Source organism: Sturnira hondurensis, unplaced genomic scaffold (genome assembly GCF_014824575.4).
Source record: "Sturnira hondurensis isolate 20B ecotype Veracruz unplaced genomic scaffold, ASM1482457v3 Scaffold0018525, whole genome shotgun sequence".
NCBI lineage: Eukaryota > Metazoa > Chordata > Mammalia > Chiroptera > Phyllostomidae > Sturnira > Sturnira hondurensis.
Genome location: NW_028091156.1, coordinates 6,476,256 through 6,548,344, shown reverse-complemented (window position 1 = coordinate 6,548,344; position 72,089 = coordinate 6,476,256). Strand labels below are relative to the sequence as shown.

General features: G+C 43.9%; 1 protein-coding gene across 2 annotated transcripts; it reads left to right on the top strand.

Moving 5' to 3' along the window:
- Positions 1-20,961: 20,961 nt before the first annotated feature.
- Positions 20,962-69,205, top strand: LYPLAL1 (lysophospholipase like 1). 2 transcript variants are annotated; one of them, XM_037069451.1, is made up of 5 exons: positions 20,962-21,065; positions 24,873-24,972; positions 34,883-35,052; positions 39,549-39,664; positions 69,057-69,205. In XM_037069451.1, the coding sequence occupies exons 1-5, from the start codon at positions 20,972-20,974 to the stop codon at positions 69,159-69,161; spliced, it is 585 nt and encodes a 194-aa protein (XP_036925346.1). In that variant the 5' UTR covers positions 20,962-20,971; the 3' UTR covers positions 69,162-69,205. The 2 variants fall into 2 exon arrangements, with proteins under 2 accessions (XP_036925346.1, XP_036925345.1); XM_037069450.1 differs by lacking the exon at positions 69,057-69,205 and adding an exon at positions 40,546-40,891.
- Positions 69,206-72,089: the final 2,884 nt, after the last annotated feature.

The window sequence follows — 72,089 nt, the reverse complement described above, 5'->3', positions numbered from 1 at the left end:
TATAAAATTATCTATTTAATGACTATTTTCATCAAGGTAATTATTCCTCAGCTTTCTGGTCTAACCCTGGCATCTTCCAGAAAGCCTGGGGATACATCCATTCCCTTTCTCTCCCAGCTGGGGAAAACAGGCATTAAGGGTTGTGCCTGAGTATGTAATGAAAGACCTTGAGTCTCAGCATAATGGCTAGTTTGCTCTCTGCCATTAGTCTCTCATCCCGTGGGGTTTTATTGTTCTCATTAAAATGGCTGACATCTCGTCTTTTTGGAAATCAGCAACCACACCTCCTGTTCCTCCTCCTTGTCCAAGGGCACGCCTCCAAGGGCTGTCAGATGCCAGGTTTCCCTGAGGTTTGGATTTACAAAGCCCCTGAACACTCTGTAACACACTGGAGATAATCTGTTTATGCCGGTGTCTCCTTCCTCACTGGAGCCTGCGCCTTCCCTGGTACTTCTAAGGGCTCCCTCGGAAATCGGATCTTAGCTCTGCAGGCATTCCTTTCCTTCTGCTTCTCACTACAAATTAGAAATTAAAACCCTCTGGCTTTCAGATATATGTAATTTCTGCAGAAGAAACTCAAACACAGAGGATTAGCACACCGAAGTCAGAATAATCCAAAGGAAATTCCTAAAGAGAAAAACAGCTCTCTTTCATCAACCATCTCTGGAGTCAAAGAAAGATGAAGCAGATATGTGTGGTAGGTGCAGGGGGAAAACTACGTTTTTCAATACAGAACATAAAGTCCACCTTCTGAGTTTCACAGAGGTCCTGATTTTTCTCTTTTCTCAAACCAGAGTGGCATAATTTACCAGAATAAAAAAGATTCAGTGAAAGTAATCTGTGGAAATAGGTCCTGAGCCACTTACTTAATCAGTATTCCTGGACCGAGGCGCTATGGACAATGAGGTCCTAGGGATGGAAGTGTGTTTCCTCTCATTTGTAATCATTTAAGGAATTTTTATTTCCCTATTTACATAAATCATTTTGCCCTATTAAGATAAAAGTCTCACTCCAAAGGAGGGAGAGGAAATAATTCCTAGGACTTCCATATATTGTTTATTTTTAACCTCATCCTTTAAATTTTCTCTTTTAAAAACATATTGCATCATGGGCACAATACACTAGTGCAGTATGTGTATACATCTTACAGGTAAACACACAGATTTTGGCCCTGGCTGGTGTAGCTCAGTGGATTAAGCACGGGTCTATGAAGCAAACAGTTGCTGGTTCAATTCCAGTCAGGGCACATGCCTGGGTTGTGGGCCAAGGCCCCCAGTAGGGGGCGTGCGAGAGGCAACCACACATTGATATTTCTCTCCCTCCCTTTCTCCTTCCCCTTCCCCACTCTCCAAAGATAAATAAACAAAATCTTTAAAAATAAACAAATAAGCAGATATTGGAAGGGCAGACTCAAAACACCCTTGGTATTGTTTTGTTGTGTTTTACTAACAAGGATGCCTAATCACAAGTATGTTGGGAGCCCAGTGACCTATAAAATGAATCCTGAGCTGGTACTTCTGCATCTGAGGCCTGGTTCCCAACCCACCACCACTCAGCTGCCTGCTTCGGACCACACACTTAGGTCTCTAAATCTCCATGGCAAGTTCCAGAGTTAAAAGTAGATACGGCCTGAGGTCTCAATGGATGAAACGCCAGTTGCATCTTGCACACATGCTTTTTAAAACCAGGGGTAAGACTGCCATCAAAGAGCCAGAGTCAGCAGTGGGGGCAAATGAAAACGCTGGTTCTATTCTAATCTTTAGAACGAGGACACCTGGGATGGCTTCATTCTACTGTACTACATGGTTAGGTGTTGGCTACAACACTGTGTCCTTCTCAGGACTTTAGGGGCAGGGGGGAAAGTTCTTCATGGTTATAAATTGGGAGCAAATAAAGGTTCAACTGTGGAAGATGAAGAAAAAAAAAACAGTTCGTGTAATGTGGAGACGTTTTTGCTGTGCTCCTGAAAATGTCCTTAGTAACAACCTCAGGTTCTACCAGAGAGAACTTTTTGAATTTTCATGGTTTATCCAAGGCCTGCTTGCCTTGAATGATCAAACTGAATCATTTGATTCAATTTCCTAAATTAAAATTCGTGGATGCATCCTCCGTGAGTTCAGAGAGGTAGTTCTTATGTTCACCCCACTGATCAAGTTCTACCTTCCAATTCCACTTCTCGGCTACAAAAACTACGGAGAACATTTCGTTTCCTTTCCAAATTAAAAGATCTGCATGTGACCTTTTAATACAGATAACATACAGAAGGGGCCTGGTCCCCCCTCCTACATTTTTTATTTCTTAAAGATCAACAACAGTGTTCAATTCCTTTTGGACTTGTCAAAGTACCAAGCATGATTTTTAATTTCTTTTGGCCCAGGACACGTGCTCAGACCGTATGTTGGATGAGTGAATGAATGAACGACGAGCATCACCTTCCCAAAACCTAGGAGAGCTTTCCGCACATAATCTGTGTGCCACGTGCTTGCCCCGCCCCTGTGAGACCTTGTTGTAACACTCACACACTTCACTGTACCCCCCCCCCCCGCCATCTAGCCTATTGAACCTCTCATACATTATTAAGCTCACCAAGCGATTCCAGGCGTGCAAAGCCTGGGAAACACTGACCGAGAGAAACATCAACTGCACCAACCCCCGCTGGCTTTCAGCTTCCCCTGAATAGCAGGGACACGAAAGATAGCTTCTACCCTGAGATTCCTTAAGATCTAACGCTTCCCTTTGCTTCGGAGTTTGCTCTATTTAGAGTCCCACCTGCGTTCCCCGAGGCTGCCTGTGTGTGATAGTAATGGTCACATCATAGAGGTGGAGGGTTAGGGGGCAAGTGAAGGGGGTCACTGACAATGGCTTCAGTCCTTGGGGCATGCCAGGTTTTTGTTTTAAGCATGTTTTGCACAGATTTATTTATTTCACTTTCATATTCACCCCTACATATTAGGTTCTGTTATCGGGTCCATTTTGCAGGTAATAACGCTGAGGCTCGAAAAGGGGTAAGTAACTTGCCCCTGGTCACACAGCTTGTCAATGGCAGGGCCTGGGTTCAAGCCCAGGTAATGTGGGTCTAGAGACCACACCCTTAACCACTAGGCGGAACCGTCAAAGATGAAATTCTAGGGAAGGAAGAGACCCTAGGGCTGCAATCCAAAGAAGCCTTCTGAGAAGAAAACCAATGATGTGCCTGTGTCTGGGGCTTCTTAAAAGCCACTGGGAGGATCTGGTTGGTAGCCTTTTCCTGAACAACAGTTGCTTAGTCACTGTCAGACCCTCCACATCAGTCATAAATGTCATTCTTGCAGCTGGTGGCTCTGGTTGATCTTAGTATGAGTTGTCATCCAGGGACTTGGGTTCTCAGTGTGAGGGGGGAGTAAGAGCTAAGGGATAAATATCAGGCAAAGAGATAGATATCCAAGTGGCAATGAAGATTCCATATAGAGCATAAATAAAAATGTAATTTTATGGGAATATAAATTAATATAGTCTTCACTGTGAACACACTAGGAGGCGGGAGCAAGGAACTGATCGGCCCCGATGCTGTTACAGCTTCTGTGATATTTATGGAAATGGAAAGAGTATGGAAATATACATACCAGACAAACTCATGCTCACCATCCTGAAGAGTGGTGGAGGATGCTGTTTCTGGGCGGCTGGGGAAGGTCACCCCTTCAGAGGGTGACCAGCCAGCCAGAGTGGGTGCTGACAGGTCCTTAGCACTTCAGCTGTGTCTGAACAGGAAGGGCTGGGAGGCAGGCACATTTTTCTCTGACAAAGGCAGAACAGCTTGGCTTAAGACACCCAAGTTCATAGACCGGAGGGCAATACCATTGAACACACCCCACGTCCTTCCTGAGGCTCTGATCGCTCTCAGTAAGACACGAGGAACTCTGAGCTCCATCGTTGGGGGACAGGTCAGTTTCGAAGGGGTCGAAGGTAAGAATTACCTGTGCCATGCCACTGGACAAACTCTTTGTCATCAAGTGTTTCTGGAGAACCTGCTCTATTCCAGGCACAGTGCTAGTGCCCGGCGGGAGGATGTCCTTCAAGTCACACGGAAGAACATTTAACTGGGCAATGGGAATAAGGCAGATTCCAGTCATGAGAGCCGGTCAGCAAACACAGAAGGAGAATGTAAAACAGGTCATTTTTCTGAGGGATGGCTTTGAATACTGATTACCATCCCACAGTACGATTTATTTAAAAAAATAGATAAAAGGATTATCTTTCCCTCAACAAGGCAGAATAATTTTTAAAGCAAATTCTAAACATAAAATTGACAAAGGGAAAAGGTCTTTGAAAAAAATGCACCAGAAAGTTACAGTTCAGTATAACTCGCCATGCATTGAGAATGAAATATGAATTATTCACTATCAAGAAAGTCCAAAGCCCTTCAGCTGAATTTGCCTGACCTGTTTGGCAGCAAAATAAATCTGGTGGGTGGTCAGATTGAGGCACCTGTCCAAATCCAGTCATATTATGTTTTCACAGGATCAACAGGGAAAAGCCCTCCCCCTGCGGCATCAATTAACAGCCCACGGGAATATCTCCTGAACACACAACAGCCCAAACATCACACAAACAAGTGTGTCCAGGAGCCAGACTCTGCGGTTTTCCAGAAAACACACACTCAGCAAATGAAGCAGGAAGATGCATGTTTCAGCTCAGAGCTCTACCGCTGGAAATACATCACATGACCTTGAGGAGGGAGGATCCATCCAGTGGACTTAACAAACACCTGGGTATTCTTATAACAGCCAGTGCACTTTGCAAACGCCTGGGTATTCTTTTCCAGCCCACATGGCAGAGAGGAGCCTAACAGCCAAGGTTTCTTTTTTGTTTTCAAATGATAACAGAAAGTGTACTTAGAAAGTTACGGAGGTAGCAGAAGTGCGCCAGCTGGGCTTCGTGGGCTCGGGACACACGTTCCAGAAGCAAAAGAAGAACCCTTGAGCTTAGGAGAGGGAAGGCACAGGTGACGTGCCTGGGGGGAAGAGGCGGAGGGGAAAGGTGTGGCGGAGAGCGTGCTAAAAATGCAAGTTTTCTGACTTTTAAATCAGTACAGTTTCCATTACCCAGGATGCTTCTCCGTTCAGTGTTCCCTATTCCTGAAGCCTGGGATAGAGTTACCGAGTATCCATCATGGTTTTTCTCTCTCCTTGAATACATATGGTGTGGCCTACAGGTGAGACAACCTAGACACGAGTGCGCTAGGCTGCTGTTAACTCCTTTCCCTAAACAAGTCACTGCACTTCTCTCAAGTCCATTTGTCTAGCCTATAACTCAGCCGACTACCTCGAAGGGCTTTAAAAATGGTAGTATAAAGTCTTACAAATTGTAAGTACCATGCAGTATTAATAATAACTATTGTCACCATGAGGTTAAGGGTTACGTACACACTTGTTCAACTCAAGGAGCCTGTGTATAGTCGTACTAATAATGGAACATTATTAAACACATGCATTGTGTCAGGCACTGTTCTAAACACTCGCATAGATGGGTTTAATCATTACCACGGGTCTAAGAAGAGTTACTATTATTATGCCCATGCTGTATATGAAACATCAGGGGATCAAAGAAATAATCAAGGACCTGAGACTCCAGTCAAAGCAGCCTGCACTTCACGACCACTGAGGTGTGGGGCGCGTGACATACTTTGCAGCATCAGACCAGTGGCCAGCAGATCTTCACTCTCTTTCTGGTCTGGGGGCTTCCAGGCCAGAGCCCCCAGCTCACGAAACACCCACTGAACCTCCAAAGGGTCATCCGGTGCTTTTCACAAGTCCCTGAATCCCACCTCAGCCCCCTGCCTCCCTGGTGTGGGGCTCAATAAGAAAACAGGGGCTAACCGCAGTATCTGTGAAGAAAGACACCAACGGTAGCCTTGAACAGAAAGCTAATCAGAGCTAATTTACCACCTACTGAGCACTCGAGCCCAGGAGGTGGTGAATCAGGCTTGCACGGCGGAGCAGAGCTTGCTGAGTACGCTCCCATGGATGGAACAAGCAGGAGACTTCGGAAGCCTCACGCAAGGCCAAGGGTCTTGCTGTGGGTTCATCCAATAAACACCCCATGGAACACGCAAGGCCCAGGGGAGGGCTGTGCTGCCAGATCACACTTCCTGTGCTAGGGCCTGAGGCTCCACGGTTTTGGCCGCTCACCCCAGCAGCCCCCCCCCCCTGCCCCTGCAGCTGGTCTGGCTGATGGGGTTTAGGATGGGAAATAATGCAAGTGTGACACATCCTTATTATCACTTGTACTGGGTTGAATATGGTGCCCCCCTCCCCCAATTCATGTCGATCCAGAACTTCAGAATGTTACTCTATTGGTAAATAGGGTTTGTGCAGATGTCACCAGTTAAGGGTTTGGGGAGAAAATCATGCTGGATTTCGGGTGGGCACTAAATCCCATGACTGGGGTCCTTGAAAGAAAAGGGAGAGGGAGATTCTGTGCACAGAGGCACAGAAGAAACGAGAAATACAGGAAGGAACATCACATGAATTCAGACAGAGGCAGAGACCGGGGTGGAGGACAAAGCAGGGATGGACAGGGACCACCGGAAGCTGGAAGAACCAGGGACAAATACCCACAGAGAGATTTAGGATAGAGGGTGGGCTTCAGCCCTTCAGCATGGGGCCAGAGTCAGCTCCTGTCTTTTTAAGGACCCCAGTGCGTGCTAATTTATTACGGTGGCCCTGGGGAGCCAACACACCGCTCCCGCTGCTCCTTCTATACAGAATTCGAGAAAGTATTTCAATGACTTTAGAATTCCCTGAAGAATCAGAGATTTTAAATAGAGAACCAAATGAAAAGTTCGGTCAATCACACTCTAGGTGGGGAAAAAAGGTCTGTTAATCACACTTCACACGGAGAAAACACAAGTCATTACTGGCAACATTTATTTCCACTTTTGATGGTCTAGTAATGAGGACAAAATCTACTTAGAGTCGAGAGACTTTTTTTGCTTTGCATAGCATATACTTCCACGTAATTATAAAACAACGTGCTCTTAAAAGACATGTGCCATAAAAATACACTTAAAGGAAATATTTTAGAATAAAATGAATTCCAAAAATATAATAAAATTCTGTCATGTTTCTGCCATCGAACAACCATTTCGAGAAATATTTTTACTACACTTGGTTACTACTGATCTAGCCCAGTTTTAAATCTATTACACAATGAAGTCCATTTAAAATAGCCACTAAGCCACATTTTTCCACAACCCAAATAACTAGGGACCATCAAAATCATTTTCAAAAAACATATTTTAGCTGGGTCCACTTATGTATGTACTTTGGACTATTAAATGAAACATAGAAGAGACCCCGAATTCTAACTTATTAGGTGGGGGGAAAGCCTGTAAAAATTTTATGCTTTGCAATCAAAGGGAGGGCTCCCAGCATGGGGCCTGTACTCTTGTGCAGCTGTGACTAAAAAAAATCAAGGTGTGATTAAACGGTCTTTTTCATATTATCTTCCCTTCAAGGTCTTATAATTGGAACACGGCCACCATTAACAGAGCCTGTTCACCGGAGGTTTTGGCTCCGAGAGGCGAAAGGAGCCACCCAATGTCTTTTTCTTTTTTTTAGATTTAAAAAAAAAATGTATTGGATTTATTGGAGTGACATTGGTTAATAAAATTATATAGGTTTCAGGTGCACTTCTTCACGCCAGGCAGATGCCTGCTGTGGACACCTCTCCACCGTGGGCTGCCCCGCCGCCTGCCCGTTTTCATGCAGAAAACGACATGACAATAACTTGGTTCGTGAGCTTCTGACGTCCTGTGGCTTCATAGGGGATGTATGTTTTCACAGCACAAACAGCAAGCGTGGGCTGGGTCTTTACAGGTGGCACACCTTCCTTTGACTCTCACCACCCCCACACGCTCTCCCTGTCTGGTGTCTGCACAGCCCCCAGGAGTAGGATGGTTTGGGGGTGTCCTGTTCCCCCTGCATCTGATTTGACATCAAAGGCTTTCGTAGTCCCTTCACTGTTGCTGTCTCGGTTTGCAGAACTCCTCCAGCTCTCAGACCTGCCCTCTCCTGTCACTGGACACTCCTGGTGACACCCTGGAGCATCGACTCCTTCCTCCGAAATGCCTTCCACCGTCTCCACGCAGGTAAAGGTGCCTCATCCATGACTTTCTTCACGGCATTCCCTGCTCCGTATTTTGTTATGGTTCCCAGTGGCCCCCCAGATAAGAGCCCTAACCCTACAATGGGTTTTCAAATCCCTCTATAATGCAGGAGGGCTTGAAACCCCATTTAGAGCGTAGGAGTCTGAAAGCCCAAACTCAGTTTATCTACCCATCTTATTCCCGTCAGCTCCAGCACAACTCCCGACAGATCAGCCTTCCTCTGCTTTCTGTCCAGCTGCCCCACCCTCAGCTTCATAATTGCTCTTCCAACCTGTCCCCAATGCCTCTTTTTTTTTTTTTTTTTACACTTTGGGCGCAGACCGTCTTTCTTCTTCCCCACCATCAAAACTCTGCCAATTCTTAAAGATCTTGCTCAATCCTCCTTCCTCAAGGAGTCTTCCTGCGTGCCACACTCTGCATGGAAATATTCCAGTTCCACCTGGGAAATAATTAACTCTCAACGTCCCTTGTGATACGTAAAGTCCTGCCCTTCCCCTCTCTCATTCCCTGGCTCCCATTAAATGGGCTCAGACACCCTCATGGAGACCTGCAGGCTTTCTCCTCACACCTGCCTGTCCCCTACCTGCCTTTCTCCCCATACCTGTCCTTTCCTGCCTTCGTTCTCTCCCTGCTGAGCCTGACAGCACAGCATTCCCACCAGTCTGATCCACAGTGCCACCTCCCCTTGACCTTCCGCCTTGCTGCCACCAAAACGGGATCATAAAATGGTTTCTTTTTTTTTCTTTTTCTATTCAGTACCTACTGGAAGAAATTGAATGACAATGTAAATTAGCTCTTTTCTCATTTACGGCTGCTTAGCAATTCTTCCTCATTTTACTCAGCTTCCTTTTCCTTCATAAATCCTTCCACTTTTCTCCTAGTTCTGTCCTTAGGCTCACATTTGCCCACATTTCTCTGTGGTCTGAAAGGAAGCATGTCCCTACTGTCCAAGGCTCTTGCCCCCTCTGCCTTCTATCGTCTACAGGTTTGGTCAAGCCGTTGTCCTGGGCTCTCTCTCCCCGGCTTCTCTTGTCAATAGAGATTATGCTTCCATCATCCCCATATTTAAAAACACCCCCTTTCTTTTAGCTCCATCTCCTCTGGCTTTATGAGTAAACTTTTTAAAGCAATAGCCTGTGTTTACTTTTTCACTCTGGATTCCCACCTTGCGCCGCTGAAATCTGAGTCCCAGCCCCACCGTGCTGCGGACACTGGTCTCATATACACACGCACACCGTGGAGCACTATTCAGCCACAAAAGGGCAATTACACCACTTCCGACAACGTGGCCTGACCTAGGGGGCGTTAGGCTAAGCGCTATGTCCAGCAGAGAAAGACAAACAGTTCACACTTACATGTGGAATCTAAAAACAAACTCACAGAAAAAGAGATCAGACCTGTGATCACCAGAGGTGGGTGATGAGGAAACTTGAACGAAAGGGGTCAAACTGTAGAAACTTCCAGTTACTACATAAATCAAACTGGGGATGTCATCACCACACCCTGGCTACAGTGAACGGTACTATGGGATATGTTTGAAAGTTGCTAAGAGAGACCCTCCTAAGTTAAAAAAACTATGTTTTTACATCTATATGAGATGGCAGATGTTAACTAAACGCACTGTGGTAATCATCTCGCAATTTATGTGAGTCAGGCCATGAGGCGGTCCAGGGGTGCCCAGCCTTTTTGGCATCTCTGGCCACACTGGAGGAGGAAGAAGAGTTAGCTGTCTGGGGCCACACACTAAATGCATTGTGACACATAATCACAAAAAGATCTCATCATGTGGTACATAAATTTGTGATTTTGTGTCAGGCTGCACTCAGAGCCATCCCGGGCGGCACATGGCACAGGCGCCGTGGGAGGGACACCCCTGTGTCTTACACTGGCCTGGCGCAGTGCAGTACGCCAATGATACCTGGAATTGCGCCTCCCTGCTGCCTGCCAAAGCCAACTGTCCCACTTCATCCTCACACTGACACCCCCTGGCTGCTTCCCTAGCTCTCAAAACAACTGTCTTCATAGCTTTCACACATTCCTATTTCCTTTGACCTTTTCGATGTCTTCTGAGAGTTCTCCCCTGATCTCTCTTCCTTGGCTTAGCCTTGAAATGGGGGTCTTTCCAAAATTACCCCTAGGTTTTCTTTCCTCCTCCTCCTGTCTCTCAAGATGTTTCTTCCATACCTATGGTTTTATTTGATTCCTGGATGCTGGTGACTCCCCAAATTCACTTTCACCACAGTCAACTTTAGGACCCATATTTCCATCAGTCACTGAATTTCTGACACCTCAAATAACCTGCAAAAAGCCGAACTCATTGTCTTCATGACACACCCACTCCTTCCTCTATAATCTTTCTAAGCCTGTCCACCTTTCCAATTTGCCTTCAGCCCTATCCTGAAAAATGGTGCTTTGATTCAGATACTTGTCTCTCTCTATTTTTTTTAATATTTTATTTATTTGTCTTTAGAGGGGAAGGGAAGGAGAGAGGAAGGAAACACCCATGTATGGTTGCTTCTCATGCATTCCCTGCAGGGAACTGGCCCCTGTCGGAAACTGGCCTGCAACCCAATCGTGTGCCCTGACTGGGAATCGAACCTCGACTGTCTGGTTCGCAGGCCCGTGCTCAATCCACTGAGCTACAGCAGCCAGGGCATTCTCTCTGATCTATAAAAAGACCTCTAATGTGTCTCTCCTATGGCCTCTTTGAATCTCCCCAGTATACTGTCCCTGGAGTTATTTCTGTGCTAGCATGTCACAAACACAATCAGGTCACTCTCATATTTTTTTAAATAAATTCTGATCTGAGATTTGTTTCTAAAAGCTAGTGTATCTTTGGGGGTCTCCCCAAGTTGAAACAGGTCACGGACAGAAAAGCTGGTTAAGAAGGTCAGTGCTGCACTCTTGCCCATATGGTTTTTATTCGGGAGATGGGTCCCATTTTCTTCCATCGCTCAAAGTGCCACATGCTCCCTGTAAAACCATTTCTCCCTCCTCCCCAGTGCAGTGCCCTCTACTTCAGACTGGGTCCCTCCACGGCAGCGGTGACTCATGCGCTGCCTGCTGCTGTAGCGCCCCTGGACCCCGCAGCCATGCTTAAAGGACGGAACCTGGACTTCAGTGAGGTCTCCTAGAGACCTCTCACTGGCCGCTATAGAACGGCCTCTTCACTTGGCATAAAAGTCAATGCCCCCTTTAAAAACGCCTGCTGACGTGTCCAGCGTCCTGGCTGTCCACCTGGAACAAGATGATGAGCCTAAGGTTTGAAAGGATTCAGCTGAGGATGGCCCTGGATTTTTCAGGACTTCGGAAGATTTACAATGGTTACTTTGCCTCTGACATGTGCAAACAAAGCCGTGAGGCCAAGAAAAGCTGCTTCCAGTTTGCTCCCTGGCAGGGCCAGCCTGGGCATTACGCAAGTCTTGACGCATGGATCTGGCTGGAACGACTGCAGCATATTTTTCAAGCCTTGTTCCGGATTTGTAAAGGCCCCTCTTCTGTGCTACCTTCCTATGCAAAGAATTACTTAGGAGATGGCTAAAAGTTCGATTTTGCGTGATGTTTCAGCCTAGCACACAATGGAAACATAAAGAGCATTAGGTGAGTACACTTGTACTGTCCCACTTATGACAGATCTTCCAAAATGCTCTAAGAGTCTCCCCTCCGCTTCTCACATGTTAGGGTGTGTGAGAAAGGATGAAAGCAGATGCCAACAATGAAGTGTGGGGTTTTTTTAAAGATTTTATTTATTTATCTTTAGAGGGGAAGAGAAGAAGAGAAGGATCAATGTATGGTTGCCTCTCGTGAGTCCCCTGCCAGGAACTGGCCTGCAACCCGGGCATGTGCCCTGTCTGGGAATCGAACCGCGATCGTCTGGTTCACAGGCCCGCCCTCAATCCACTGAGCTACACCAGCCAGGGCTGAAGTGTGTTTATCTTAAAGATTTTAGCTTTCAGTCAATCATCTCACTTGAAGATGCGACATCACGCTACTGGAATTGTTTTAACCCACTTCCTCCCGGCCATACCACCCCTTCTGTGAAATCAGCTTCATTCTGCCCTTTTGAAACTGCTTTCCAGAAAACAAGGAAAATAAAGATTTGAAACCAATCGGTAAATAATTACAGCAAAACCCAGCTATTTAGGTAGAGTTGGAGCTGTCATTTTTCTCTCTCGGCTCATAGTTTTGAGCATTTGTCCTGCAAGGCACTGGACTATATGTAATTTGCAGAAAATAAAAACAGATTAAATGGGTCAATCAATTCATTCGTTAATTAATGCAGTAACTTCCTGCTTCACTTTTCCTCTACTACATGGCTGTTAATATTTGTTCAGGAGACCCAAACATGATATATTGATAATCATTGCCAGAAGGTATCATTTCCTGTTACAGAAGTTTTATGATGTAAACTCACACAATTATAATATCCTTAAAAAAAAAAAAAACCCTTCCCCCACCCAAAAGGAAAAGTATAAATTTAAGCTAATATAAACTTGTCAGAGTTCTCCCTCTCAATTTCACACCAGGGCGTGGTGCTACACAGCTGGGGAGCTGAGCTAATAAGTGTTGAAAAATGAAAAATGCTGCTTTATGGCATCACATAAACTGGCAAAGCGAGTACTTTTACCTCCACCCCATTTTGACAAACAAATGCCAAGACGCAGATGCCGTAACAACGGAAGTTTATGGTACTAGACCCGCGGGGCACACAGAATTGTCGTGTGGGATTTCCTTTTTATTGAATACTAGATGTAATGAGGAGGGGCATAAATGCATAAAATCTAACCACCTTTTTGTTCCTTTCTGAACCCCAGAGGGGTCCTTTTGGGGAAAGCTGTTGGAAACGCCGCATAATGATCTATTTACCCAGTGGTGAGGCGGGATTATCCCTTTTACAAGGAGGCTGAGCTTTTCCTAACAACCTAAGTGCTGTAATACCAATGCACAAATCGAGGATTTTGAGGAACATTACATTCGGCAGATATTTATTGAATAACTATAATCGCGTTCAAAGAGGGACACGAAGTGTTCTCGCATAACTTACATCATATGATACAATCAGGAGCTGGCTGTTTTTCCTCGGGCTGCTTCGTCGCTAGCTCGCTCTCTCTCAGTCCCTCTCAAGCTGTTCATTCCACACTCCATCAGCCAGCACCTACAGCAAGTCCGCCATGTCCCAGCCACATAGGCCGGCTCAATCGTGCAAACTCTACCATTATAGCAACCTGGGGTTTATCACGAGAAGAAACCCCTTTAATCAGAAGCTAGACATCAACCGGCCAGAGCCAGAACAAGGTAAGCAGGACAGGAGAGGCAAGAGAAGACACTGTCAGGTACCTTCCTTGCCAACACTGAACCCCAGGGCCTGTCCGAAGGCTCCTGAGTGTCCATAGAATCCAGGGGCTGGGATTTCTGATTGTAACAGTTACAGAACCATGATATTCTATTCCATATACCCATCCCCTAGTTCACCAAAGCTAGAAATATACATCCTCTCTCCTCTGAGCTTGTTAAACTTTTATTTATTTTTAAAAGAGTTTATTTATTTATTTTTAGAGAGAGGGGAAAGGAAGGAGAAAGAGTGAGAGAGAAACATCAATGTGTGGTTGCCTCTCATGTGTCCCCTACTGGGGACCTGGGCTGCAACCCAGGCATGTGCCTTGACTGGGAATCGAACCAGTGACCCTTGGCTTCACAGGCCCATGCTCAATCCACTGAACCACACCAGCCAGGGCATCTGAGCTTGTTAAACTTTTATGAGCGACTTTCTCATAGGAATCAATAGGATTTACCTTACAGGATAGATATGTAAGCTTCTCAAGGGTGGGACCAAAGTCTGATGTATCTTTTTTTCACCAACAGTATTTAACAGAGTGGATTATGAATATTCTGTATCATTTGGTTGAATAAATGACTGCCATGGACTCCACCATTACATAATCAAATACTCATGGTATCAGGTAATATTTATTGCAGTAGTAAAAACAGACAAAAACATGTAAGTACTAATTGATAAAACTAAAAGGCACACCTACCATTTGGAAGAAGTACCGTTTGGCTAGTCTAAAATCAGGTGCCAAAAAATAAATAATAGGATGAAATGAGGGATGAAATTCTGATTACAGCCTTTCAAAGGTGCGATTCCATTTCAAAATGACACTTCAAAACAGATTACTGTGAAAAGTAACCTTCTTCAAATTCCCCAAGGTATCTGAGTATATTTTATTGGACACAACTAAAGGCTACAGTGATAGAAGCTGAGTCGCGTTACCATTTTTTATCTTCCATAATGTAATAAAATGCATCACTCAAGTATTTTCTTCATAAACAAATGCAAATTCTGCAATGGCAGATGATTTTCAAAAAGAAATCCATTCCCCTGTCACTATTATTACTCACAGTGTTATTACTACTGAGTTAGTACTCCGTTTACCATGACATATTCCAAAATGGTGGAAACAAGGAGGATTTTGATTCATTGTAGTAGGTTCTAACTATTAAGCAGACAGCTCTAAAATGCATCTTTTCTCTTATGGCCCTGTTGCTACTCTCCAAACTACAGAAATATAAATTCTTTCAGAGTGTCAATATCTTGGTTCCAGTGCTCAGCTACAGACAGCAACCTTCCATGCTACTAACATCTAAACTAACTTGGTCAAGTGTAGTGAGAAGTTTCTATCACCCATCCTTAGGAAATAGGAACAAAGTTTCTGGTGTCCAGTTGAACCCCTAGGAGGACTCCCAGCACAAAGGCAGTTTCTCACTGTCCACAGCATTGCTACAAAGTTAACACTGTTTCCTCCTTCCGCACAGGGATTCAGTGTTGCTGTAATTTTTTTTAAGACTCCGACATTGGGGAAGTAGTGAATGCTGAACAATCTTACGTGAACATGAGATATCTGGACATCCGAACAGTCACCGATTTTGTATCTCTTACTGTGAGAGCTTTCTTTCTCATCCACCTGAATTCAAACGATGGCCCTCACAATACAGCTTCACTGGGCTGGGCACAAAATACCCCCAAAGCTGCAAATGCCCACAAACCTACGGGAACCGCCTGCAGGCAGCCAGGCCCGAGAGAAACGCTCTCAGAGATACAGTGAAGCACTCCTCCAAACAATGTGGGAGGTGGGCAAGGAACTTCAGCAGAATGTCTTAGAACATACCACTGCGGAATGTGGCTACATCTTCTGAGGAAAAGACTTAGCCGACCACAGGCCAAGAAAGACAGTAATTATAAACAAAGACAATCCCTGGGAACAACCGTCACAGCAGCAAATTAAAAGTTCTCTCTTCAAAGGGCTTCATTTTAAGCTTCAGATCCCCAAATAATTACCATGATTAGCATCATCTGTGAATATAAAGCACAAGCTTTTCTTCCCCCTCATGTGTGATAGAGACCATTATTTAAAAACATACATATTTGGTTCTTGGGAGTATTTACGTGCCATTTTTAAAAACTCATACGAATCTTTTCAATGAAATCCCTAGAGAAGCTTCTTGGATTGAGCCCCCTGAGAGACTTGGGGAATGGAGTTAAGAAATGGTTGCTGTTATGTGCAAACTTTTAATGTCACACTCTGCATTTTCCTTCCTTAGTCAGACATGAACAAGTCCCCTTAATGATGTTATGAGGGAAATTTGGTGCTTTCCACAAAGCACAACTTGTGGGGGGAAAATGCATTCACCTCGTGTTTATGGCCAGGGCCACAGGTCAAAATGCAAAGCACGTCCTGTGCGAACTGAAATAATCAAGAGGTTTCATTGGTAGCGCAATTTTTATGTCTTCTGGAAGTTTGCTTTCAGACAAAGAACATGTTGATGAACAGTTTGGTCTTTTCACCAGACTAAAGAGGGGCTTACGGGCAATGTGGAGATTCGAGACTGTGTGTGTGTGCACTGGAGGTACACAGAACCTGCCTTCGCCACGCCCAGGCCACCCTGTCTTCCCTAAATAAGCAACAAGTTGGTGGTAGCTATCACGCCAAGTGGCTTCCAGATGCTAATGGTGTGACTGAGCAGGACTATTCACTGACAAGAGTGGCCAGAGAGAGAAACTGGTAGTATATTCAATGATTTTAATAACCATGGAACACTCTTTCGTCTATCAAGTCAACCTGTGAAATGTAAAAAACCTACATAAATAGGATATTCTTTATGGGGAAGNCACCAGACTAAAGAGGGGCTTACGGGCAATGTGGAGATTCGAGACTGTGTGTGTGCACTGGAGGTACACAGAACCTGCCTTCGCCACGCCCAGGCCACCCTGTCTTCCCTGAATAAGCAACAAGTTGGCGGTAGCCATCACGCCAAGTGGCTTCCAGATGCTAAGAGTGTGACTGAGCAGGACTATTCACTGACAAGAGTGGCCAGAGAGAGAAACTGGTAGTATATTCAATGATTTTAATAACCATGGAACACTCTTTCGTCTATCAAGTCAACCTGTGAAATGTAAAAAACCTACATAAATAGGATATTCTTTATGGGGAAGAGGAAGATTTAAATCTACATAGCATATGTGCATATGCTCTCTAAAAAATAACGTCATAAAAGCTGATTACTATTTATTTGTTAACGCTTTAATTTTTTAGATGTTAATTTTTATGTCTGTGCTGGGTAGAAAAGGATATACATTCTTAGAGTCTATGATAAGATATTGCAAGGCCTTTTGATGTTTTACATAGTTTAGATAAAAATTACCATTAACTCCTTTTCAGCCTAAGTTGAATATTGATGCATTTTACATGTTTTGTTAAGAAAAATAAATAATTCATAGTTTTACGAGTGAAATATGCACTTTCTCTGGCTTTCCAGAAATTATATTTCAAGTGCCAACAGACCTCACGGGTGGCATTTCTCACTAAGAAGCAAGACATGAACCAATATTTTTATTATAGTCAACTCACTTGTCTTCATAAACAAAATATTGTTAATGTTTTTCCATTTAAACTTCAATGTGAGCAAGAAGAATATACAAATTGTGAGAGGAGAGAACTAAATTACACAGATAAACAGTTTTTCAAAGACCATCATTGGTGCAAATTGAAACAAGAAGTTGAGATTGGCAACCACGGTTCCAAAAGCTGATGTTTCGTGTGTTTTTTTAAAATGTAAATTATTCAGTAGATGGCCTGTTCATCCCTCGTACTTTTCCTATTGACACAGCTGTACTTAGTGATATTTTTGAATACTGTCTATTAGGCATTCTGTAATGGCCATGTAAATATAAACCAGTGGGAAATGCCGGCAAAAAATTAAGTGAATATTCTCTTTACTGACACACAACGCCCCCCCTCTCCCCGCCCCACAGTCTGCCTTCAAGTAAGAGAATGCTTTCAAAGGACATAGCATAGTGGCAGCATGAAATTAAAGCTCTTTATTTCTGTTGGTTGTTTTCAGACCCACAGTATGAGTGGGGAGTGGAAACAAACAGCCCAGTGAATGGTCGAATGTGCTGCATGCGGTGTGGCCCTCCTTGCCGCACCAGCAGGCGTGAAGGGCATTTGGGCCCAGAACAGGAAAAAGCTTAAGATTCCTAGAACTGAGGCTTCATGGCGGAATGTAAGCTTATAATCTCACCTCACAATTCCTTTCTATAGAGTTTAGCTCTGTTTTATTACAACTCAGGACCTTTACAGTTTTTTCTAGTTACTTTTCATAAATGCATAAGGGGAATGTATAAAGAAACTTACATTATTCATTTACAACACCTTATAAATTACCTAATGCTGAGACATGTGCCCAACGTGTATGTGTTGTTTATGTACCTGTGTTTCTCTGTCCCTTTGAATAATGTCACAGAGAAAAACCAACCAATGGAGAAAGTATCACTTGATGCTCAAAAATGAGCAAAACAACAAATGTGCAATGTCTACATGACTGATGTGACTTCATGTAACTGTAACCATTTGAAAATACCAAACATACTACTTTAAATGGCTAATCTTCCAACCTTTTTTTAAGCCAACAAGTGTTCGCTGAAGGATTTCTAAACACATCATGGAACAGCAAACTTGACTCTGACCTCTGACCCTGACATTTATATAGTTAGATCCCAATAGCTATTGGAGCCCTGCAAAAAAAAGAAACCTTTTTTCTTTGTGGTATTGATTTTGTTTACTTGGATTCTTTCAGTTTAGACATTGAAGTTACCAAAAAGGAGCATATCCACAATGGGCATATAGACTGGCTGAAAGCAAATGAGTCACAACCAACATTAAAAGATACACAAAGAATAAAAGAATGTACCAATAAAAATCGTTTAGGAATAATGTTCTCCCAAGTTCAATAGGGCAAGAGATCCACCATAAAAGAAGCAAACAACTATCCTGAAACTTAATTACATTTCAAAGTAATGCAGTCACATGAAAGGAACAAAACATTTTTGTTCAATAGTTTGCCTACCAGATGGCATTTCTAAATATAGTCATCTAAAACCTTCTGTTTGTTCTATAAATAAAGATGAAAGGAATAGCAACAATAGCTAAGCATTTAAATCACTGGAAATAAAAGAGCACTTTGATTAGGTATGGAAGAATCTGGCTGATTCTAATAATGACCCTGAATCTGGGAAGGCTCAAGTCCTAGGTGAAAACTCAGAATCCCAGCGTTCAGGTACTCCTCAAACTGGTGCTCACTTTGGTGGAGGGGAAAACTAGCAAGAGAATTGGGAACATCTGAAGAAACACCGGAACTCCTCAACAGAGATTCTGAAGGGCTACAGTTCAAATCCCAGAAGATGTGTTTCGTTTTTGTTTGTAAACAAAATAGTTGGGACACGTCTTGTCTTACTTTTGCGAGCTGATGGGTACATGTGGGTCACGATGAAGGACCTGAACTCTGGAGTCAGGTAGGCCCTCCACATGAGTGCAGACTTCACAAATGACTGGCAGGGCGACCCTGAGCCAAGTTCTTTACCTCCCTGAGCCTCCCAGGCAAAAACAGAATGTAATGCTCCAGAGTTTTACGGGAATTTAATTAAGACGGTGCCTACCACCTAGAAAGTCCAATGAATATCAGTTACCTATTATTATCAGCAACCATCATAATTGTAACAGTTAAATCACTGTTTCTGGTTTTTTGCTTTCTCAAAAGCGTGGATTCATGCACAGCAATGTTTCCTGGCAGTAAATAGAGTTCTAGGAGTAGAACTTAAAGACTTACCTGGCATCTCTCTGTGGGGCCTCTCTAGTACAGCGCTGCCTCCTTCTCACCTGGCTCTTGAAAGTTACTGAGATCCACATGGGGAAGGCAGGTCTAGAGATAGAAGTATTTTCCTGAGAATTGGTCATCAGAGCGCAACCCGACCCCAGCTGTTCCTCCTTACTTCCCTTTCAGCCCAAGACCTACAGGTTTTGGTGAAAGGACTCAGAGCTCCTTCTTGACCTGGTTAACTAATGGCACGTGGGGGCCGTTGAACCGTAGCACTAGTGAGTGAAACAGTGTGATAGCCTAGTGCTTATCCGGGCAACCCACCCATGAGGATAAGCAGTGTAGTCCCTTGTGAGTAGGGTGACTACCTGTAACAAAAAAAGATACGTTGTAATTGCTTAAACATGATGCAGACTACAGGTGAATGGAAGTCTGGTGTTTAATAGCACTTAATGTTCTACTGGGCTGTTTCTGAATTTCATGTAAGGAAAGAGCCACTCAGTATTGAATGATGTCTATAGTTAAATTTTTATATAAAAAGTAATGCCATTTTGGGAGGAGAGGGTGCTTTTTAAATTATGATTATACATGATATAAAATTAGTCATTTGGACCATTTTTAAGTACGCAGTTCAGTGACTATGGCCATTCAAGAATACCTCCCCATTTTTTCCTCCCCTCCACCCTTGGTAATGGCTACCCCACTTCCAGTCTTTTATAAATGTGCCTGTGCTGGCTACCTCATATAAGTGGAATCATACCATATTTGTCCTTCCATGACTGGCTTACTTCACTTAGCATAATGTTTTCAAGGTTCATCTATGCTGTACCATGTAGGAAAATTTCATTCCTTTTTAAGGCTGAATATTCCATTGTGTGTCTGCAGAACATTTGTTTTCCATTAATCTGTGGATGGACATTTGGGTTGGCTATCGTGATGAACGCTGCTGTCCACACCGGTGTACAAATACGTGTTTGGGTCCTTGCTTTCGGATTTTTGCATTTACATCCGGAGGCAGGATGATTAGATCATATGGTGATTCAGTTTAACTTGGTGAAGAGCTGCCAAACTCCTTTCATAGCTGCCACCCCACTCACGATCCCATCAACAACGCACAGGGTTGGTTCCAAGTCTACCCCGCCGTGGCCTACATTTATTTTCCATTTTTTCAGTAACAGTCGTCTTAATGGTGTTAAATGGTACCTCTTTAAATTGGATTTGCTTTCTAAACTAGTTTTAAAAACTATACAAAGAGTTATTATAATATGGCGACTGCATCCGGAAAATAAAAAGTTACATCTTGTTCAAGCCCCAAAGTAGAAGGTAATATATATGGCGATACTTCTTAAATTTTAAACATATTTGACACCAACAATTTTCCAAACAAAAAAAATAATCCTGACTTTAGGATTGCAGTTAAAAATCCCTACAGAAAAAAAATAAATACATTCCTTGCCCTTACCGAACTTGTCACTTGTATAACACCATTCTTAGGAAAAACTAACTCGCAGCATCCACAGACCTGCACACTTCAAACTTCATCCAGGGGCAGCAGAACCTGTCCCTCCGCGCATGCGCGTTTTCAGGCGCGCCCCACCCCCGCGTGCGTACGTGCGCGGGCACGCCGGAGGGCGGAGGGGCGGGGCCCTCAAAACTCGGGGCGTGGCAGCAGCTATGGCGGCCGTGTCCGCGCCTGTTCGCCTGCAGCGGTGCGTGGTGTCGCCGACGGGGAGGCACAGCGCCTCCCTGATTTTCCTGCACGGCTCAGGTGGATCACAGTTTTACGTCCTTGTTTTCTGCACCTTGGGAAACGCCCTCCCCACCCTCCTCCAGGGCTGCCCCCACTGGAGGAGGCTCCGGACCCCTAACCCAGTAGGGCCCCGGGGGCCCGGAGCGGGTGGCAGTCCTGTCCCCTTCAGCTAGGCCAGGCGGCTGTGGACACACGGGCAGCATGGCCACCTGTCCCCAGCGGTCCCCCTTTGCCTTCTGTCGTGCAATCACTGGCCCACCGCTCTCGATTCCGGTCTGTGTGTCCAGGCTTCCATCCACAACATTGTCTCTGTGCCGCCTTGCTATCCCCCTCATTTGTCTCCCCCCGCTGCCCCAGTTTAAACAGAGTGAGTTAGAAAGGTAAGTCCTCTACTAGAGACAAATAAGTTACTTTTCGGGGCCAGCTGTTAGTGATTGGAGTTTTCAGCTGCATCGGATTACTTATCATTTCTCTTTCCAGTCTCCTGAAGTGATACAGGCAATTGAGATTCGCAGTTAAATTATTTTCATTATCTCTTTCCTGCTGCTCCTTTGCCCCCCTTTCCCTCTCCTGTCACTAAGCACCTGAAGATACAGCGCAAAGTCAAGTCCACCTGCTTTTGGCAGCATGTGCTTGATTCAGTACAGCGTTTCTGAAACTGATCTGTAATTTCTTTCTTACGGATCTTGGGCTCCTTGGCAGTAAAGACCCTTGTTTTAATCTTTGCATCCCTAGTGCTGGGCCCAGGGTAAGTTCCTGGGAAGTGGGTTGTTTTGTTTTGTTTTGTTTTTGTCTTTTTTTCCTAAGAAATGAGATGCAGTTGGTGTCCTCAGGGATGGGGAGGGGGGGCTACCTAAAAATTAAAAGCAAAAATTCAATTAGTTGGTGTCAGCCGTGGAGGGGAGATCACAAGATGGTGACTGATACACCACCAAGAAGACTTTGAGGGGAGAGCTGTGGTTAGGGTTTATTAAGGCCTTTGGAAGATGAAGAGCTTAGATTTGCCAAAGCAAGTGGTCCTGGAGCTGAGACTTGCCTAGGCTTCAAGATGATGGTAGTTGGGGCGTGGAGAGGATTACAGAGGTGCAGGGTGGAGACCTGGAAATGGGCAATTGTGCCTAGTTTTGTCAATTTGTAAACGAGTCCTGATAGGGGGAGGAGCTTGCCGGAGGCCACTTGGTTATTACTTGTAAGTGGTGATGGAATTGGGACTTGAACCAGAGCTTTCTGGGTCCCCAGTCAGTGCTCTGGATGGGGTAAGGTCAAAATGAAACAAAAACAAACTGAACTAGGATGTATGGCAATCGAAAAGGACCAACACTGTTTAAAGAGAAAGACTGAACTGATGAAGTATATTTAGAAGGTGAGGCGTCTTAGGGTCATGGCAAAGCTTTACACGAGGCGATTGTTACTATTCAGTTCCAAGGGTGTTCCCTTGTAAGCACCCAGAAATTTCCCAGCACCATAATCCTTTTAACAAGTCAATTTTGCAATGTCTTTAGGGAATACCCCTAAATGTATTTTTCCTAGACCACTTTGCTTAAATTAACTATTCTCTCTTTTCAATTTCCAGTTATAACATTGTAAAAACCTGTAACAGTGTATCTCTGAATCAGTTGTCCATTTGTGTGTGGATACAAACCTTTCACCGTTGACCTCATAACTAATCTGTTGCCATTTCTGTTCATTTTAGCTCCTAAGTATCTCTAGTACCCATTTCTGTGTACTCCCCTACAGCTACACTAGGCTGAGGATCTGCCACCTGAGCAGTAGCCGCCTAACTGATCTCCCTCGTCTACTTTTGTCCTTCAGTTCTGTCTTCACACAGTCTCCAGTGTGGTCCTTAGAAGCCAGCCACCTTCTGCCACAAAAATATCTCTGTAGCATGTTGGTGCTCTCAGCATTTGTCAGGTCCCTGCAGTCTCTCTAGCCTCATTTTCCCCTTAGGACAGTTTTATTATGGCACAAGGGTACAAATTAGAACCAGCCCAAAGAGATGCAGAGGGAATAGCCCAGGAGGGTTCTAAACTTGAATCTTCTGTCATCCTCAGTGATGAATGACCCCCCAGCATAAAGGAATGACAGTACTCAGAAGGATACTGTCACCAAAGGAATTTCACCTGAGCTTTTTATGCAGGGTTTTTATTTGGGTTTTGCTACACAGATATGATTGATGTGGGGTCGAACTCAAACCCCCAGCCTCCTCTATTTCCTGGACATCGGACTGATATCGTGTGGTTCAAAGCCTCAAACTTCCAATCATATGGTTGGTCTCCCCGGCTGATCAGCTCCCACCCTGAGTCATCTCCTTGGTAGAGACTGTCCTGTGGTTTGTGGCCCTGCCAAGAATAACAAAGATACCCTAATCACTCAGGAAATTCTATGGGTTTGGAAATTACCTCTTTCTTAGGAACTGGGGACAAAGGCTAGCCAAACTCTTTATTGCAGTTACTTTTATTTTTTTTTAATATTTTATTTATTTATTTTTAGAGGGGAAGAGAAGGAGAGAAATATCAATGTATGGTTGCCTCTCGTGAGTCCCCTGCTGGGAACTGGCCTGCAACCCAGGCATGTGCCCTGACTCTGAATCGAACCGCGATCGTGTGGTTTGCAGGCCCACACTCAATCCACTGAGCTACACCATAATGCAGTTACTTTTAAAAGAGCATCTAACCTCCTCTTGCACTCACTGCTCTTTCACTTTCTGCTTTCCAGGTCTTAGATGTCACCCTGCCCCTTCCTGTAAAGGGTCTTATCGTTTGCCTTATGCTGTATCTGAGATGCTCTTTCCTTCTGTACTTATTTTTACCATCCTGGAGATTCAATTGCAGACCATCCAGCAGCTATCTGTTGGACACCCAGGCAGTAAATGAACAAATAACTCAATGGATAAAACACAAAATGGACCTTGCCTTGCAGAGCTTTTCGTCCAGTGAGGTTAGCCCTGAATTTGACTGGGTCCCTTCTGAATCCACAGACCCCGGCAGCACCAGGTGTCTCATCTTTGCACTGGTGACATTTGTCTTTCACATACATGCATATGATTCACCAATGGACTGTTTCTCTCACTAAACTGTGTCCTCCGCCAGTGTAGGGGTCCCTTCTGTCCCCTCACCCTCCATCACCGCCTCTCAGGCAATGAGCACAGTGCCTGACGCGTTCACAGGTATTCCATCAATATTTTTTGAATTGATTGCTTAAAAAAATTAAAGTTGTTACCTTCCACATTTCCTCTTCAGGACAACATAAGATGGACCTATATTCCTTCCATTTTTTATGGAAATGCACCTATACTAATTCTTGCAGGAACTTTGGTAGTTTTTCATTATTTGAGGTCATGGAAACGTTATGAAAATTAAATGCTAATGTATTTAGGTTAAAAATAAATAAATGCATGCTAAATATCCCTTTTGAAGGATTTTATTGTTTTTACCCAGAAAATTGTTTTAGGCTGTTCCAACTGCAAAAGCGTATAAGCACTTTAGGAATTTACTATTTCTAAGAGTAAAGATAAGAAATAACTTTAAAATCTGAAAAGAAATAGAATTTTTACAGAAAAATTGATTTCCACCATTTATTTGTTCCTTTAAACAAACAAGGTCTTTAAAAAATGATCAATGGTGAAGTTAGGAGTAAAATAATCAGAATTATTTCTTCCTCTTGGTTCCCGATCAGTTCATACTGATCAATCAGTTATTTTGAAGTATGGAGAGTTTTTTTTATTCCTTGTTTCGTCCTGTGTATGACATGAAATTTATAGACTGCTCTTAGATACATTGTATTGTCAAAATGCTTTATGTTAATCTAGATTTTGTGATTCATTAGGCGATTCCGGACAAGGATTGAGAAGGTGGATCAAGCAGGTTTTAAATCAAGATTTAACATTCCAGCACATAAAAATCATTTACCCAACAGCTCCTCCCAGGTAAGTAGTAATTGATCTCAATGCTCAGGATAACTCTTCCACATAAAACATATAAATAGATGTACCAGCTAGATGTTCTTTAAGCTTAACTCTGTATTTAAAATATTTTAAATGGGGGTCGTTTTGACCCCCAACTTTTTTTTTCTTGCAGTTACACTATGGGGCCGAGTTTTGCCAGGTGAGGAATTTCCTTCCACTTGGTACAACATTCCCCACAACTCTTAACCTTTGTCCCACACCTGGCCCGTGGGACTCACCCCTCTGGCCCCGCCGATTGCTCGCTTCCAAGCTCCCTTGTCCCCCTCCTGCATCCCAAAGGGAAGCTGGTGGCTTTACCGAGCATCATCTTTCTAGTCATTTAGTTAAGCCAGAGTTCTAAGCTCTGGAAATGGGTTTTGTGGCATTCTTTCAACACTTAAAAGATTTTACAAATAATATTGATAAGTGTTTAGGAATATGGAATTGGTCAGTTAATAAATATTTTTATTAGACAACCTATAAGTATATTTAACAAAATACCCAATCATGACATTAGTATAGTTTTAAAGTCAGAGTGCTTTTTATAATTATTAAGTTAGCATCTGCATAGTCTCTTTTATTCTAAACACATGTTCTGAAGTAGGGCTTCCAAATTCTGTGTGTGTGTGTGCAAAATAATGTGTGCTGAGCTGTGCTGCCCAACCTGATTTTCCATGATCTGTTCATTTATTCTTACAAACAAACACACTGTATGCTTATACAAATGCTTTGCTTAATTTCTTATTAACTTAGTATTAAGGAGCAGTAGACAGATCTTCAAGGACCTTTTTACACGCACTACTAAGATTTTTTTTTAATATTTTATTTATTTATCTTTAGAGGGGAAGAGAATGAGAGAGGAAGAGAAACATCAATGTATGGTTGCTTCTTATGCATCCCCTGCTGGGAACTGGCCCCTGCTAGGAACTGGCCTGCAACCCAGGCATGTGCCCTGACTGGGAATCGAACCGCCATTGTCTGGTTTGCAGGCCCGCGCTCAATCCACTGAGCTAAACCAGCCAGGGCGCACTACTAAGATTTTACTTACCTCAGTCGATAGACTTGAAAGAGGGAGAACAATAAAATGATACTTTTATTGTAAGATTGAAGATTAAATAACGTTATTACTTTAATTCTAGAGGAGTGGAGTAGTTTGATAGTAGGTTTGAATGTAGGTTGAGAGAGCCAAACCAGTGGGTTGCATTTGTGCTGGAAGGTGCCTGTGTTTGAAAGTGGCGGGAGAGCTTGTTCTTTGCTGTGGATTTTGGGGCAGTGAAGTCGGGAAGGAGAAAGTGGGGAGGGAAGGACATGCCCACTTCAGCTTGAATGCAGATGTGACTGTAGGAGGACCCTGACTGGGAGGGCATTGGAGACAGGACTCTGGGAATCCGTCTTTTTGAGCTGGTGAGTTTCATGTCATCGCCAAAGCGAAAGGAACTCCAGTCCAGTGCATGTCGAATTGGAGGCCAGGGATACTTAGGAGCACTCAGAATCCTCCGTGCACACTAAGTACAATATTATTTGAGGGTGCTGTTGTGACTTAGTAAAATAAATCATTGAAATGTTTCACTGCACTAACACTGATTACTAATATTTCATAGTAACTCTTTGATATTTTACGTTTTCCTAGTCAATGGCTTTTTGGACAGATCATCAAATATTTTAGACCTTGCTAACCCATGAAGTGTAATATGAGCTACCTAAGCAAATTTAAATGTTCTTGACACCACAATTAAAAAAAGAAAAAGAAACAGGTGAAATTAACTTGAATAATATGTTTTATTTAACCCATTAAATCCAAAATACTATCACTTCAACATGTAATCAATATAAACTTATTAAAGTGCTATTTTACGTTGTTTATTCCAGATCTTTGAAATCTGATGTGTATTTTACATGTATGGCACATGAAAATTTGAATGCTAATTAATTAAAAGTTTAGTTCTTCAGTTGCACTGGCTATATTTTTTCTCTCTAGCTGTATGTGGCTAGAGCCAGCATAGTTTTAAGCCTGAAAGAGGATTTCCCATGATAGTGTGTTGGGAGCCCCTGTGGTAGATCATATCATTCTTACTTAAATTTCTCATGAGAAACAGTTTCTGAACATGTAAGATTTTTTAAAAGTAAAATGATTTAAATCATTCACTCTCAAGCAGTGATGATGGTCCTCGGAGAACACATGGCCACATTGGGAGACATTTTTTATTGTCACAACTGAGAGGAAGGGCGGCACAAAAGGCTACAGGCATCCGATGGGCAGAGGCCAAGGACGCCACTCAACATCCCCCACTTTGCGGGACGGGCCTCCGCAAACAACTGTGCAGCCTCAGTCTCAGGGTGCCTAGCTGGAGAAACCCTGCTTTAAATTACACCTTTATCCCACACATGCGATTAGTGTCTTGTTTCTCCTTCAGGAAAAAAAAAATGTTGTAGTGTGGTCAGCTGTTTACATTTTTGAAAAACAAATACCTGAGGTGATTAAGGTATGAAAGGCATTATTGTCTTTGAATCAATACAAAAAGAAGTCAGACTGCACCCAAGAACGGGTCTTTATGTACTGGGCTTCCTTTATTTTTAGACTTAATTACTCTAGGTCAGAAACGTTAAAAGCAAAATTCCACTTCCCTTCAAAAGCCTTTCTAGTCTCAAATTCACTCTTGTGAGCATGGAGTTGTAAAGTTTTGCTTTCCTGTTTTCACCGGTTCTGAGATTCCTAAAATGAAGACATAAAGACCTCACAATTCAGTATAATTTGTAATTTCCTATTCTGGAATTCAAGAGCTTTTCAAAAATATTCAGAAAGAGTGTATATGTGCTTTTTACTATAAATAGGGTCTACACTGTCTAATGTTACATTTCAGGCCTCTATCCCTGATCAGGCCCCGTCAACTAAAACAGCAAAATAAAACATGTAATTAAGGATAATAATGCCAGTTAGTTTGCTACTAACATACATATTAAGTAAGTTTGTAAAATATGCTTTCAAATAGAAACCCCAGCACCCTGCACTGACCTAGCGAAATTATTTCACGTGAAATGTTCGGCAGCTTGTCCACGCCGGGGCTCTGCTGTGTTTCACAGCCCCTCTCCCTATTGGAAGCCAACTGTCATTGGTCACAGACTGCCATTGGCTGCAGAACTTCCCACCGAGGATTTCCTAAATATTGGAGGGATTTTATGAACGGTATAATGAGCAAGACTGGTTTAATATTTTATCATTAGAAAATGTGCTTCAACATTACTAGGAAGTTATTTCTCTTTTGTTTTACAAGAAGGGCAGACATTGCCAAGCTTGGATTTCAGATGTCGGAGACTCGCAGAGTAATTAGAAACTTCACAGAGTATGTAACTGATAATTATGAGATCCAAAATATTTTCATTTTTAAATACAAACCACATCTCTGTTGACTGAAGATTGTGGGTCTTAGTTCATCTTGCATCTCTCCATTGTCAGAGGAGACAGACACTCTGTCCCCTTTCAGTCTTTCGATGCTGCTGCCACCGATGTGTTGTGGCTGGACGTGGTCTCTCTTTGTGACCACACCAAGTGCATTTTGGGGCACGGAATTCTGTCACTGTCAGTAGTTGAAGGCAGTTATGCTATTGCTCAAATTTCATATTTGCATAGTCATTCTTTTTATAAGTTGTTCTGTTAGGTCTTAACGAATGAGTATTGAAATCTCCAACTGTGGTTGTAGGTTCCTCTGTTTCCTCCCTCATTCCTGTCAGTCTTCTCTGCCTGTGTTTTTAAGACATCACAAGGTGTGTGCCTGTGTGGGATCATTGGTCTTCCTTGTTAATGGCTGCTGACATCTCGTGGGACGGTCGTCTTATCTGTAGTGGTCGTACCGGACATGTACTTTGTTTGGTAACAAGACTGTGCACGGCTGCTTTCCTATGTCCCTCTTTACATAGCATCTCTTCTCATCCTTTGCCTTCTTTGATGAACACTACTTAGTATGTATTTTTCCACCTTTTTACTTTTAGCCTATTTATATCATATTCAAAATGGGATTCTTAAAGACAACACATATTTGGGCTTTTTTTCCCTTTAACCAGTCTAAACAGTCCCTTTCTTTTAAGTGATTTGTTTAGAACATTTGCATTTAATGTAACTTGATATGTTTGAATTTGTCTACTACTTTTTATTTCTCTTTTCTCATTCCATTTTTTGGGGGGATTATTTGAATTTTTTAATACTCCATTTTTTATTTAGTATTTTATTCCTTATTGCTTTAGGGATTATAAGATATATATATGTTGTATATATACATCATATATATTATATACATGTCTTATATATATCATATATATATCTCTCTCTCAAACTTTTACCTAGTTTCTTTGTTAGTTTTTTTTTTAAATTTTTTAAAAGATTTTATTCATTTATCTTAGAGGGAAAGGTAAGGGGAGAGAGAGAGAGAAATATCAATGTATGGTTGCCTCCCATGCGTTCCCTGCTGGGAACCGGGAAGGGGCCTGCAACCCAGGCATGTGCCCTGACTGGGAATAGAACCGCGATCGTGTGGTTCGCAGGCCTGCGCTCAATCCACTGAGCTACACCAGCCAGGGCTCTTTGTTAGTTTTTTACCACTTCACACAAAATATAGAAACCTTATAGCAATACAGGATTCTTCGTCCTCCCTTTTTTATGTTAAACTTGTCCTATACATTTTATCTGCAAACATTAAAAATGCAAACAAGGTTACGATTTTTGCTTTCAAGTCATACCCATTTGAAAGAACGTAAGAGGAGAACACTGGTCTATTACACTCACTCAGTTGTGGTCTATTACAGGGTATCAGTAAGTTTTGATTAGATTGTAAATTGCTCTTTTGGCTATAAGGTATTCCTTTACCTCAACCTTATTTAATAGATATTTTTAATCAGCTCAGTTGGGGGCATAATAAGCAAAAGTCAGCAATTAGCTTGCTGTGTTGATTTAAATGGAAAATATTGCTTCATTTTTTTCTTTATGTTAATTTGGACTCTAGCTGACGTGCTCAGTAAATGGTTTTATTTCTATGACATACTTTAATTGTGTTTGTAATTAGAAGTTTTCTTGGTTTGGGTTTACTATTAGAATTTCCATTTTAAAAATAATAACAAGCCATTAATAATTTATATGATGGTATATAGTTTCTCTTGGTGTTTTGAAAAATTCTAAAGGTAATTAAGATTTGCATAGTGCCTCTACTTTTTTATTCACTATTTTTTCACATGAAGTCTGTGTTTATATTTTTCATTAAATCCCCCCCAAATTAGACACTTTGATTTAGGTGTAGCAAACAGTGAATTCATATTGAGTCTGTCATGCACGGTTTCCCTCGGAAGCACAATACGAGGGACCCATTTCCCCACACCAGCAGATCTGCAGTACAAGTACACTTGACTGCTGAGAACAGCTATCTTGTAGAAGTAGTCCTACTCATTTGGTAAGCATTTTAAGTGCATATTAAATACCTATTAATATGTAAAAACTTGTTTTCTTAGGAATGTTCTTTTTTGAAAAAGCAACAAAAGAGAAATTTGACCTTTTCCTAGAAATCACAATGTGGAGTTTAGAAGAATTAAAGCCTAAATAAAACAATTGTAGATATTCTCATTTCAGGCTGACACACATCACCCAGGTGACACATGGGGACCGGCCAGTCCTTGGGCAAGCACTTGTTTCTGGCCCTGGGGGTGTCCCTGTAGGAAGGAAGTCTGTGCTCTCACAGAAATGGGAAGAAAGCAATTCAGTGTGTTAACTTGAACTAGTGACAGACTGTGTCCAGTTCAGTAGGATAATGGGGTAGGGAGACTGTGCATCACAAGGTGAGAGGGAGGGAGGGAGGGAGGCTTGAAGTCGTAGCAGCAAGGAAAGGTCCCCTGGAGAAGTGACACTTGAGCTGAGACAGTGTGATCCTGGGAGCTGTCTGTGCAGGAATGTGGCTTGGGGGCTGGGGGGTGTCAGGTGCAGAAGGAAAGCAGGAGGGGGTGGGAGTCCTGAGCAAGCACTACCAAACGAAGTCAAAGGGGAAGACAGCAGATGACATCATCTTAAAGGTTCTGCAAGACCTTCGATTTTATGACTCTCAGGGAACACAGATCAGAACAGAACTTGGTATCAGGCCGAATGTCAACTCTTTTTAATCTTGGGCATTTCATTTCAGTTTAAGACTTCACCACCAGCGTGCAGTAGTTTGATTGATTGATTGATTTAGGAGCCACACAGATGTTCTTTGCCTAACATATTTATTTATCGTGGTCATGTCTGAGTTCTTTTATACCAGCTAATAAAGTGATTTATTTGAGAAAGAAGGTAAATGAGTATAACATATGCCCCAGTTTGTTAGCTGTTAGCTTTTAAAAGCTATCTTACTTTTACACTGTATTTAAAGGTTAGTCTAACATCTTAAGAGATTATATTTTCAGAACAGAAAAGTTCTAAATTATTCCTTGTGTCATTAAATTTTCCCAATTGCCTTTTCAGAACAGAATTTTAATTTTCTTAGATATTAGAACAGAAAGTAACTGTGTTAGGAAAGCTGACACCAGGATTACACTCAGTGGAGCATCTATCTCTAAGTGAATAAGGTACTGTCAGGATGGAAAGGAAAATGAATGTCATTTTTCTCAATTAATGGCTGAGTTCCCAGAATGATTCATATCTTAGCCTATGATATCATCCTTATTTAAGTGCTTAGACAGACAAATAAACACTTAGAGAAAGAATAAAATGATGGGAAGGAGAAATAATTCAGGAGAGTAACTGTCGAATTCAGCTTTAAAGTGAGTGGTATATTCAGTTCTCATTCAGAAGATCAGTGTGGTTTTGTGACAAATGGAACACAGTTTGGAATTTCATTTTGTCTGACGGGTCATTAATACTAGGCGGAAAGTACCTGCTGTCTTATTCCGAGTACTTGAAGAAAGTTGGTCCTGAGAAAGGGATTCTGGGATGTAGGAGGCTTGAAATGCTGTCTTCTCTCTCCTTCTGATCCAGTTTATTTACCTCTGAGTGAAGCAGCTTTTAAGGTCAGAGGCCTGCAGGAATGAGAGCATTTAGGCCCCTGGAGTCCCAGGAAAGAGCTGGCACAGGGCTTCATCTTCGAGGCCCATGAGAGCGGTGCAGGAGAAGCCTTCGGTGGGGATCGCAAGGCAGTGGGCACCTGTGGAGGGTTGTCTGCACGTCTGCCCCTCCAAGCTGTGTCGTCCGGCATCAATTCCCAGACAAAGCTGCATGCTAGTTCAAACCCCACAGGGACTTCTAAGGACAATTATTTGGAATTATTTAAAAATCTACCAAATATTTGATGATTTCTTAGATAAGAAAAGAATAATGGATTCCTGAGAATAGGCAGGACAAAACCAAGGAAGAGCCTGGTGGAGGCAACAGTAGGGAGAGGGGATCTCCATGACTCAACCATCAGTGCGACCTCACACAGTGTAGGTAGGTAGATCAGTAGAACAACGAAGATAACGCCTTCTCATGTTTTTCACCTGAATCCCAAAGCACAAATGATTCGAATACTATTTCTCCCAAGATTAACACAGAACTAGCACCCTTCCAGATGCATCGGAGAGAAGTCCATTCATCACACATACAATGGGGACCCGCAGAAACCCAGAATTATCTTCTGGAGGGCGGGCCCCTTGCAGTACGGGCTTCCCCTGCTAAGTGAGTGTTCTAGGAACCCGTCTCATCAGTGCACCAGCTGGCGTTGTTGTGAGAGCCTGTGTTCGCCTTCAGTGAATTGTTTTTGAAGCCTCTTTCAGAGCATTGGCCCATTTCGTGGTGAGCGATTTACCAGTGAACCTGCCCATCCCACGCTGAGTGCTCAGCAGTGGTTGGTGGCAGTGCTCTGGGCAAAAGAACAGTCCTGCCCTTTTCTTGTTGAAAGGCTCATTTTTACAGTCTTGATGGAAGGCACAGTAAAACATCTTTTAAGATAAAAATTATACCTTTCAACCCAGCAGTCCTGTTTTTGGACTCTAAAAGCACGTACAAATGTGTAGAATGCAGCAATCCCAGTGGCTGAAACCTGAGGACCAAGCCCGTGCCCATTAGTAAGGGAACTGCTTTCTAAACCTGGGCCATCTTTGTCATAAGGAGTCACATGGCCATTCAAAGGATCAGCTGGAACTGCGTCAGAGGCAGGGGTTTCCAGGAGGGAAGGGTGTCGGGGAAGGATTTCCAGGAGGGATCATTAAAAGAGAAAGGGTGCGTAAGAAAAGCATATAGGCTGTTGTAACTTTTGAAAAGCAGTAGTGCTCCAAAAAAATGTCCCGTAAAGATGCATGTTCTAATGTACATACAGAAACATTCAAGGGCATATTTTAGATCATAAAAATGGTTTCAGTAGTGTGAAGAGTAATGTGGGGGGGTGAGAGTGGAGAGGAGGAATGGTGCAAAAATAAAATTTATGAGAAAATATCAAAACAACACACACACACACAAATCTGTATCTAAATAAACTAGGAGAAATGTTAGGTTTTTATGTACTGCCCTATAGGGATATTTGAAGTAACACATTCAAATTTTAGAAAGCCTGTTGCAAAGCAATGTTTATAACATGTTTCTATTTTAGTAAATAAACAAAAGATCCTATGTGGATGAGTTCTTGTTTCCAGATTTCCTCCATTTTGCCTGAGAAACTTTCCAAATGTCTTCCTCTTGATTTCCTGGCCGCTCCACTGGATGCAGAATGACCGTGGTGGAGCTCTCCCACTCGCTTCCGTCCCAGCCCTGGGTCCTGAGCTTCCCGAGGGCAGGTCTGCACAGGCTGGGGGCCCTTTCGGTGGGTGGGTAAGAGAGGGAGAACGGGACATTTCCAGCTCCTTGGGTCTGCTGAGGTTCCCCTGGATTTTTCACTGGCAGGTCTCAAGTGGAGTCTTCTGGCCCTCCAGTGACTTCGGAGGGTGACAGTGGACAGCTCCAAAGTGGGGTCAAGTAGTGGCGGAAGGAGGAACTCTGCCTCTGTGGTCATCAGAGGTTTGCATCCCTTTCAGATCACGTTGGGTGCCTTTGGCACTCGAAGGGAGCATTCCAGAGTGCGAGTGTACAGTGAGTGGGGTAAGATCCACTACCAGCTTAGCCACCCCACCTCCACGTAAAGTAAAGGATCTTGTAAGATTAACCTTGTCCAACTAGACGCCCGATTCAAGCATCTGATCACATGAAATATACGTCCAACAAGCACCCAACTTAAGGCCCACATGACGCGAGCAGTACAGGGTATCCATGTGCCGAGTGTGTCCAGGGTCGTGTGTGTCCTATTAGATTTTCTCATTCCCAGGTTCCTGAGTAGGTCCAAAATAGTTCCAACTCAATTTAAAAAACAAAAAACTGAGTCAGTCCCATTCTATGGAGGATTTGTGTGAATGCCCTCAAATTATTAGCTCGCCTTTCATACCTGAGTCCTACAAATTAACTGACTCTTAAAAGCATGTTGGTGAACTGTCTTTCCACTCTCGAGGTACTGAATTTCTTGCATGGACAAACATTCAGTTAGCTGTGAATATTAAAATAATTGGTTCTTACATTAAAGGAAAAAAGAATGAAATCAAAGAAATTTTTAGAAAATATTAGACATGTTTCATTTTTTAAGAATTGAGCAGAAAAAATATATACACACAAACTGTATTATATATATATAACTCTAATTTTTGTGAGGATTTTCTGGAGAACTTATGGATTTTAGGAGATAGAGAGAGTGAAGATGTACTGGAATTAGTAAATGTTGACACACAGGTGCGTCAACACCGTGTGTGGGGGGATGCTTTTAATACGGGATGTTTAATTCACAGAACTCGGAGAAATTGGAATTGTATATTCGGAACACTAACGTTTTAGAGACAAAACATCTACTTTAATATTACTCTCCTTTTCTTTCTTTTCTTTAACTAGGCCCTATACCCCTATGAAAGGAGGAATCTCCAACGTGTGGTTTGATAGGTTCAAAATATCCATCGACTGCCCCGAACACCTGGAGTCCATCGATGCGATGTGTCAGGTGCTCACGGATTTGATCGATGACGAAGTGACAAGTGGCGTCAAGAAGGACAGGATATTAGTAGGTAAGACCTTCGAATGTTGTCATTTAAACTTTCTCCACCTTTGTTTAATTCTGCGTGTTGAACTGTATGTACTTGGAACGTTATTGAGAAGCACTTGTGTGTCCTTTGACTTGCTCATAGTTCCAAATAAACTTTACATACTAAGGGTTTCAAAGATATTAGAATCATAAACAATAGCTCATGATATTTTACTTCACTTTCATGTTAATGATAACAATTTGAGAACCCAATGTTTCATTTCCAAGTATGAGATTATTCATTTCAACTTTTAAAACAATTTATTTTAATTAGCCTAAGTTTTAGAAATATGTTTAAACTGCTATGGCCATGATGAAGATAAAGTACACCGTCAAAATATAATGTTGACTTTATGAACAGTAAACTTTTCAGAGTTCATTATCACAGGAATAGTATATTCATAAACTTTTGTTCAGTGACTTAGCGATCGTTGTTTCCAAGGGGCTATAATGTGCCCTTACATAAGCTTTTTCTCCTACTCAATACCCTTTTTTCTGTAGTCATCAAACACAAACTAGAACCTATTTCTTTAGAGAGATTCTAGTACCGAAATGTGCTAGAACGCATACAGAAAGGAGGTTGGATGTTTCAAATGTGTATGGTACAGAACATTTATTTTGGTGAAGGGATTTTATTTCTGAATATAACTAATGTATAATGAGCTGTATTAATAATGGAATTATGAGCAAATATGGAATCCCCCTCCATGAAGAATATCAGACACAGAGGTGTATGTATTTACTTTTGTGTGTCTACACCCGACGTGACTCTGCAGAGGGTGATGCTACAGAGAGAAGCACAGGCAGTAAAACGGTGACTGGGAAGCACTTTCTCGATGTTGGCAACGTGGTTATAAATGAAACCTGGTTCAAGGCCCGTGTTCTGAGATACAATTAACGTCACAGTATCCCGTCTTGTTCTGGTTTGAGTAACATGGCGAGAGTGTCCAGCGTGCAGAATGCGGGCAGTTTCTTAGCGCAGCCCGCCTGTCAGTGTCTGGGTAATGTGAACAGTCAGCGTAGAAAAGGTACATGCCATTTTTCTCGTGTGTGCTGCTGTGCTTGGAAAGTGTATGTGGTAGTAACACTCCTAAAATAGTTGACATTTACATTGCATTTGACAGGTTTTAAATTGCCATTAAATATCACGTTTCATATATAGATAGTATTTACATTATTCAGGTTATTTTCATGCATAATCTCTCTCAATCCTTGTAATGGATAAAATGGGAATTTATTCTCATTTCAGGTGTGATGAAACTAAAAATCAAAGAGATTGCTGGCTAATAGAACTGGAATTCTGTAAAGTAGAATTGGGACTGGAACCCAGACCCATTGCCTCAGTCACGAACTTTGTACAGAATGAGGTTCCCTTTCCTGCCACTAGGTGGTGATAATCTGTTGTTGAGACAATCCATCCAATTTAGGTCTGGCTTGGATCTGGCATGTATGGAACCTGACAAATAATATGACCAGATTGTAAGAGTCTTGCTCATACAACCAGAATTTGGAAGCTGTGAGAAGCGAGTGCTTCTGGAATTATACCTGAGTAATTTCCATGGATGCTCTAAACACCCACCCATCATGAAGAAAGTGGTTAAGGAAATTATGGTCTGTTAATAGGAATGAATGTAATGTAACCATTAAATACTGTATATACTCCACACATAGAAGGCATTTAGTTAGTGTCTGTTTAATGAATACAATTATAATTATTGAGTTTTGTGATCTTTTGAAAGCCTTTCAAATCAGTATTACACAAAAAAGTAATGTTTAAAAATGTCCAAGTTATGTATAAGTAGTGAGATTTTACATGACTCATTTTATTTATTTCTGTTTGTGTGATGGACACTCTTTACATGGTAAAGATACCACTCTTTATATATCAACCTTTTTCAAAAACTAAAATAAAAGGAAAGATGGAATTACCAAGAGGAAGCCAACCACCAGAATTTCCTGGGTCCCTTCTCCTGATCTTGTACCAAGTTCTGCAGTTCTTTCTGGAGCTAAAACTTAAAAGTGATGGTATTCTCCATTCTTTTAATTTATACATGCATTAATGGAACAGCTTGTGTCCCTTCAATAATTACCAGAATGTAAAGCCATGGGGTTTCTCTTCCAACAGCCCTGCATAGGTGATAAATGTTTAGCTTATCCTATCCATTTCATTTGAGAGAAGATATACATAAATATACATTCCCAAATCTTTTGAGACTTTATCACAGTTCAGTCTGAAGGATGATTATATAAATTAAATGGAAGGATTATCGACATTTGGAGGGAGGGCAGATTTCATTCCATTTTAAAAATCCTATTCAACTGAGAGTAAACCTGAATTACAAGTATTTTTCCTCTAGATTTTGCTTCAGATAGATTAACTTATTTTTCCCCACTATAGTTTTTTATATATTGTTTCTATTTTATTTTATTTAAGGAGTTCATAAAATCTGGGTTTATTATTTTTTAACATGTTTTATTCAGCTCGTTAATCTTAAATGTATGTTGAAATGTTAACGCTTGACATTTTAATACCTTGCCAGCAACTATAAATATACATTATAACCATTACCTACAATGAGTTTACTATTTGGTGTTTACTTATTGAACTGTATATTTTATATTGCATTTTAAACATGTAGATGGAAATTGAATTCAAATAACTAGTCCTTTGTGTTAAATTTTTCTATTGGGGAAAAAAATACACAAAGTCCCTTTTCATAGTAGTGTCCTAGACTACAGGCGATTGCACTGTCAACGATCGCTGGTGACAAGTGGCAGATTACCTCCTGAGAGCCCGAGTGCATAAGGGACTCACACTGAATTTGTAAGCAGTGAGATTTCAGTGGGTGTGTTTTTCTTCCTTGTAAATTAGGAGAATTGAACATGGGGTTGAATGCCTGCAGAATGCTTCCATGTTCGTCCACAGTGATATTGCCTGTGTGGGACAGGGTTTTCCTCGCTTGTTGTTCTTGTCAGGCTGATGGTGTAAATGGGTCTCCCTGCAAAAATATCCTTATGGAACTGAGGTTGTCATTTGTTCACTTATTCACTCAGTACTTACTAAGTGCCTACTATGTGCCAGGCACTGTTCTAGGCAAAAGTGTCCTGCTCACATGAACCCAATAGTCTGGTGAACGGTGTCTTTATGTCTTGGACTTTTATAAAAGAGTCAACAGATTGGAGGAGATGAAGGAAGTAGAAGTAAGCATTTTTTAAGATCGATTCTGTAAACTTAAAGGAAGGCTAAAAGTCTATTCTGAAAGATGTGGAGTCTTATTCCCAAACTAAAAGGAGACTTCTGTATTAGTAATAACTGAAAAATTTGAAGTCCTTGCTGTTTTAACGTTTACAAGTGATTATTAAGCATTAAAGAATAGGTTTTAAAACTTGATGTAAACCCTGGAAATCTTGTTCAGCCATCCAGTTTTACTGAAAATGAAATAATCTCTCCAGTAAGCTCTTCATATTCTAGTGGAGCATGCCAAAGACTTACTAAGGCAGATTCATGGATAATGATGCCCGTGGCTTTTAACTTTCCTGGGAGTCTGATGCACACACGCAAAGCTCGTGTACAACTGTAAGATATTTGTGCTCCCCACTCCCCCGCCAAGCTTGTCCGTGAACCCCTCATTAGCTGTACCTGCATCTGGGAGTCTTTGGGGTTATTCTGCTGCTGGCTTTCAAGTCGTCTTCATCCCTGGGAGCCACTGCTGCTGGTGAGACCCTATTATTCCCTTCTGATGTGCTGAAAACCACAGATGTAGTATTCACCCTACACTGTAATTATTCATATAATATGCCCTTTTTAAAAATCTAAACTTCCCAAGGCTGGTGATCTTTACTCATACATTTGTATCTTGGCTCCAAAATAATATGACCAGCTTGCCCTAGATAAAGTAACTATATTTTAACAAATATCAGAAGATGGTAGAGAGTACATTCAACTCTGTTGCAAGCAATCTGGGTTTCCAAAGCCCTAGCTTTACAGCTGAAATTAGGGCTGCAGTCTTAAGTAGGTCATCTAATCCCCTGAGGCTTACGTTCCCTTCACCCATAAAGGAGTTTGTACTAAATTCCGATTTATGGTCTCTAAGGGCTCGGCTTAACGTTATTAATTCTAGTTGCAGCGTGAGAACTCATAAGTATAAACAATGTACGTGAACATTAGAAATTTCAAAACACATACTACGACTTTAGTCGTCAGTTCTTTCCCTGGGTGAATGTGATTGGTTACTTTGTTCAGTTCTAGCTCCTTTCATCACAAATCTCTACCGGTGATGATGTAGTGGGGCGGCGTTATTTACAGCTGGGTTTTCCTGTGGGCTCTAAAGCAGACGAAACTAGCACTAGCTCGCTTTAAAGGTCTTCATGTATTTAAAAAAGAAATTTATGGAGGACTGGCATAGATATAACTTGCTCTGAATTACCGCGGTGTGTATTCATTCTGCTGCTCCTGAGTGTGCATTTCGCTCCCTTTAGGAGGGTTCTCTATGGGAGGGTGCATGGCGATGCACCTGGCCTTCAGAAAGCACCAAGATGTGGCGGGAGTCTTCGCGCTTTCCAGCTTTCTGAATAAAGCCTCTGCTGTTTACCAGGTAAGCTGGAGCTTTTTAAAAAAGAACAACAAGCCCTGACTGGTGTAGCTCAGTGGATTGAGCCAGCGAACCAAACAACCGAGGTTCGATTCCCAGTCAGGGCACATGCCTGGGTTGCAGGCCAGTTCCCAGCAGGGGACGCATGACAGGCAACCATGCACTGATGTTTCTCTCCCTCTCTCCTTCCCTTCCCCTCTAAAGATAAATAAATTTTAAAAAGACAACAACCCCCCCCCCCCAAAATACACATTTGAAACTAAAACAAAACTAATAAGTAGTAACCATTCACGGCCAAACTACTCATGCTTTACCCCAGCTTGTCCTTAATATCCAGGGAATGCCCTGTGCGAAGACAGTGTTACGCAGGGTGTTGAAGGGAAAGGATTAAAACAAGTGTGAGGTGTGTGTATGCCCTTTATATGCATCCAGCCTGTACACGATCATGGCTGAGCTCGCTCCCGTCATGCGCAGAATCAGAATCATCCACCGCAGCGCCCACGGCTGCTTCACCGCAGAGTTGCCATTGGTCAACGCGACGTGTTACAGAGTTGCGGCTTCCTCACAGACAGTAGAAATAGCAGGCACGGCGAGGAGAACGAGGCCATAATTTTTCGCCGATTGTCCCTGGCTCTGGGTTCCTCCCTCCTTCCACCCTGGGTGAGAGGTGTGTCTCCCCGAGTGACACAGTTTCTTAGGGAAATGCCAGACCCTTTTGGATAGGTCACGCCCAGCGGGCCCGAGTCCCTGCCAGTGGGGGCGCAGCGACCCCGCCCCTTCATTCCCTTTAGATGTGGAGGCAGCGGTAAAATCGGGGTCCTCCCCCCGCCCCGCGGTCACGAAAGCAGTTCCCAAACATCCCACTTGCGTGTCCTCTTCTCCAGGCTCTTCGGACGCGGGAGGGCGAGCTCCCTGAGCTGTTGCAGTGTCACGGGACCGCGGACGAGCTCGTCCTCCCCTCGTGGGGGGCGGAGACGAGCGCCACGTTGCGGGCCCTGGGGGTGCGCGTGGACTACCACAGTTTCCCTGGGCTCTTGCATGAGCTCAGCCCCAGGGAGCTGGAGACACTCCGCTCCTGGGTTCTCGCCAAGCTGCCAGGAGAGCCGGGAAGGGCCCGTGAGTGAAACAGGGGGACGCGTTCCCACACATGGAACGTGTCTGTGAAGAGTGACTTCTACTGCCCATGTGTGATGTGACCAGTGACCATTAAAATATGAAATGTCAACAGTTCACTGACTTGTTATTGTAATTCTTCGCACCGTCAACAGTAGTGGCGTGTTAAGGTAAACATTAATTTAGACAAACATCTCTGTTTTCACGCACATTTTTATAAATATTTGTAGACCCAAGTAATTAGGTGGCTGTACCGTCTGCTCCCTCCAGTGGTTTGAGCTTTCCTCGCACATCTGATGGGCGCACTGTGTCGCAGTGTGCGGGCCCCTCTGTCTGGGTGCAGCTCTTGGCCTCTGTGCCTGGAGCTTGGAACTCCTTGGCCTCTCGGGGCTCCTGGTGGCTCTGTCTCCTCCAGGGCTCCACGTGGGGCCCCTCCCTGCGCCGCCCAGATGTGCCTCACAGAGCCCGCTGGGCCTTCACGGAGCTCTCCTCACCTGTTTCTCCTTCGTAAGGGGTCACTGTCCCCTGCCACCAAATCTGACAACGGAAGACACAGGCATGCTCCAGCTTGTTCGCTGTTTCAGGTCCAAGGACAAATCTGACCCCTGTCACTCCATCTTGGTCCTATCCCAAACCATTTTTTTGTTCCTCTTTCATTTAAAATCACAAACTTTACATTTAGAGAAGGAGGGACACAGAGAGAGAGGGACAGAGACGGGGGAGAAAAAGGGAAACTGAGATTTGAACTAATAAAAATCAGTCTGTGCCGTGTTTTGACGGTCTTAAGCTGTTAATGCCCTTCGAACTTTTTGACATTTTAAATGCACAGGATGGAGTATACATGGTCACTCGTCTGTAAAGCCCTATGGCCACAGTTTGGCGGACGAGCAGCACACGTACGTGACGTAGACGAAGGTGTCAGGCGCTGAGTGTACACGTTTCAAATACAGTGCAAGGAAAGGAATCCATCTCTTTTTTTATGAATACTTGTCCTGTCACTTGACGATTGAGTATCTTGGATAAATCTCATTCTCTGCCACAGTGTAACCTTGGGTGACGTTCTTGTGTGAGGATTAAGCTAAACAGTGTATGTAAAAGCTTTAACAGAATGGAAAGTTAAACAGATTTAAGGTATTACTAATACAGTTTTGCCAGAGACAGAGGGGTGTGTGCCTGTAATGGTTACAAGTCTTCCTCCACAAGCTAATGTGTGTGTAGGAGATAGAGCTAAATATTTTACACGGTAATACCAACTCCAGTCTGTTCCCCATTGGGCCGGTCGTGTGTTTCTTCTCGGTTACCATGCACCGCCTGGGCCCCCTTGTCACAGGGCAGGACATTTAGGGGAGCCCCTCCCGCGTCTCCTACTCACTCACTCATCTTACGACATCCATTGTCCACACGAGTATGGTCTCTTTAAGTCTGAAAAACCCTTGCTAAGGCCCAGAACACCAGGTTTAAGGTTCTATCCTCCCAGGAAGCCACGCGGCCATTGTCCTCACGTCCTATCCCAAACCATTTTTTTTTTTTTTGCTTTACCCACATAAACATTTCTTTCCTAAAACAAAGGACTTGGAATAGCCTTGGTGCTTTCTTACACAGGAGAGGAGAAACGGCAACAAGAAGAAAGCATGTATCAGTACATTATGTATGTTTATATGTTGGGGAGACTGGAATTTTGCAAGAGAGGAGAGTGGAGACTTTTTTTTTACTTGACAGTGTTTCTGTTTGAATTTTTATAATGACTTTGATTACTTTTGTAATCTTTGAAGGGAAGTAAAACACTTCCTGATAGCACTTTTTCCTCCACTCAGGACTGAGTAAGAAACACCATTATCAGTGGTGAGAAGTTAAATGTATTCTGTACAGTGAATTGAGGATTTCAACTGACGTATAACAGAATGAACGGAGAACAAAATGTGCAGCAGACTAGCAGCTGAGCTGCTGAGAGTTTATGGTGCTTTGGGATGTAAAAGAAAATATCCAGATCGCATTTAGCCAGTGTATATTTAAACAAAAAGTCTTTATCATATAAAAGGGATTTCTTGATCTACGATAAGAGGACAGATTTACCAAAGCCATACAAACATTTCAAGAAAATAGCAAAAGCATGCAAACATTTCCAGAGAATTCAGATATGATACACAGAGACAGCTGCTTCAGCTGTCTTTAACTCTGAGGAACTCTAACATGTGAAGAGAGCTGTGTTTGCAGAGAACTCACGTGCTGTGTGTACAGACTTAGAGGCTCTTCGGAAGGGGCAGGGTAGCCCGGCAGATTCCTGCACTGAGGCTGAGAGGCAGATTCACGCACTGAGGCTGAGAGGCAGATTCCTGCACTGAGGCTGAGAGGCAGATTCCTGCACTGAGGCTGAGGCAGATTCCTGCACTGAGGCTGAGAGGCAGATTCCCGCACTGAGGGTGAGAGGCAGATTCCCGAACTGAGGGTGAGGCAGATTCCTGCACTGAGGCTGAGAGGCAGATTCCCGCACTGAGGCGGAGAGGCAGATTCCCGCACTGAGGCTGAGAGGCAGATTCCCGCACTGAGGCTGAGGCAGATTCCTGCACTAGGGCTGAGAGGCAGACCGCGCCTGTGTCATCTCTGTCCCACTTGCTGAACCCAGCCTTGTAGCTGCAGCCAGCTCAGCCCAGTTTGTCTCATACAGCATGGAATTAAGACGACTGTGAACAGGACTCCAGGGAATAGGACTCCACGCCTGGAAAGACACCCCTGCAGCTCTGACCTCAGCGGTGCCCCCCAGGGTCCTGGTCCCGTCCCCTAAGGATGCACCTCAGGAGGCCAGCGGTCCTCAAGTGTCTGCATTGACCTTCCCACTGGGTCTGAAGCATTAATCCAAGCAGGATGTCTGAGCAGTTACACGGGCTTCACCTTGGTCTGTGAGGACACAGGCTAGCATGACGCATTCTCCACAACAGCCATGGCCTTGAAGTGGACCTGAACGCTTCCAGGGACAGATGGGTATCCCCTATCATGTTGGCTGCAGAGGGGCGCCAATGTCATGCCAACCTTCCTAATCAGGTGATTCTCACTGTAGGAATCCTGGCCCCGAGGCTGTTCATAAGTAAAAAGTTGGTGATCCTCTTCCCAGAAAGCTATGCCAAAGTACCCAGGGTAGCTTCATTTTGGAGGGATCTCCACAGTCATTTGAGAGCTATGTGAGCTCTTTGTGGTCTTCCCAAAACACCTGAAAGTCTCTTAAGGCAGATGAAAGCCTCACGTTTCCCAGGGAGACAAGTGAACACCTACTTGACAATTGTTAGGCTCCTCAAATGGCACCACAGCGGTCAGAGGCACAGGTGACACCGTGCAGTGTGGCCTCCTTGCCAGCCCATGAGCCTTCCAGTTTCCTGGTTCAGTTTCACAGTGGAGTCCAGTCCCTGTGTTCACAGAGGGTGCCCGGGGAGTCAGCCCAGCAGCCTGTGCTGTTCGTCCACACTGCAGGATGAGCAAGTGACCCTTGTGGGAACAGGGAGGGGAGGCTCGGACTTCTGAGTGAGGCTGAGAAGAATGGCAGTCCCCTGACTGGCGGGGCTCAGCCGGGTGGGCATCAGTCATCCTGCAAAGCAAAAGGCCACTGGTGAGATTCAGGGCACGTGCCTGTCCCTGGTCCAGCTGTGTGCAAGAGGCAGCCTGTCGAGCTTTCCGTCCTTCTCTTTCCTCTTCCCCTCTCTTCTCTCTAAAAATAAATAAAATAATTTTTAAAGAGAAACTGTCAATCACACTGTGAGTCCTCCGTGGAGGGATGGCAGGCCCGGCAGGCAGGCGAATGTAGGTGCTCGGGGCAGTTTGGGGAGACCACGGCAGGTGTTCCCCATCTTGAGGAAGGCTCCAGGGGCCGTTTGGAAAGACAATGAGGGGTCTTCAAGGTCGCCCTCTTCCCCGTAGGCTCCCGGAGTCCAGGGGTATTCCCCTCGGCTTCCCTCATTGCTGCTTTTCCTCCCCTTGCAGATGGTCTCTGTCTTCTTCTAGTTCGTGTAACCTCACTGTGTTTCTCGGTGTATTCATCCTCCTTCTGGTACCTTCTCATCCAGCAGGGTGGGGTACAGGGGGGACAAGGGTACTTTTATAAAACAAAATAGCCCCCATTTCAGCCCCTAGGGCCACTGTCCGGGGACATACACTTGTCTCCCTGATTTCCCCTGACAAAGGGGAAGTGAGATGAAAACCGTGGACTCCCCAGGTGACCACACAGTGTGACCCACGTTGGCACCATCTCCTGTGCACGCTCCTCAGAGTCCCTTACTCACTCCATGAGGCCTTCGCCCTTTCTGGTCCCGGAGTACATCAGAACGGAAGTGTGAGGTTTCTTTAGAAATACTGAGTAGACATTCACGAAAATGCAAAATATTATCTTAAAGCATATTTTGGGGCTACCTTCCGTTATTGTGCGCATTACCTTTGTGCCTTGATTTAGGCCTTTTATTTGGGGTTGGTTGTGAAAGCCTACATGATTTTTATCTTGGGAATGGCATCCATGGTTCTGTGATGAATAGTGGACATCCTGTTTTGAAGAAATCATATTTTGGGCAAAATGCCCATTAGTGAGTTATGTTTTTGCCAGTAGTTTAGTTCAGAGCCTCTGGGATCTCTCTCTCTCTCTCTCTTTTAAGAAGTGATGAGAAGGTTTGATGCTTTTGCATTCTACTTTAAATTCATTTTAACTGTGATTTCAAAACAGCTTGTTGCTTCATTTTGTGTTATTGTAACTAATTCATAATTGTTTCTTTGTTTTGCTGTGTTGTGTCACTACCTCGTCTTAAGGGCACAGTACTTTTAAAATCACTTTGTTTTTATGTTATTTCCCTCTTTCTTCCCATCCCAATTCCTTCAAATCAGTTGTTGGCTTGTCCCATTGAAACTAGAGATACAGTTGACATATTAATTTTGGCCAGTCCTGATATGCTCTCTTTTGCCAATAAAATTATTGTAATCGAAGACGTGGGTGGGGGCATGTGAGAGACAGAAGTCTTCCCCTTGGGCATGAACCTTTAAGCCAATTTCTCTATCATGTAACAAGAAGTGTTAAAAGCGAAGTTCATGGCAAACTGGCAGAAGCAGCCAATGAATGGCTCTCTTTAAAAATTTCACTTCAACAGCAGTAAATCTCTAGTCAAGTCTAAAAACAATTTTTAAATGGCAAATGAAAAATATATCAATTTCAAATAGTACCTGAGATGCAATTTTTTTTAGGTTTCTTAATTATCCAGTGAAATGTCAAGCAAGATTTAGGGCAGCTGGCTAACATCACCTTAGTTCAGCCATAGAATTTTTTTACTGTTTTGATTTTTTTTAATTTATTTATTTTTAGAGAGAGTGTGAGGGAGGGAGAAAGACAGGGAGAGAAACACCCATGTCAGAGGGAAACATCAATCAGTCGCCTCTCATACACGCCCCAACCAACAGACTGAACCTACAACCCACACACACGCTGCGACTGGGAATCAAACCGGCGACCCTTCCCGTTGCGGGCCAACGCCCCACCAACTGAGCCACACCGGTCAGGGCGGAATAAAGATTGTTTTTATTGCCGGAGGGAATTCGGAATCACCACTTCCCACATTCGGAAACGGGGACCTGCAGAAGAGAAGCGGCCACGTGGGTAATTCATCTCAGTAAAGCAGGGCTGACCTGGGCTCGGCCTCCCCGCGCTCCGCCCCCTTCCCACAGCGCCCCCTGGCGGCGTTCAGGAAGCCCAGCCGAAAGTTCGCTGGGGTGCGGGCACTGTGGACCCAGCGCGCTTTCCCTTCCTTCGTAGCCGCCTTCTAGTCATACAGCCTTCGTTCTGTTTCCTGAGGGGATGCAGCGGTCTCTCCCACCTTTCTCTAATAGCTGGCCTAATTTTTAAGTCCCGCTGTGGATGTCGTACTTTTAAAGCATCATGGATCATTTCTATCTGTTTGACTTTCTGCATCCCATCGCCTTCTTCAGTCCTTATCAGTCCTTATCTTACTCAGCATTTTATAGGATTTGACACCCTGCTTAAGGGCAGTTCTGGACACTGGAGCCTCCCCGTGTGGTTGTCAGACAGCTGCTGCGGGACACGTCCCACGGTCAGAACAGTGCAAGTTCTTCACGCTTAACAAATGTGTGATTTAGCTTCGAAATGCACGTACTCCATCCACGCTTCCATTCCCTCACCAGTCAGAAGGGTCTGCTGGGAGATGAAATGTGCAGAAGCCAGCACAGCAGTTGGCAGTTACTGCTTCTGTTTCCCACTCCCGAGCCCGCTTCTCCTGTTGGGACCTGTTTTAAGTGACTTTCCCTCCGCACGGCAATGTCTTTGCTCTACTCTGCCCCTCTCATTTTTCCATCACGTCAGTCAACAAGTCCTTCTCATGTTCTGTCAAAGAAACGTGTCTCCCTTGTGCCCTCCGAGCCGTCCTCCTCGTCTCTGCCTTAGTTGTGGTCCCACTGTGCCTGTGGATCGGTCCCCCTGCCCCTGAGCCCTCCCGCCCACTCATCCACTCTCCAGCAGCCGCCAGGGTCATGGGCCTCTGCACCTCCTAACAGCCCCCTGCTGGCTCCTCACTTTCCTTGGAAGAAAGTTAAAATTCTTCATCTGTGGAGTAAATCCCTTCAAAATCTAGCCCCTGCCTGTGATTTCAGCTCCGTCTCTGCCCCTCGTTCCCTCCACATCGCAGTGTGTGTGAACAGACCCGCACACGCGCTCCCCTTGCTGTTGCCACACCCAATCCCCTGGCCCGGCCAAACTTTCTCACAACCTTGATTTCGTCAGGTTACTCCCTCTGCTCAGAATGCTCTCTCCACCTCCTTCCATGGACAGGCTCTGAACATTCAAGACACAGGTTCTGAGTGGCCCAGTGCCCTGCCCTGTTGTCTCCAGGATTCTGTCTTTATCCTTTACTGTCCGGCCCCCACCAACTCTGAATATCGAACTCAAGGGCAAGGGGCACGTAGATCTCAGTGCCTAGTTCAGTGACTGGCACGCAGTGGAAATGCAATAAGTGGATATGACATAATCATCATTTTCTGCTGGCTTCTTTAGCTGTTAGATTTCATTGAATGTTCCTTTGAATTTATTTTATAAGAATCCAGGGATGTGGTCCTTTCTTTTCCCCTTAGTTCCCCCTGAGTTTTTAATTTTTGCAAAGACAACACTTTGCAGGCAACACGTTGGCAAACAACAGCAGAAGAAACAACCAACAAAACAAAAAGGTGACCAACTAAATGGGAGACGTTATTGCAAACGATGCCTTCAATAGGGGGCTAATATCCAGAATATATAAAGAACTTGTACAACTTACCAACAAGGAAACAAACAATCCTACTAAAAAGTGGGCAGAGGACCCAAACAAATATTTTACCAAGACATGGAAATGGCCAACAGATACATGAAAAGATGCTCAACTTCACTAGCCAATATATAGCTGTTAGGGAAATACAAGTTGAAATCACAATGAGGTACCACCTGACACCTGTCAGAATGGCTATTATCAACAAGACATGAAACAACAAGTGTTGGAGAGGTTGTGGAGAAAAGAAACCCTTGTGCACTGCTGGTGGGAATGTAAGCTGGTACAGACACCATGGAAAACAGTATGAAGTTTCCTCAAAAAATTAAGAACAGCGTTACCATATGATCTGGCAATCCCTTTCCTGGGTATATACCTGAAAAACTCAAAAGCCTTTATTCATAAATATATATGTGCCCTATGTTTATTATAGCGTTAGGGCCGAAACGTGGAAATGACCTCCATGTCCTTCAATGGAGGACTGGACAGTGTACACCATGGAATCCCACTCAGCCGCAAGAGAAGGAGACAAATTGCCATTTGCAGCAACATGGGTGGACCTTGAGAGCATCGTGCTGAGCAAAATAAGTCCGATGGAAAAGGACAGAACCATCTGGTTTTACTCGCATGTAGAATATAAAACAGAAAGCAGCAAACAAACTCATACACGCAGGAAATAGAAGGTGGTTACCAAAGGGGATTGGGGGGAGGAGGGAGACGGTAAAGGAGGTCAAATCCATGGTGAAGGAGGAGACTAGACTTTGGGTGGTGAACACATAATGCAATTTGCACAATGTGTGTTATGGAGTTGAGCACTTGAAGTTTATATAAAGTTATTAACTGCTCTCACCCAACACATTTAATTTTAAAAAACTTTTAAAAAATGGCCCTGGATGGTGTAGCTCAGTGGATTGAGCGTGGGCCTGTGAACCAGAGGATCGAGGTTCTATTCCCAGTCAGGGCACATGCCTGGGTTGCAGGCCAGTTCCCAGCAGGGAACACATGAGGGGCAGCCATACATTGATATTTCTCTCCCTCTCTCCTTCCCTTCCCCTCTAAAGATAAATAAAATCTTTTAAAAAATGTTAGTGAGCTCCCAGTCAAGGTGGCAGAGTAGGTAACTGCTGTACTCAGCCCTGCCCACGACCACGTCCAAATCACACCTCAAGTGCAGAACAACTATCACTGAGAACTGACTACAGTCTAGCTGAACAGGAGTCCTACAACCAAGGATATACAGAAGCCAGTCCAGACTAGTTGGAAGCATAGAGGCTCAGGACGGGCAGGTCCCACACCCACATATGGTGGATAAAAATCAGAAGGGGTATTCAAGCTTCAAGGGGCCCTCTGAGGAGAGAGGGGTCCTAGCCCCACACCAAGCCCCCCAGCCCAGGATTCTAGTGCCAGAGAAATCTCCATACATTTTGGCTGTGAAAACAAGCCAGGATTGTGGCTGTGTGGGAAGGGGATGCTGGAGTCCCCGGCGGTCCTCCAAGTGCCCGCACAGGGACTTACCTGCTAGAAGACTCCCTCGCTCTGAGCTCCAGCTCAAGAGGCGCCAGGGACATATGAGGAGGAACTGAATTGTCCAGCAAGGGCTAGGGGGGCAGCTTTCTCCCACACAGGAGTGCTGTCAGAAGCCGTTATTCCTTTGCTGAGCTCTGCCCCAAAAGACTCAGGTGTGAGCTATACCTGAGTCTCCATCCACCTCCTGCTCACCCCACCCTGTGATTTCTCGAGACCCCACCCACTCAACTTGCAGGCTCACCCAAGCCACTTCCAGAGGCTTTTTCATACAAACAGCCTATTCTGGTTCATGCTGTGGGCTCTCCTAAAACCTCTCAAGTTCACAAACCCCAAACAAGCAGCATCTGGCCTGACTGTGCTCACTACCTCTTGCTAAGCAGCCCCAAGCCCAGGACTAGGGGCAGCCGAGCTCACTTTGCAGCTTGGCCCCTCCCAGGTACCTTCAAGCCCAGCACAAGGGGAAACCACCTGCAGATCACGTTATAGTTCGTACCAGGCAGCCCCGGGCAGGGCACTAGTGGTGCCTGAGCTCGGCCTGCACCTCGCAAGAGGCTCCACAACCAGCACACCCAGTGGTCCCCTTCAGACCACCACCCAACCACCCTCACAGACGGCGCACCCACAGGGAGACTCAGCGGGCACCAGAGCCCTGCAGAAGCAAACCCTGCTCCAGGAGGTGGGGTCCTGCACTGCAGCTTCCCCACTGCAGGCACGGCCAGTCCTCACAACCCGTCAGCCCGCAGGGCAGTTCCTGCCCCTGAAGGGAGTGGAGATTCAACTACTGCAGGAGGGCATACACGCCTCTCACAAGGGTCACTCCTGCAGCACCTGGCTTGGTGACCAAGGGGACTGCGTCACTGAACCCCCCAGGACACCTACTATATCAGGCCCCTCCTCTATCAAGACCAGGAGACAAAGCAGCCCCGCCTACTACATAACAACCAACACCGGGAGGCTGCCAAGACGAGGAGAGAAAGAAACGTAGTCCAAGTGAAAGAAGAGAACAAAACTCCAGAAAAAGAACTAAACGAAATGGAGACAAGCAATCTACCAGATGCAGGATTAAAAACACTGGTCATAAGGATGCTCAATGAACCTAAAGGAAGAGTACAGGTACTTAGTAAGAACTTCAACAAAGAGATACAAAACGTAAAAGCGGGCATAGAAAACAAAAAAGAACCGGTCAACAATGAAGAATACAGTCACGAAAATGAAGAATCCATTACAGGGCATCAACAGTAGCAGAGATGAAGCAGAGGGTCCAATCAGCGATGCAGAAGTAAAGGAAGCAGGAAACACCTGATCAGAACAGAGAAAAGAAAATACTGAAAAAGAAGAGGGTAGTTTAAGGGGCCTCTTGGCCACATCAAGCCTACCAACATTCACAACACGGCGGTGTCGGAAGGAGAAAACATTCTCTGAACACTGCATTATTTTACAGCCCAGAAAGACGTACTGGGCTCATCTTGTACTTTTCCTGCCCTAGCCACTGCATCGGTCGTTTCTCCAAGGCCTGCTGGTTCCAATTTAATGGAACGTGAAACTCAGAAGTCAAGATCTGGGCATTAAGTAGACTCGTTCTATTGGGGTACAGCTGTTCCCCCCAGACCCCTGGTGAGAAGAACTGGGGATAAATGTGTGTATGTATAGACATGCATTTACAACTTTATTTATGTATGTTTTCTATGTATAGTCTAAATTGTATATACATTCATACATACACAACAGATGTGCATATATGTAATGAGTTCATGCATGTACCTCCAATTCCAATAACAGCAATTATTCTACTTCTGAGTTGTTTTTGAGTCACCTTTTACTAGCTCCCAGCTCTAACATTTTCAGAAATTTTACAAGCTAGTGGCTTGAAATTGGCCATCGTGGGATTCTTTACACCATGGAAATCACCAAACACTCCCCTCTGTGTGTCTGGTTCACATAATTGCAACTGAGACGCATCTTGCTTCTGAGCACCGGGCCCGTTTTCCTTGCTGGATGTCTGTCTGCTCCTCGATATCGTCCCTTGAGCGGCGATCCCAGGGGAAGGCAGCCTGACCCGCTTCCCCCTAATCCTGCCTCTGGTCCTGATGCTCCTCTTCTTGGAGCTGAGGGTGCGGCTTTGCTGCCAGCCCCACACGCGAGGAATAACAGAAGTATTGTCATTTCCCCTTCCTCCTAACTTTCCCACACCTAGTCCCCAAGTTCTGCATGAGTCCATCTCTGATGCGTTTCTTATGTATCTGCCCCCCCTTTTTTTCAATCCCTGCCATCAGGGGCGCGGCCTGATTTTAGCCTTTTACTTTCTTCCTGCCTGCTCAATTGAATTCACAGATGTCTTACCTGGAATGAAAGATGATGCATCGTAATAGAATGCCTTCTGACTCTTCCGAAACATATTAAGAACTAAAAGGATCAGTACCAAGTGATTTGGGCTGTAGAAGTCCGGGGCAGCTATGCCTTACAGAGTCCCACCCAGAACAGTCAGAGAAGCGTTCTTGGGCTTGGTATAGATGTCCAAAGCTGTCACTAAGGGCCCAGGCTTTCCTCTCCATTCTCTCCCCACGTATTGGCCTTTTTCCTGACGGTTGTCATCCTGTGGTCACCCCATGGCTGCCAGATGACACAGCAATGCATTCTCACAGCCCAGAAGTCGGCACGAGAAGGAAGAGGAGGCGTGGCAGGAGAAAGGTGTCCCTGCCTGTCCTTTCCCAGCCGATGTGGCCTCTGCCAAAGTCCCCAGGCTGCCTTCTCCTCCCCTCCTAGTTCTCCAGGTACCTGGGACTGTGGCACCTGGCCCCTCTCCCCCAGGGTGAAGGCATACTCAGCCAACATTCTTTGTTCAAAATATACATACATTGTTAGTTCGAAATCCTTGCCAACTTTTCTGTCTTTCTGCTGGGTGAATGATATGCATAGAAAACCACATTTGTTCTTTCTAAATGTCTTCACATCCTTATGCTGGTGCGCTGTTCCACCCAGATTACCGAGTGCATATGTATTAATTCAGTGAGCATTCACAGATAAAAGTCCCTACCCTGAAGGAGCTTGCGTTCTACGAGTGCCTCTGTGTTTCAACAGAGGAAATAAATCTAATCAGAAAAGAGAAGATGTTTCAGCATGACCTTCCTTACTTCCTGGGACTCCGTTTTACTCTTTCAAAAACAGGAGTTGGGTGTTGATTTCGGTATGTTTCGACTCTGACCTAAATTATATTTTTCCTGGCTAATATTTCTTAGTCTGTGAAGTGGACTTGGGTTTCTCCCTGCTTTTAAGCACTGACATTTGCAATGCTGTTTTCGCACCCTCTGCCCAGTTTACTCGGTTGTGGTGCTGCGCGTGTGACAGTCTTGCACACTGCATGGCCGCTCCTCCTTACATGCAGTGTGTCCTATTGGAGAAAAAACGACTTATGCTTTAAATGGAAACTTTTGCTGTACGAACGGCTTTGGAAAAGTGCCACAGGAATGTTTTTAGATTGTATAGGACTTGGCAATGAAAATAATCAGTTGAAGAATGACATTAAAAAGTAATCCTTGGATTTCGACACTTCATAGAAGTAAAGGGGGAATGTTATGGTATCATTCTTTCTCCATGATATGGTTTCTTTAAAGGAGAATAGTGCATGTTTAAATACTAACTTACTCCTCAGTGTCTATTTTAAAAGGACACTTTATCGATTTCGATGCTTTTGAAAACAGCATGAAACAGAAAACATAAACCCTGTCTTTGGTCCTTTGGACCATTTTAACAAAATACCACTGGTTGGATGGAAATGCATTTCTCACATTCCGAGAGCCCGGAAGTTCCAGGCTAAGGTGCCAGCACCGTAGGTCCTGGCGATGATCCTCGACTAGGTTGCAGGCTGTGCCCTCACAAGGTGAAAGTGGGCAGGGATCTCCCCAGGGCCTCTTCTATGAAGGGCACTAACCCCATTCATGAGGGCTCCTCCCGCATGACGTAATCACCTCACCATGATGCAAGCACCAAAGACCCTCACCTCTTTCTCTCACCACATGGGGCATTAGGATTTTCACATACGAATTGGATGAGGGAGGCGCACCCATTTAGTCTACAGCCGTCTGTTTTTCCCTTCGTTAATACTTTACTCTGTGTTTCTCCTAACGTTTCCGAGTTTGCCCCTGTGGATTGTCACGCACCACTGTGTATGGAGGCCCTTGTGAAAACGAAAGTAAAAGACCTGAGCTACTTTTACTCTCATCCACTGCATTGCTGCTGAGCAAGTTCTTGCTGCTGTCTGACTGGTTAAGTAATGTCCACTGCCGATCAAAGGAAAATGAGTTCAGCTAGGAATGTATGGTCCTGACCGTATGTGTCAGTAATGTCTAAAAGCAAAATACAAGTAAAATAGATACAAAGCTCATCTCATGCCATTAAAAATCCTAGGTATAATTGTAACTAAAGTTCAGCAGACATCCCCGAATGTCCAATTCCCAAATGTAATCATCTGTCTCCATCCGTGTCTCCTTCAGCCTTATTCAATTCCCTCAATTGGTTTTTAATGCCTGAAGTGTCATCTCAGTGCTCAGCTGGGATCCCTATTTATTGAGTTTAAGTCCCCATGGACGGGTGCAGAGAAGCTTCCTAGGGTGCTGGGGGGCCTTGTTTTTGCCGGGGCAGTTCTAGAGGAGGAGCTGACTTCTGCACCAGGGCCAGTCTCAAGTCCGTCTTTATGCCAGACTCACAGAATCCCACCCGGGCACCCACCCATGTGGCTGTTGTTCTGAGGCCGAAGTCATTTTTAGAGCCCCTTTTAAAAAATTACTTGTCAAAATTTAGTTATATCTATCTTTGAAAATAGCTAATAAAGCCACTAACAATGACCATGAACTTGTATAGAGCATCCCTAAAGAAATATAATTCTATGTTTAAATTAGTCTCTCTTGCCAGTACATTGAAATGCCTGGAATTTTAAGTAAATCATCCTTAAGATCCCTGAACAATTCTGCACAGATGGAGGGCCATGTGGGCGAATATCTTGCCTGCAAGGGGATGAGATCCAGATGACAAGGATGTGGAGAGGGCCGCCCACATCATGTTCGAGGGGAACACTGAAAACACCAAGCACTGTGGTTATGAGCCACGGAGGGAACTGTCCCGCGCACTCAAACAGTGTGTGGATATGAAGATGTTGGTGCCCAGGGTGTCTTCGCCTGGCCTTTCTCTGGACTGAAAATACTTGTGTGTTCTGTCAGGGAGAAATTCACTGGAATATACAGATATATTAGTACAACCGTGCATATTAATAAAAACACAACACATGGAATGTCTATTCCCTGGATTGCGTGCATTGCACAGGTGTGTGTATGTGTGAGTGTATTTTTTAAAGGACAGATGACCCTTGGGCATGAGAGAAAATGCTCATGATTATATCTTTATTTCCTACTTTTTTTAACACCACCACCCAAACCAGAAAACATAAAACTAAAAAGGTCCCTTATTTTTTAACCAGATTGGAAAGCGCTGCGCTGTCTGCTGAAGTTCAGTCAGGCCAATGTCTGGTCTGCACCAACTCCCTTGCGGACTGTCTGGCATTTCTGCACAAGCCTGGCGTGCCACCCTTACATGGCGAACACCGGTATCTCTTGGCAACTACATACATGTTCTCATAGGGTTAAGGCTGTGCCCAACGACCACCAGCATGTTATGGAATTATTTCTATGTGGCAGATACTAGCTGTCTGATTTTCACGAAATACAAAGCTTCTTGAGCAACAGAGATTTTTTGCCTCTGTTCCCCATGACACATCCATGGAGGATACTTAGCACAGAATTTTCACGGCACTGTGGACTCTGTCTGCATATGTGTCACTGGAATTACATGTTTCCACTGCAGTTTACTTTCCATAAAACTGCAGTCTGTCTGCCTTCAGGAGACAAGTTTACTCTTGAAATTCTAAATTTTAACTTCTTAGCTGGCATAAGGTTATTTGTTTTTGAAACAAACACCTTTCCTTGTAAATAGACAAGCTTCACGTCTACCACCTATGGCCCGTGAGTTACAGGTGGGTATTCATTACGTAGATTTGGAATAACACGGTATCCTTTACTTCAGATGAGTTAACTCTGCTACGAATGAGCAGTGGTGCCCAAGCTCTGATGGCCTCACTACAGTTTATTTAAACACACACACTATTTTTTTAAAAGCAATTTAACATGAAGTTGGACCCTACATGACATCATATTCAAAAACTAACTCAAATGGATCAAATACCTAAACATAAGAGTTAAGCTATAAAAATCTTAGAAGAAAACGCAGAGGGAAAGCTTACTAACATTACACTTGGCAGTGACTTCTTGGAATGACACCAAAAGCAGAGACAACACAGGTAAATGTAAACTGGACTTTATCAAAATTAAAAACTACTGTGCATCCAAGGACACCGTCACCATGGTGAAAGGCATCCTCTGCAGCAGGAGGAAATATCTGCAAATCACTTGGTAGGTGGGTTACCACCCAGGCCACAGAAAGAACTGCAACTCAGCAACGACGAGGCAAAGATGAAAAAGTGGACAAAAGACTTCCGGAGACATTTCTCCAAAGAAGATTCATAAATGGCCAAGAAGTACATGAAAAGCTACTCAGCGCCACTAGTCATTGGGGAAATGCAAGTCAAAACCACACAGGGCAGTGGGACCTCCCTCGATCAACACAAAGGAAGCAAGTGCTGGCGAGGATGTGGATGGGGCCAGAAAACATGCACTGCTGGGGTACGTGTAAAAGGGTGCAGCTGCCATGGAAAACAGAATGACAGCTCCTTGGAAAATTAAAAATAGAACTACTTTTTGGTCCAGTGATTCCCCTTCTGGGCCTATGACCAAGAAAATGGAAAGCAGGGTCTCAGAGAGATATTTGTAGATCCATGTTCATGGCAGTGCTATTCACAGCAGCAAAAAGGCAAAGCCACTCAAGTGCCCCGTTGAAGACTGAATGGGTAAACAAAATGTGGTACACACGTCCGTGGAATATTATTCACCTTTGAAAAGGAAGGAGAGTCTGCCATTCTGAAATGCATTTGGTTCCTCTGTGAAATAGGGCATTGGATTACTGAACTGGTATTTTTTTCTCTTGGGAACATTTACTGAGTGTACATTGTGGGGTCTCTAAGAGAAGTTACATTTGCCAACAAATAATGGATAAAGTGTAGGCAGCCTCTAGTTTGAAAGTACAATGAAAGTTTTATCTTTTTTGAAAATACTTAAGATGGCTCATTTCTTTATCTTTGTACTTGATGAAAATAAGAATGTAACAAAGATCAAAGCCACTCAAAATGATTTTTATAAAGTATCGATTTTCACCCTGGCTTTCTATGCAGTTCTGTCTAATGCAAGATCTCTCATTTGTGTACATCACAATCCACTTTGACCAGGATGTCCTGAGGAAAAAGAAAATGTTAATTGAATTAAAATATTATCAGGGCTTAACTTCGAACATATGGTTTTGATGGCTGACAAGATACTTTCCAGAAGTTGGGATAACCACACCATTCAATTACACATGAACTGATGTATTTGCTCCCTGCTACATCTGTAAGCAAAAATGTAAACATCAGAAACACAAAGGTGACAATCTTGAAACAGAAAACTGCCTTCGCTGAGAGCATATACATTCTAAAGTTAATACCGAGGCATCTTTGATTACTACCAGACCACGCTGAAGGAAAAAAAAATGAGGTTGTCAAGCCAAGCCTTTGTTTACAGAGCCTAATCTAATTACCTAAGGATCGGTGTGGGAAAATAGGCCAGCATCTGCCTCGACGTCAGTGTGCTTTTAATATCTCAGACAACGTAAATTACGTTCAGCCTTGGAGCAAATGACCTGAGCGAACATGGCTGTGCGTGGTAGCCCAAAACTCAAGTTCGCCATTTCTACTGTATCTGTGCATACATATGGGGCGTTCGGAAGTCAAACTGCCTGCTTCCCACCTCATCTTCTAAGATATGTGCGTTCTGTATGTGAGTTTGACATTCAAACGTGGCCTGGCACCAGGGAGACTCCTGAGGGCCAAGTGGAGATGAAGCACACTGTGCTTGTTTTACACACAAATTGCCAGTGTTAATAAAGTTCCTGTCCACCTTCGGGCACATCTGTGTGAGGAGCCGAAAGAATAGGTTGACACTGTGACTTTTCATGACGAGGGGAAGGACCATAGGCACAGTTTGCAGGTTCGACATTTTCTCGTAGCTCCAACAATATTGTTTTCATTATAGTGAACTTAAATAAGCATTAGCAGCCTTTCTATCAAAGAAATTAGTCCTTGTGTGAATGCCCTATAAATAAAATTGTTACACAGTGGAATAATAGGAGCATGTAATGAAACTTGATTTCCAGCCAAACAAACATATGGACATTTAAAAAAAAATTTTTTTAAGTGAAATGTGCTCTCTCTGGATCCCATGTGGGATGATTTAAGTCGTCCACTAACGTGTGTCTGGATTCTATCCATCTAAGAGCACACGATTCTCTCAGGCAGGGGACCGCTCTTCCTGTCTGGGGGTGCGGGATGTGAGAAGATGTGGTTTCCTGGTGGGGAGGGGGGTGAGGCAAAGTTTCCAACAGACACCATGGTTTTGTTCAACACGTTTTATCAGAGAGTGGGATCAGTCACAGCATACGCAGCCTTAGCAATTAGAGCATTTGCTATTAGCTCAAAGTGAGTAATGATGCCTCTATTTTGTATGAGGAGCTAACTTACAAATACCTGAAACCACTAAAAAATGGTTTGAGTTGTATACGTGAGACCTCATGTTGATTTTATACATTTCCTTATAGTTTCAGACATTCATACACTCAAAACCTTCACTGCACACCTATTAGTTAGACAACCTCGTAGTAAACAAAAAAGCATCACGGTATGTCTCTCTCCCGAAATGGTCCATTTATTCCTGTAATCCCATAAACAATACTCTTCATAGACCTCAAAGCTTCCCTAGTCTTCTGTGATAACGTGAAATTCCAAAACGATGGACTGAATTATAGTTGAATAATCTACTTGCACTTCTAGTGAATTTTTAAATCGGTGAAAGATTTGTTGAATATAAGAGAAAGTGTTTTTCCAGGGTTTTTGTTGTTGTTTTCACTCCTAAAACTGGGTTCACAGAACATGCTGAATAGAAAGTACTGTCTGAGCTGAGTAGTTTGAAAATCGAGAAAATCACTGGCTAAAGCAACATAAAAAGGTGAGCACAGGTGAGGAAATTCGCCACCACACACTGAGGCTGAGAACATTTTGCGTGAGCCACTCTGCCCAATCAGCAGAATGAAATACAGATCATTTGCACCATATTGTGTAGACAGTGTCGATCCTCAGGGGGCCTGGCATCATCTCAGAGCGACAGTGATGTCTTTGTTTTGTATAAAGAGTTGTAATAGTCATCCTGCTGCTGGGTCTAGTGTGGGTAGGAACTTTCCACTAGTCCTGCCCACGTCTTCTATCTTCCCTTTGTCTGGTTTTCATCTTTTTTCAGGTTTCGTCATAGATTTCTCTTCCTCCCAGAAGTTTTCCAGGAGCATCAAGACTCGCCAGGACTTCCCCTGAGTGTCCTCACTGCGTCCAGTACTTAGGCTTCCATTGCACTTCCATTTCCTTGGATAGTACCCTGTCCCCAGAGACTCCTCCCCGGTGTGTGCTCTGTGAGGGCGGGGCTGCCCCGTTTACCTCTAAGCATCTAGCACAACCCCTGGAATGTAAAAGTTGCCTGACACACGCTTACCGAATGAATGAAAGAGTGAGTAGATGAAAAACGAATGAATAAATCTATGATGAGAATTCGTAGGCCGGGCTTCTTGGCCTGGCCATCAACTGTTTGGATGGCTTTTGGCAAATCACTCACATCTCTCTGCCTTAGTTTCCACAAGTTCAAAATGCGAGATGCACGCAAGGTGATTTCTAAAAATGTCACAGGTCTCCGTGTAAGTTTTCTGCGTCCACGTTCCTTGAGAGCACCATTCGGTTTGCCTGAGGAATGTTTCCTGAACTTCGTATGCCATCCTCTATGAGCAGAGTTGTCCCTAACACCTCAAACTACAAAGCAGTTGCTTAACTTCCGAAGCAGGTCTGGAACTGTTGCAGACTTTGCATGAACGATCTGCTGTACCAGGTGGGGACTATCACAGAAAATCAAGGAGTAAATAATAAAATAAAGTAGGACTCTATTCCACCTACACCAGCACAGGTTAAAATAAACAATGCAACTCTGACATAACAATTTTATGAGACATGAAAAAATAAAATACAAAATAAGGCAACTAGACTGTGAAATGAACATATAACCTTATCATCATTTATCTAGATAAGAATGTTTTGGTCACTGTCTGTATGCATTTAACCAGAAATTATTGAGACAAGAGAGAAAAGTCTATGGCAGATGTTGCCTTGAGTACAGAGCGGATGCCCTTGAGGCCTTCAGACGTGTGTGGGTTGTGCACCGCTGAGGGTCTGTCCCAGGAAATGTGCACATCGGGAGAAATTGCTGTAATGACCTTTGGATTTGTCTGCATCAACGGGTCTGTCCCTGGCCTCGCCAATAGCGAGCCTTCGTTCAGAGTTTACAGCGTTGTCAGGCCCGGCGACCAGAAATGTGCTCGTTCCAGTTTACAGCTTAGAAGACTGTGACACGCGCAGGAGTGAGTGACGGGACTTGCTCGGTGCTCCTGCGGCCTGCTGGCGCTCATGTATTTCCAGCATAGTTTCCTGGACATAGTGAGTGCATAGTTTGTTTGCTGAATGAATAAATGAGTAAAGAGATGAAAAGATGGGATTCAGGAAGTAGATGGGGAGACGGGAAATGCAAGATAGTTTGGGGAGTTGCCCAAGAGAGCAGCGAAATTCTCTTTACGAAGGAAGCACTACCTTGGGATAGAAAGAAAGGATTTTTGAACAGAAGTGGGTTTGTGACTTGCAATGTGCGAGTGTGTTTTCTTGTGTGAGCACAGATAAGAGTCTGAAAACGATAAGGTCTAAACTTGAAGTGAGACTTAGTATTATATTCCAATTCATGGCCAAACTAAATGTGACAGAATATAAACTCCTGACATGAAAGGATTATAATGGAAACCTTGGCAATTCCTCAAGTATGCTTCTAGAGTCCATCATAATAGTTTAACTCTTTATAGTTAGGCCTAGAGTAAGGTCAGGTTACAGCATTTTCCCTCCAGGTGTTTAGTCCGGTCGTTGTCACTGAATCTACTCACTTGCTCATTTTTATGGGATTGCTGGACTTTTCCCTACTCAGAGGGTAATCAATAGGTTTGCCAAAGATTCATTAAGGCACAGATTTTTAATTGGGGGAAAAAAGAGGCCCCAGTACCTCCACTACCATTAAACATTCATCAAACAATGCCTCCAAATGGCAAAAGACGGTATGATGTGGCCCGGAATCCGAGTCCCTGGTCGAGTCAGTAAGTGCACCCGGAACCCCCTCCTCCCCGCCCTTGCAGACTGAGCAGGACTTACTAGGTGGCCTCAGTGATGACACAGTGTGGCTGGGGAGGGGGCACAGGGACTGTCTGTGCCTGGAAAGAACATGCCCGGGAAGAGCTACGAAGGCAGGAAGGCCAGGCAGGACCATGACCGACAGACAGAGTGGGTCTCAGCGAGACCACCTCCTGGTGGGGTCATGCAGTCCCACCATGGACACAGCACACGTTATGCGATTCCAAAGTGGTGGAGGGATCCTGCTTTTTGGAACACGTGGTGGGGGATCAGTCTTAACCAGAGGGGCCCAGAAGCATCAGCAGCTCCCTCGGTGAGAAATGGGCCAAAGGCAGTTCTCCACCTGGAAACAATGTCCCTCAGAGCTGGCTCCTCCTGTTCCTACAATCCCACAGGCAGAGGCCACGGTAGCAACCACGAGGCAGGTCTTCAGGGGCCTATTTGCCATGAATCGATGGTTCACTCATTCATTCATTCTTCATTCAGTCATTCATTTATTCACTTTGGTTTAGATGTTTAGAGCATCTTCAGTGTACACTGGTTTCAGAATCACAAGGTCCAAGGGGAGACTCGGGGGACACATGGGAAGCCTTCATGTACACAGGGTAGGGAGACCAGTGTCTCAGGACTTTTCGACCGCTCAGCTTCTGGGGTCCTAAAGGAATGTCCCCCTTTCTCACCCGCAGTTGCTGAAGGAGACTCAGCTCTACCCAGGCACCGGACTGACAGTGACGATTGCGGGGCAAGATTTCAGATTTTGGCAATGACAGACTCACCGTTTGCTGCGTTTTAACTTAGAGCAGAGACACCTCCACTTCCGTCCTTCTGTGCAGCTCTGGTCCTGAAAGGGGCCCATCAGATCTGAGACAGCTCCGTGTTGGCTCACTCTGTGCGACCGAAGGGTCCACACAGTGTCACTTGGTTTGATGCATTTGCTCCCCTAGTGGAGCCACGGGCCCCGTGATTTGAAACAGGAAAGAGAACGAGGAGAGAGTCTGCATCCTAGGATAGAACCAGGCTGGACACTAAGTTGGTCAGCATAAAACTGGACCCATTTCAGTGCCTTCTGGTGACAAACCTGAACTGCACTCTGGACTGAGGTGCAGAAACGAAAGAGGCTGGGGTTCTGTGAGGACGGGAGCTGGACTCTCATGGGGGGGACCTCCTCGGTGTGTGTGTTCGGGGGAACAGCTCGTCCTGCATCCAGTTCATTGCAGGTTCAGTGGTTAAGAAAAGAAAGTGCCGGAGAACATTAAGAGAACTGACTTTTGGTTTGCCTCCGAGCGCTTGAAAAAACTTCTGCCAGCACAGCAATCCTGGCTGCCGGCCCCATCTCTTACTTGCTCCCAGAGGAGAGTCGAGCGATCTGACTGGTAGATGGTGTGCATGGTCCATAGTGAGTGGAACCAGTCCCCCGGAGGGGGCCAGCCCCAGATGGACGAGAGGCAGGAATCCTCTCCCCTCGTCCTGAAGGTTCCTGGAGGCAGGCTGGCCTGAGATCGAGACTGGAAATCGACAAGCAAGGCCCTGTCATCAGCTCACCTAAAGTCCCGTTATCCAATTCGCTTTATCAGCATTAAAGCTGACATATTCATCTGCATCTGGGTCTGATTTCTCGAATGGATCTGAACACGGGAGGAGAAGAAAAGGCTCTCATCTACTGCCTCCCTGAGCACCAGCCCCACTCTGTGCAGCCTGTGTGTGGCCCCAGCTCAGACAGCTCCCTCCATTTGGGGCAAACAAATGCCTAACACGTGAGCAGACTTCACCTGCATTTAGATTTTCTATAAAATGCAGAAACTAGGTACTGGAAAGGCCAGACGCATAAGGAGAGTCACACCTGGCCTAGAACCCTGGGTCCACCCTGATGTGCACGTGAGCGTAAAATGTTTTCTCTTCCATTTAACACTGAATATCAGATGAGACATTTAAAGAGACTCTAGTATTATGCCCGATACAGCAGGTGTTCAAGAAAAATTATTCTTGTTACTAGTAGTAATGCCTTCTCCAGCAGAAGCAAACTTTTGAGGTAGTGGGCCACAATTTTTTAGTGCCTTCTAGTCAATATATGTTCATTCCTTTTAGTTCAGTCTTTTCCCTTGAAGAATGAGTAATAGAATCCAAATTAAAGAAGGTTTGCTTTATTTGTTAAATAAAAATGTGCAATGTAAAAACCCTATAAAGAAACATCTGTCGAGCGAAACTCATAAGTTTCTTCGCTTGGGAAAGTCCTGGTTTGCGCTCCGTTATTTACGGCGCAGGGTTCAGGTCACGGTGGGTGGGCCGGCAGCTCCTCCCGTGCATTCGGAATGGAGGGTACCACTTGCTTCTCAAATCCAAAAGCAGTAGCTCTCTCCCTTACGATCCTGCTGAAGGCACAGTTAGAGTTAGCTGGACCGAGAGTTGAGCAGAGTCATAAACCAAAGCTCGGCTTTGCTTCTTCCAGTGTGTGTGCTTTCTGTGGTTTACAGTGTGATGGATAACCAGGAAAGCCCAGTATAACCAGCTCACTGCGACTGGGTTAAAACGCATGCGCAGTTGTAAACACTGCCAACCGCCTCAGTTGAGGAGAGGCACTGTGTTTATTCAAGAACATGGCACAACAGTGATCTGGCCCCTGGCATGAGATTTATTCCTTAAGGCCCCAAATCAAATGACCCGACTTAGAAGTCGTTTATTAAAGCCTCAGGCATGTGGTACTTATTTGATTTCTAGAAGGAATCAACAAGAAATGTAGGTGAGTGAAGGGGGAACAAGTAGAGAGGGTTAAAAAAACCCCAACCTCCTGTTAACACGATGAAATGAATTTTAGAGTATTTTTGGTAAACTTTGAAGGAGTGACCAAATGATAGTCTCTCCATAAAGAAAACACTATATACCACTTCTCAAAGTATTTCTTAATATGCATCTAAAGTTTCATTGTTAAAGAGTCAAATTTTCCAAATCAGAGAAAAGTATTACTTCATGGCTCCCAGGTTTCCAATCACTTAACATATGAAACATTGAAGTTTAAGAGGCCAGTGCTCCACGCACAAGGCATCTGTTTGATGTCGGCAAGGGCTCCGACAAATTCAGTGTTAAAAGACTCTCTGTGCCGCTCTTTGAAAATGTATCACTTTGTCATAAATCTCCGGGCTCTGACACACCCGGTGATGAGGTCTGCTTTATGGACTTTTGCAAAAGCATCTGTGTGCCGCATCTGGCCCTCCCTGGTGCGAGAGTGGCGGGTTAGAAAATGCAAGTGAGCGTGTAGCTTCAGGTTCACGTGTTAACCTAGGGACCCGGTTTTCCTTATCTTCAGAAAGTCTGTCGTCAGAATTAGGGAACTGTCCTGGCCTAACTTGGCATTTCTGCTCCATTTCTGGAAAGGAAAATACGTTGGAAAACACACAGGAAATTAAAGCTGCTGAACTCTGAATCAGGGAAGTTGCTGAGACTGCGTCACCCTGGCCTATGGGTTTAGAGGCTGTTGGTACAATTATTTCGGCCACTGTGGGTGCTGGTGGACTCTCACAGAGAATGCTTTTGATGTAAAATGTTCCAGTGTGTGGTTGCTTCGGGGCATAAAGACTGTGGTGAAAATGGGTGTCTCCCTCAATACTAGGGAACACGGAGATAATGAGTGAGACACCTTAAAGTACCACACCTACTTGAGAAAACTCCACTGTCTTCACCACAGAACCTTTAGATACCGCAGATAAGCTCAAAGGAAATGAATCCTGCCATCTAGAAATAACCCTTTGGTATACAGTGATTTCTCTTATATGCACACATACACACGCAAATATGTATATGTGTATCTTTTTAAAAAATAACACGGACCCCTTCACAAATTATTCAAGACAGTAGTTGTGTTACGTAAGACATAAGGAACAGCCCTCGAAATCAGTCTCTCTCTCATTCTGTGATGTGTCTGTTTCTACGCACACACACACACACGTTCACTTTAATGGCTGCACAACGCTCCACCCGGTACTTGGATATGGGTGGGTGCCATTCCCTAACATGAGGGAGGCCAGACCTGTCTTCCCTGCACTGCCTCCGGCAGCCAAAATCTAATAAGCCAGCACCTGGCACCACCATGCAGCATGAGACAGACGAGGCTAGAGGCTGGTGTGGGGCGTTGTACTTCTGAATATCAAAGCCATTGAAATGAAAATGAAAAAAGAAACCAAGCCCCAAGCAAATAACGAAGAAACTGTTAGCAAGAGGTGTGGGGGTTACTCTGTCATTCTCCACCTTTTTAAAAGACAAACTACACGCCCACCCAAACATACTGATGTGCAGCAGCATTAGAAGTGGGACGTGTGGCTGGTTTCCGTGGCATCCAGCCCTTACAGAAGCAGGACCATCATGCTTGTGCCCTTCTTTAGGTCTTGCTTTTGTCACTTAACGTTATCAACACGTGCAGTATCCACCCGTACTACTGAAGGTCACTCATTCCCTCTAAAGCCCCCCTATGTACACATTCTGATGCTCATGGGCATTTGAGTGGTCAGCGGTGTGCACGCACACGCCCTCATGAACCCCACTGACATGAACATGCTTGTGCGTGTCTCCCAACACACGTGTAGCACTATCTAGCAGTGAAAACACCGGGCCGTAGGTCATGCTAATATTTGGCTACACAATAAAATGTCAAATGAGTTCCCAATTCACACTCCCGCCCGAGGTACACAAACATGTACGAAAGTTGCTCCATGTTCTTGCTCACACTGGATATTGCCTTGGTTTTCCATTTCAGCTTCTCGTGTGGGGGCGCAGTGCTGTGGGCTGTACGTCAGTGAGCATTTCCCCCCCGAGCACCTGTTCACACGTGTATTAGATGTTCGAATGTTTTCCTTTGGAAAGTGTCTGCTATAACTTTTACCCGTTTTCCACTGTCCTTTTTCTTTTGCTACCTAACTGCAAGGATTTTAAAGAACACATGCCAAGTTGGTCCTTGAATGAAGTGGTGGCAAATATTTTCTCCCTTTTTCTGACCTACCATTTTACTCCAGAGTATCTTTTGGTTGACAGAAACTTGATTCTCTCAATAATGTTTTTCATTTGCTTGATTTTAAGTTTTAAGGTAAAGGTCATGTACATCTTTTCTCTATTCAGAGATGTATGCTTTTTCAAAACAGTCATAGATATAATTTTTAAATGTAATATTCTACTTCTTTATTGCTAGTATAGAGAAACGCAATTTGTTTTTATCGATCTGGGAGGAGACAAACTTCCTAAATTCACTTAATAATTCTAATAGTTTGGCTGTAAATCATTTGCGTTTTCTGTGTTTAAAATCATTTTGTCTCCAAATATTGCCATTTTATTCCTTTCTCCGATTCTGATGCCTTTCATTTCTTTTTCTTGCTTCGTTGCACTAATTAGGATCTCTAGTAGGATACTGAATAGAAGAGACAGAGGGGATGCTGCTGCCCCCACTGCCAATATGAAGGGCAAATCTTTCAATAAATCACAACTAAATGTGATACAGATATAGTCTGTAGATACCCTTCACCAAATGAAGAAAGTGTTCTTTTATTCCTAGATTCTAAGTATCAATCATTAATGGATACTGTATTTTGTTTATATCTATAAAAATGATATAAATGAAAGAAAGTCCATATGATTTTCCTCTCCTTTCTCCTTAATGTGATAAATTGTACTGACTGAGTTTTGAATCTGAAAGCACATTTGGTCACAACGTACTACTCTTTTTATGTCATGCTGGGTTTGGTTTGCTAATCTTTTGTTTAAATTTTTTTCATCTACTTTCCTAAGATAAATTTGCCTATAATTTTCCTTTTTGTAATGTTCTTATCAGGTTTTCCTATCAGAGTTTAATTGCATCATAAAATGAGTTGGGAAATGTTCTTTTTTTCCTATTCTCTGGAAGAGTTTTCATAATATTGGTTTTATTACTTCCTTAAATGTTGAGAGAATTCACGAGTGAAACCATCTGGGCTCAGGGTTTCCTCTGTGGGGAGGTTATTTAATAACAGGTTCAGTTCCTTAATAGGAAAAGGACTGTTTTGATTATCTCTTTATTCTTGTTAGTGTCAGGAAGGTGTGTTATTCAAGAAATGTGTACATTTTCTTTTAGCATTTATTGAGAATTTTAAATGATTTACAATTTTCAGATTTACTGGCATATAGTTGCTTATAATTTTCTCTTATTACAGTTTGAATAGCTGCACCAAATATAGTGAGGACCCCTTTTACCAGGAGGCAAATATAAATGTGCGTTCACTCACTCACTCTCTCTCTCTCTCTGTCTTGTTATTCTTGCTAATTTCCCTTTGGAAATAACCAGCTTTTGGCTTTGTTGATTCTTTGATTACACAGTTATTTTTATATCTCATTAATTGCTGCTCTAACCTTCACTATTTTCTACCCTCTTTTGGGAGGTTTAATTCATTGAAATTTGTCTATGTCTTTAAAATTGATATCAAATTATTGACTTAAGTCTTTCTGCTTTTCAGCATATGTATTTAAGGCCACACGATTCCCTCTATGCATGGCTTTGGTTACATTCTACAAGGTGTCATATTTTAGTTACCATTCAATTTAAATTTCTTTTCAATTTTCATTGTAGTTATTTTCTAAACATTTGGAGATTTTCTGAGGGTTTTTTTTTGTTTTGTTTTGGTACTTCAAGTCCATGGTGGTCAGAGGCTGTACTGCAGGATTTCAGCTCCTAAAACTGCTTGCAGCTTGCCTGAAGGCCCAGCATTTTCTTGATGTTAGTCAATGTTCCAGGTGCACTTAAATCAGATGTATATTTTATTATCCTAATTTGTCAAACAGGTGAAAGGTCTTCATTTTCTTTTTCACATGCTCTGTATCCGCATTTCTATGTCTCTATCCAAGCTAATGTTCCTTTTATCTAAAGAACTTTTTTTAAAAAAATTGCTTTCAAGTTACTCAACTGATGACAATTACTTTAGGTTTCTTATTTGAAAGGGGAATTTGGTGGGTAGTCTGAACACATCTTTATTTTGCTTTTATCTTTAAGAATGTGTGTGTATATACACATATAAATACATACATATATGTAGCAGACATATGCTACATATATTCTTTAGCAGACATATGTGCATATATTCTGTAGCTACGCACAGAATTCCACATTGACATTCTTTTTCTTTCAACACTTTGAAGATGTTGTCCCTCTGATGCTTATATTCTGTTATTTCTGTTGAGAAATCAATCTTCAGTCTTATTGTCTTCTTTAAAAAGAACGTGCATTTCCCCCGCCCCCAACCTCTGCTAAGATTTCCCCCTTTGCCCCTGGTTTTCAGCGGCTTTGGTCTCATGTCCCCGGTTGTGGGTTTCTCTCGTGTCCTGCTTGGTGTTCACTGCACTTCTTGACTTTGTGGTCATGTGGCTCTCGAGTTGGAAGGACAGCAATAACTATTTTCAGAGGAAAAGGAATAGCTTTAAATGCCTTACTTATCAGAGAAGAAATATGAAAAATAGCCTAGGTACCATTCAACCCCCACATGACGTAATAAGTGAGGTTCGGAAGAATTTCATTACCTGTTTGTGTTGTTATTGAAATGACCCGGATGCACATGTACCTCAGTCAGGGTCCAGCTTTAAAACCTATGCCCCTCACCACCCTGTCCGTGATTTGTCCCCACCTGGTGGCTTATGTATCAGTGCGGAGGACTTGGGGCTCTTTTGCCAGCTAGGATCCCATGCAGGAGTCACAATTCAAGGACTGTTATAGTAAATTATTTGGATTCATTTCCTGAAGCTGATTCAGGGAGAATGTGGGATAGGATACTAGCAACTAACTCAGGAAGGAAATGATGGCGGGAAGGGTGGTAATGGAACAATTTCTGAGATTGAAGTTAGAGTAAAGTTTAAATTGTTAATATCCTTTAAAAGCTATAAAGGCACTGGTTTAATTAACCAAACTTGTTTTAGTCATATTCATTATTTTTCGTCTAGTCTAATTTTTAAGGGAAAACAATCATTGGTGCATATCAGCTACTTTGTTTCATTCGGGTGCCTCCCACAATTTTTTCTTTTCTTTTAGTCCCTGTCACACTTATCTCCAAAGCCAGAACGTTGTAAGAGCCTGTGCCCAGGTCACCGTCACCACCTACCGACAACAAGAGGCCCGCTCCATCCTAACAGCTGAATGCTCGTTCTTGGCACTGACGTGGGAGGAAAGGAGAGAAACGGACCTTTCAGATCTGAGCACACGGACGCCAATTTAAATCCATCACCTGTTCTTTCTGATAGAATTACTGGTCAGTTGAAAATACATTTTTCCTTTCAAGTCCTTTATGAATAGCAGCTAAAAATAAAAGGCCTTTGATTAATTAGTTCTTTTTGCATAACTTAGGTTTGCACCACAAAAGCAAAGGCTAATTATGTTGATCAATGTGGGCAAAATCACTTCCTTAGACTCCCCAAAGTAAAATTCACCCCCACGACAGCTTTGCCCTGCGGCTCCAGGCTGAGCTCATTGCGCTCAGGTCTGGAGTCCTGTGGGTGGGATTCTGGGCTAAGCGGGGCCTTCAGATGTTCTTCCCTCACATTTGGTTTTTAAAAGGTCAGTATGTGAATCACTCTGATGCCTCCCACTGTGTGCCTTTGCGTTTTACAGCGCCTGTGTGAGCCCCGGGAGGGGGCACGTTTATTGCGCATGCCATTCACTTTAGATCCTACTAGAGCAAATGATTGCAACAACCCAGAGGAAAAAACTGGAAAATAAGTCCCTGATGCAGAACTGGCCCCTCAGCCAAAACAGTAGTGCCAATTATGATTTCAGTGCCTTACACGCGTTCCTTTGCCAACAGCCTTTGAAACAATATATAATTTATTGTTGGTTTGGGCGGGCATATTAAGCAAGACTTTTTCTCAAGCAGCCGGTTGTCTTTGTATTAAAAGTTAATCTCGAAGGTTTCCAGTCACTTTTGCTCATTTTACTTTGTTTGCTCCTCTGTGGAGAGTGTTAATGGCAATAAATGAGGCAAGGGCAGCAAGGAGGCCTGCAGGGCCGGCTCAGCATGGGTGTGGCCCTGGGGGGCACATATGTCACTTTCTGCAATTTTCCAGCTTAATGTTCCTTTCCTTGATGGCACGCCTTAAAAGTGGCGAGCCAGTCACTCAAGCAGTAGAGGCTCATTGCTTTCTTCCCAAGCTGCAGTCAGGGGTCCTGGTCTCAGGGAAGCCTTCAAACAGGGAGCACTGAGCCCACTCCCACAACAAGAACTTTCCGAACAGATGAATCATAAATAAGGAAACGCGAAGTCAGGAGGCAACAGATACACTGTGGTCCATCACACAACGACAAATGACCGTCTGCACAGAACCGCCAGACTGTGAAACCAACTGCAGGCCCGCACTGGGACAAGTGTGGGAGATGCGCTGTGCCGTGGAAACGGTTCTTGTTATTCACAGAAGAATCAGAGGGACTTGATGGATGACTTACTCAATAGTGGAAAATACCCCTGCAGGTATTCCTTGGAAATAAACTTCAAAGTTGCAGGAAAACTAGTTTTCCTGAGGTAGTGAACCTGTGAGCGTTCCTAAACCCTGGCATTTCTCCCTAAAGCAGGGCCTGAATTCTCCTCTTGTGTCTCCCAAACCCTTCCGGAGGGCCACACAGTGGAGACCACGCAGAGCCGTTTTGGACACAACCAACCGCTCAGTAATACCCCGGCGACACACCACTTACTGGTTTGTATCCCCATGTACCCATGGCATCACCTTGGGACACTTTCCAAAGAGCAAATGGCACGAACTTCTTGCCAAAGTCAACCACAACGAAATTACCTGCCAGTCTTAGCCAGTCCTCATCTGCTTCTAGTAGAGAGATTAGATAGTTCAAACCCAGATGGAGTCCCAGTAAACTCAGCCTTTGCCAAATCCAAAGAGCTGCAATGCGGAGGGGACACGCCCCGCTCGTCTGTTAGTTAGAAAACCGAATGGCCATCAACCCCTGAAATGCCTCTTATGTTTCAGGTCTTGTGCTTCCCCCTTTACTGGGGGGGTGTCATTTATGGAATACCCCCGTGAGGGTCTCCGACCCATTCCTCCCTTCAGTCCTTCCATCACTGGATATCTGTCCCCACCTTACAGATGAGGAAACAGGCTCTGAGAGAAGAAGCATCGGTAAGTAACTGCCCGAAGATGACCCAGTTGGTAAAGAATCTGTAGAGACGAGATCTGAAGCCAGATGGCTACGATGACAAAATCCTGTCCTTCCCACAGTGCTGGCCGGGACCCTCAAACAGGGGCCACCTGGGGCCCCCACATGTATTTCTGAGCCCAAGTCTACACTGTTTCAACTGTATTTCCCATGGACGGGTCCGAGAATCTATTTTAACAAGGGCTCCCTGTGCGTTTTGTGTGTAACGAGGTTTGGGGACAGCTAAAGCACAAGGCACAAGTTTTCCAACTCCTTCTCTAGTAACTGCTCCGAAACCCTTAATTACCAGTAATCCATTTGACAACTGTTTACTAAGCAGCTGCTATGTGCCTGGCAGTGTCATAGGCATGGCAGGGGGTAAAACTGCTGCCCTCGAGAAACTTCCATTCTAGTGTGGGGGGTGGAGGTGGGTCACAAGGGACAGACAGAAACGTGATACATAAGCAAGTTATGCATTGAGTTAGGAGATGGTAGGTGCTTAGGGAAAACACAGGAACCGGTAGGGGTGGGTATTACGTAGGGTGGTCGGGGTGGCCTTCCCATGAAGGTGACATTGACAGGAGGAAAAGGACAGGCCACAGGCGTGTCTGGGAAGAGGACCCAGGTAGACGGAGCAGCTAGCACAAAGAACTAAGGCAAGTGTGTGCCTGAGCACCTAAGAGGCACCAAGGAAGTCAGCGTGGGTGCAGGAAGGGAGCGGGAGAAAGGGGTCAAGTTGAAGTCCGACAGGTAAGAAGGGAAGGACAAAGGAAGCTGCTGCTGGACCCTAGAGGCTGTTATAAGTATTTTTACCTTTACTCTAAATGAAATGGGAAATAACTGTCACACTTTGAGCAAAAAAAAGGTATGTGAACTAATAAATAAAAAAACAAAGAATTCCATTGACAAAGACCAAAAGAAGATTTTGAA

What these genes read in the sequence shown, in the direction of transcription:
- LYPLAL1 (XM_037069450.1), top strand. Translation starts at nt 20,972, where the DNA reads ATGGCGGCCGTGTCCGCGCCTGTTCGCCTGCAGCGGTGCGTGGTGTCG. An exon ending in TACCCAACAGCTCCTCCCAG is followed by an intron (nt 24,973 to 34,882) that starts GTAAGTAGTAAT and finishes TTCTTTAACTAG; the next exon opens with GCCCTATACCCCTATGAAAG. An exon ending in AAGCCTCTGCTGTTTACCAG is followed by an intron (nt 39,665 to 40,545) that starts GTAAGCTGGAGC and finishes CCTCTTCTCCAG; the next exon opens with GCTCTTCGGACGCGGGAGGG.